This window comes from Medicago sativa, chromosome 4 (genome assembly GCF_051527215.1).
Source record: "Medicago sativa cultivar Bolivia chromosome 4, Bolivia_mono, whole genome shotgun sequence".
In the NCBI taxonomy this organism is placed as follows: Eukaryota; Viridiplantae; Streptophyta; class Magnoliopsida; order Fabales; family Fabaceae; genus Medicago; species Medicago sativa.
The window spans coordinates 20,160,144-20,232,232 of NC_140752.1; the positions used below are offsets into that span (position 1 = coordinate 20,160,144).

At 34.4% G+C, this 72,089-nt stretch overlaps 3 protein-coding genes, 1 long non-coding RNA gene and 1 pseudogene across 7 annotated transcripts; 4 read left to right on the forward strand and 1 right to left on the reverse strand.

Moving 5' to 3' along the window:
* The first annotated feature begins 8,668 nt into the window (after window positions 1-8,668).
* Window positions 8,669-12,139, forward strand: LOC146927083 (uncharacterized; annotated as a pseudogene).
* Window positions 12,140-14,469: 2,330 nt separating this feature from the next.
* LOC146927084 (uncharacterized) lies at window positions 14,470-18,249 on the forward strand. The gene is made up of 5 exons (XM_085700470.1): window positions 14,470-15,485; window positions 15,577-15,703; window positions 15,825-16,118; window positions 16,213-16,317; window positions 17,249-18,249. The coding sequence occupies exons 1-5, from the start codon at window positions 14,932-14,934 to the stop codon at window positions 17,720-17,722; spliced, it is 1,554 nt and encodes a 517-aa protein (XP_085556596.1). The 5' UTR covers window positions 14,470-14,931; the 3' UTR covers window positions 17,723-18,249.
* A 6,160-nt stretch (window positions 18,250-24,409) lies between these two features.
* Window positions 24,410-25,750, forward strand: LOC146927085 (F-box/LRR-repeat protein 14-like). Its single transcript, XM_085708123.1, has one exon. The coding sequence runs from the start codon at window positions 24,410-24,412 to the stop codon at window positions 25,748-25,750; it is 1,341 nt and encodes a 446-aa protein (XP_085564249.1).
* Window positions 25,751-48,280: 22,530 nt separating this feature from the next.
* Window positions 48,281-51,279, forward strand: LOC146927086 (uncharacterized). Its single transcript, XR_015005589.1, has 3 exons — window positions 48,281-48,524; window positions 48,705-48,902; window positions 50,825-51,279. It is a non-coding gene; the product is annotated as an uncharacterized LOC146927086 (long non-coding RNA).
* A 6,964-nt stretch (window positions 51,280-58,243) lies between these two features.
* Window positions 58,244-66,126, reverse strand: LOC146927087 (glutamine-dependent NAD(+) synthetase-like). Of its 4 annotated transcripts, none has more exons than XM_085700474.1 (14): window positions 65,983-66,126; window positions 65,416-65,634; window positions 65,021-65,326; window positions 63,903-64,126; window positions 63,601-63,704; window positions 63,369-63,503; window positions 62,816-62,984; window positions 62,154-62,289; window positions 61,634-61,772; window positions 60,951-61,127; window positions 60,486-60,653; window positions 59,937-60,032; window positions 58,814-58,942; window positions 58,244-58,677 (listed from the first exon to the last, which is right to left on the reverse strand). In XM_085700474.1, exons 2-14 carry the CDS (start codon window positions 65,607-65,609, stop codon window positions 58,459-58,461), a joined length of 2,196 nt encoding a protein of 731 aa, XP_085556600.1. In that variant the 5' UTR covers window positions 65,610-65,634; window positions 65,983-66,126; the 3' UTR covers window positions 58,244-58,458. The 4 variants fall into 4 exon arrangements, with proteins under 4 accessions (XP_085556600.1, XP_085556599.1, XP_085556601.1 ...); XM_085700473.1 differs by having other exon boundaries at window positions 65,756-66,126; XM_085700475.1 differs by lacking the exon at window positions 65,416-65,634.
* Between the last annotated feature and the right edge of the window lie 5,963 nt (window positions 66,127-72,089).

The window sequence follows — 72,089 nt, forward strand, 5'->3', positions numbered from 1 at the left end:
AAATACACAATTCTAATATCAATTTATCGTCTATCCTCATATATCAATACATCCTTTTCTTATAATATTGAAGTTTAAATCATAAATTGATCGATGATGCTTATACCATACTCTATCATATTTTAATCAGCCAAATATATTATAACACTTGAACTAGTGTGTAGAAACTCAGGAAGATATGATAAATACTTGTATATTCAATGTGTGTCTCAAGTACAAGTAGGTGGTCCTATTTATATTATAGGATTTGGAGACAAAGAAACATAAAAAATAATTACACATAAATACTAATTACTCCTAGTATAATGACAATATAATTACAATAAATGGATAATCATAATATATCTTAACATAGTGCACAAAACCCACTATAGTCTAAAACCCCAAAAAGTGTGCATCTAAACCATAGTCACAGAATTCGTCCATCAACAGGGGAACCGCGAACCAATTCGCGCGTACCAATTCGCGGTACTTTTGCGAATTGGTTCGTCCAAATTCTTCTGGAATTCGCAGAAAACAAAGAACCAACTAGTTGAAAGAGGGAACCCGTAAAAAAACCTCATAGTTTTTCACTTTCCAGTCTTGAATCTCAATTTAGGGTAAAGAAAAGACGGGAATTTATTCTCAGATTCCACCATTCTTTGATTAATTGCAATAATGTCAAGGGAGAAACAAGATCTGCAAAATATAAGCAAAAATGGTGAAAGGGTAAAGAAGATGAAGGGATAAGAAAGAGTATGAGTAGGGACTTGTTTATTCTTTTTTCTAAGAGATTAGGTATAATTCAATTAAGAAATCCGTAAATTATTTACTATTCCCCTGAAAAAGAGAACACGTGCAAACCTCTTTTCCACCGATGAGCTGTCTCTTGCTATTTCACGATAATTTACAACGCTCCTTATTTTTATTTTTATTTTTTATGTAAATTTTTATTTATTTATTTATGTGTTCTCTAATTTTTAATAATGTTATCAATATTTTCTTTTATCATATTCTTTTATTTTTTAAACTAAATAATTTTTTAACTCATAAATATGATTATTATATTTGAACGTACCGAACAACGTACCGTCTCTGTATACCCCTTACGTACCGAATTCTTTAAAAGTTGCGTACCGCGTACCCGAATTCGTACTGCGTACCGAACGAACCACGAATTATGTGACTATGATCTAAACCCCCTAGTACTAATCGCACCAGAAACTGAATCTAAAGGACTAAAGCAGGTCTATCATATCCCAAAACAAAAATAACACACAAAATCACAACCATGAATAAACAAACTTTCGCGCAGCCACCAGACCAACAGATACAAAACCTGTAGCACCTTTAAAACACTTCAGTTAATATGAGTTTTCTTTAAATTAAAATTGTTGAGTAACTGAATCTTCATGAAGAAGAAAGAAGAAAAATGAGAGAAACTGAAAAATGAAGTGTATTATTATTGTTACTTCATCATGAAGGTATTACATCTATATATAGAGTTACAAATGATAGTGTATGTTAACCTATTGTAAACCCTATCTTATAGAATCATAACCTCTATTGTAACAAACTTTAGAGTTAGTTACAACTCATTTTAACACTAGGGTTTCTAATAACTTGTGGACCAAGCAACTGTGCCCTAGTGTGTTCTGCTTCCTTATTGGCTAGCAAACTTGACTCTATCTCTTTAGTATTCTGCTTCAATAGCCTCCCACAAGCTGGAGCATGATAGATGTTGATCATCCCAAGCTTGGAAATGAAAGTGGAGAACTTAGGAGGTGGCAAAGGCTTTGTCAAGAAATCTGCAAGTTGTTCATTAGTGGAAATAGGAAGCAGTTTTAGGATACCCTTCTGCACCTTTTCTCTAACCAGGTGACAGTCTATTTCAAGGTGTTTTGTTCGTTCATGGAACACTGGATTGGATGCTATGTGAATAGCACTTTGACTGTCACAATATAGGACTGGTTGTTTGCTGCAGAAGATGTTGAGATCTTTCAGAAGGTATAGAAGCCACTGGAGTTCACATGTTGCAGTGGATAGAGCTCTGTATTCAGCTTCTGATGAAGATCTGGATACAGTGGCTTGTTTCTTGGCACGCCATGAAACAAGAGAAGAGCCTAAAAAGAAACAAAAACATGTTGTGGATCTTCTGGAATCAAGACATCCTGCCCAGTCAGCATCTACATAGCCCAAAATCTGTATCTCTGAATTTCTAGGGAAGAACAAGCCTTGGCCAGGGTTTTGTTTGAGATATCTGATAACCCTGCAAGCAGCTTTGTAATGTGTAATAGTTGGTGCATTTAAGAACTGGCTTAATTGTTGAGTGGCTAAGGTTATGTCTGGTCTTGTAGTGTTTAGATAGAGCAATCTACCAATAAGCCTCCTGTAGTAAGACACATCAGCAAAAGGTTTGCTATTGTCTTGATGCAATTTTGTTGAAGTATCTAAGGGTGTGCTAGCAGGTTTGGATCCTAGTAAACCAGAAGAGTCTAACAGGTCCAGACAATACTTCCTCTGGGAGACACTGATTCCTGCTTTTGAATGAGCAATTTCCAACCCCAAGAAATATTTGAGAACCCCTAAATCCTTGATCTTGAACTTAGAATCCAGAATGGATTTGATTCTATCAAATTCATGGAGAGAGGAGCCTGCCAGGATGATGTCATCAACATACACCAACAAAGCTGTAAAATCAGAACCATGTGCATTGATGAAGAGAGAGTGATCAGAATTTGACTGTATGTATCCTTCACTAAGCAATAATGAAGTCAATTTCTCATACCACTTCCTACTAGCTTGCTTCAAACCATAGAGGCTTTTTTGTAATTTGCAGACAGTATTTGGTGCACTATCAACACCATCAGGGATACTCATGTAAACATTTTCTTGCAAATCTCCATGGAGGAAAGAATTGTTTACATCTAATTGATGTAGATGCCAGTGTTGAATAGATGCAAGTGCCAATAAGATTCTGACTGTGGTTAATTTTGCAACAGGAGAAAATGTATCAAAGAAATCAAGGCCTTCAACTTGATTGTAACCCTTTGCCACTAACCTGGCTTTGTATCTCTCAATGCTACCATCAGCCTTATACTTGATCTTGTAAACCCATTTACTCCCTATAGGCTTCACATTGGGAGGAGTTTGCACAATGGTCCATGTACCATTCTTAGCTAAAGCATCTAATTCAGAATCCATAGCCTTAACCCAAAATTCAGACTGACATGCTTCTTTATAGGTTTTGGGCTCAGTACTTTGTGTGATTGAAAGAGAAAATGCTTTGTGTGAATGTGATAAGTGTGCAAGTGAATGAAAAGATGCAATAGGGTAAGGAGTACCTTGAGTGATTGCTGCTGATGAAGGAGCAGGAGAAGTGTCACATACATAGTCTGCCAGGTATGATGGTGGATGTTTTGTTCTAATAGGTTTGGAAAGTTGAGGTGATGGTGTGGGAGAAGTAGTTGAAGTGGAAGGAGTATTAGGTGTGAAGGTTTGTGGTTGAGGAGGAAGAACAGGAGTAGAGATATCTGGATGATGATTGTCAGTTGCAGAAGGTGATGAATTAGGATAATATTTCCAGGTAGAAGGGGATTTGATAGGTTGATAAGGAAAAATATTCTCATGATGTGTGACATTTCTAGAAACAAAGATTTCCTTAGTATTAATGTCTAATAAAACAATCCCTTTCATGCCAGCCTTATATCCTAAAAAAACAGACTTTCTTGCTCTAGAAGCAAGTTTGCTTCTATGAGCTTGTAAAGTAGAGGCATAAACAAGAGAACCAAAGACTTTGAGTTGAGTTAAATCAGGTGTTTCTTTATGAATAAGAAAATATGGAGTATGGTTATCAATTATGGGACTGGTCACTCTATTCATGATATAGACAGCATGAATAGCAGCATAAGACCAAAATTGTTTAGGAAGATTTGATTGAAAAAGTAAAGCTCTAACAATGTTCAAAATGTGTTGATGTTTCCTTTCAACTCTAGCATTCTGCTGAGGAGTCTCAACATAACTAGTTTGATGAAGAATACCTTTCAAAGCATAAAACTGAGGCATCATAAACTCAGGGCCATTATCACTTCTTAAGGTTTTGACTTTACCAGAAAATTGGTTTTCAATGAAAGTAATAAAATCAGTGACATGTTTTCTAGTTTCATATTTTGATTTCATAAGAGTTAACCAAGTGAACCTACTATAATCATCAACAGCAGTTAAAAAATATGAATGACCATGAATAGAAGGAACAGCAATAGGGCCCCAAATATCAAAATGTATTAGCTCAAATGGCTTATTTGCTCTTTTACAACTAGAATCAAAAGGTAACTTTCTGTGTTTAGCATAATGGCATACATCACAGATTGCTTTATTGTCAACATTAACAAAAGGAAACTGGGAATGGAGAGAATTCATTCTAGAAAAAGATAAATGTCCTAATCTAAAGTGTCAAAGGGCACTGTCTGGAAGAGAAGGGGCTTGATTTGTATCTGGTAAAAGACAAGTGGAAGGAACTTGAGTTGTGTTGCAAGCAACTCTATCTGGCAAGACTAAGTAATACAAATCTCCTTTTCTTTCACCAGAACCAATCATCCTCAAGCTGCTCATTTCCTGAATAAAACATTTGGAACCATTAAAATTGACAAAACAATGCAAAGCATCACACATTTTTGACACAGATATGAGATTGAATTGAAATTCAGGCACATAAAGCACATTAAAAATGACTAGGGTTTCAGAAAATTTAACAGTTCCAGCATGTTTGGCTATTGCATTGTGGCCATTAGGCAATTTTATATGCATGGGGGTGATTTCATTGTAAGAATGAAACCACTGAATATTTCCACAAATATGATGACTAGCTCCTGAATCAAGGATCCAGGAGTTGAGAGACAAACTATGACAAGATAAAGAATAAACAAAACAAGTACCTTTCTGTCCAACTGATGTATGATCAGTGGAATAGAAGGAAGAAACCTGATTAGAAGAAGCATGTGCAGATTTTGAATCCTGAGTAAGGGATGAATTCTGAAGTAAAAGCATTAACTTTTCATACTGCTCAGTAGTGATAGTAGGAGAAGCTGGCACTACTTCAGGGTGATCACTAGAATCCATATTTTCACCAACATTGTCTGTGGATGCAGCATGATTTGCAGAGGGACCAGCTCTTGAATTCCTCTGAAAGTGTGGAGGAAAACCATATTTATGATAACAAGTTTCAACTGTGTGACCACTTCTACCACAAAAAGTACAGATTCTTGGTTTGCTAAAATTAGGATTTGGGTTCTTGGATGAATTTCCTGGATAGTTCCCTTTGTGCTTACCAGAATTTACAGCATTGACAACAGGGACACTGTCATCAACAGGAGCAAGATTACCCTGTCTTTCATGTTGTAAAACCATAGAAAAAATTTTGTTTATAGAAGGAAGAGGATCCATTAACAGAATATGAGACTTGACCATGGAAAAATTCTCATTTAAACCAGTAAGAAACCTCATAGCATACAACATAAGATGGTTCTTGCGATCATTTCTCATAGCATCACATACACATTGATGCCTGCAACTGCAACTAGGTATGGGAATGTAGATCTCCAACTCTTCCCATAAAATCTTCAATTCTGAATAAAAGGTAGTAACTGACTTGGAATCTTGCTGTAATGCATAGATCTCTTGCATTAACTCAGAAACACGAACCAAATCACCTTGAGAAAAGCGTTCTTTAAGATCATTCCATACATCTATAGCATTATCCATGAAAATTATGGATTGAGAAATAGAGGGAGAAACGGAATTCAAGATCCAAGAAAGCACTAACATGTTGCAACGATTGAAAGAACGATAAGTTGGATCAAACTCATCCAACACTGGTGGAATAGTTCCATCCACGAACTCAAGCTTCATCTTCGCGCCAAGAGCGCGTCGCATAGCGCGTGCCCAGGAATGGTAGTTGGAACCATTTAAAACCGGTGTAACTGTAACAGAAGATGGACCATCACCAGGATGAACGAAAAACGGACTAGACTGATCAAGAACAAGCTCTGAAGTTCCAACGCCATTGTTGCGTGGAGCCATGGGAGCAACAACCAAAAGAAAACAGAGAAAAACGAAGAAAAATTTGCGGAAGGAGCGCTTCAGGCTCTGATACCATGTTGAGTAACTGAATCTTCATGAAGAAGAAAGAAGAAAAATGAGAGAAACTGAAAAATGAAGTGTATTATTATTGTTACTTCATCATGAAGGTATTACATCTATATATAGAGTTACAAATGATAGTGTATGTTAACCTATTGTAAACCCTATCTTATAGAATCATAACCTCTATTGTAACAAACTTTAGAGTTAGTTACAACTCATTTTAACACTAGGGTTTCTAATAACTTGTGGACCAAGCAACTGTGCCCTAGTGTGTTCTGCTTCCTTATTGGCTAGCAAACTTGACTCTATCTCTTTAGTATTCTGCTTCAATAAAAATCAAATCATAAACGATTTTGAAATTTTAATTGGAACCGGAAATGTAAAATTTTCTAGCATTGGATATATACACTCTTCGCTTTATGAACAAGCCCTAGTTTCTCCGGCACCGTCGTGCTCATCACTTTGCGTTGTTTTGCATTGCAGGAGTTCTTTTAAACTACACCTTTTCTTCACTTTCATTTGAATCAGGTTTTTATTTGTTATTCTTCCGTATATATACTCTTTTATCAAGTCTACTATATTTTATTAGTAAACGCTAAGATAAATATTTTTGAATTAGGTGTTGATACAAGAGATTAGATGATTATGCTTACTTTTAAACTATCAAATAAAGGAGTTAAGGGATATAGAAGATAACACAAGGAAGTTTCCTTCAAAAAAACACAAACAAGTTATACAAGTTCACCCTAATTGGGCTAGTCCAGTCTCCTTCAATATATGGTACCTGTGATGCCTTCTTAGATTCTGTACTATTTTCTCTTCTTTTATGGTCTTCCTAACCTTACAAGTTTTGGACAGCCTCTTCAAACTTTAGCTACCACAAAATCCACCTTTATACCATAAAGTGGATTAGTGAAGCTTTACATCCAATTACACAATTGTTTTTTTTATTTTCATCTTTAAAATTGATCAATTTGATCTGACAATGATTTTCTCTCTTTCTCTCTAAGTTTAACTAGATCACCCAAGGTAAATCTGAACTTTAAGTACAACCTGATCACATAAAGATGAATTTGTACTTTTCTGCTTCTGCTTCTGATCTTTGTCAAATCTAGTGATTCACTAGAAGAAATCATCAATTTAGCTAGGAATTATACCTAGGAATCCAGCTTCCTCGCTACAGACAATGCATACCGAGGAAAGTTTCCTAGGTAAGCATATTTGACCGTTTCACCATGCTTAGCGAGGAAATGGAGGTGGTTACCGAGGAAATATTTCCTAGGTAGGCATATTTGACCGTTTGACCACTTAGGATGATGCTTAGCGAGGAATTTTAGGTGGTTACCGAGGAAATAATTCCTAGGTAAACACATGGTACAGAATGCAACAGGCTTTGCAGGAAAAGGTAACGTGAACAACTCTATGATAACGTTGAGCACAGTGAAAAAAGGCCTGGCATATTCAATTGGTAGCAGGTGAACGTTGAGCAACCCATATTGGGTTATTTAATTGGGTTTTTGTGTATGTCTTTCAACACTTCTCTATTATAGTTTTCATTCCAAATTTTTAACACTTCTCACTTCAGTTTTATTTTCCATCTATACCATTCAACAATTGCTCTTGCATATTTTTTTTTCATATAAGGTAACTATTTTTTTAAATGATTTCAATTTTTATATTTATAAATAAAATGTTAATGTAATATATGTTGCATTATTTTTTGCAGTTAATATTTGGTTTCATTTCCTATTACAAGTTCTTGTTCTTGCTGTTGGCTGCTACTTTTCCGATCTGCATTGTAATCAAATTATATTATTTGAGGTTAGTTTTTCTTATTTATTTAAAATTATTAGTATTAGTAAAAAATGTTGTGATTGACATTAAAACTGTTTGTTAATAACTATTAAAAGATGTTAGTAAAATTGTTTTTTTTTTAAGGAAGTAAAATTGTTGTCTTAGTTATTGATAAAAATATTAGTTTTTTTTAGCAAAGATAAAAATATTAGTTAGTAAAAATAATGTTAGGTTAGTAATTATTTTAGTTATTTTTCCTGGTGCTTTTTTTTCTTCTAGTATTTTTTATTTATTGTTAGAACAGTTAGTCCCTATAAAAATAATTAATATTTTAAGTTTAGTCCCTGTAAAATTTTAATGATAATTTTAGTGCTCCAAAAATTTATAATTTCTAAGAATAATCCTTATTTTAAAAACTTTTTACAAAAATAGGGTCTATTCATGAAAACTACAATATTTTGGAGGACTAAAATTATCATTAAAATTTTATATGGACTAAACTTGAAAACTCATTTATAACCTTATTATTATTATTATTATTATTATTATTATTATTATTATTATTATTATTATTATTATTATTATTATTATTATTATTAAAAAAGGTAGGTTAGTAACAATGTTAATTAGAAAGAAAAAAAAAAGAGATATGTTCATTAGATTGTGACAACGATAAAAATAGAATAGTATAAAAATTAATAGTTTAAATATGTTATTGTAACGATATTGTTTTTAGAATAGAAATAATAGTCTAAGGAATTAGGTTGTTAATTAAAAAGAAATATGTTTTTATAGAAAATATAAATTAATTTGAATTAATGTCAATGATGCAGAAGATGGATCAATATATTCTTCATCGAAGTTGGATGTACGATAGAAAAAGACCGGGGAAAAGGACACTTAAAGCTCAATTTAAGGAAGGAATTCGTGAATTTGTTGCTTTCGCCATGTCACAAGGTATTTTTAGAAGTGAGGGAGGGATTAGATGTCTGTGTCTTAAATGTACATGTGGGTTTATTCAGAGCCCAAAAGATGTCATAAAACATTTAGAGGATGTTGGTTTTATGGAGGATTATTATGTGTGGAGACATCATGGTGAACAAGAGCCGGATGAGTTTGATGTTAATATGCAGGCTTCAAGCAGTGGAGCGCATACAGGGTGTGAAGCTCTCGGGGTAAATCTGTCTTACAATGAGGGCATTGAAGAGGAAATAATCCCGAACGAGAAGACATTGAAGTTTTACTCAATGATGAAAAAAGTAAACGAACCGTTGTTTGAAGGGTCGTCTGAGTCGAAGTTATCCATGTGTGTGAGGCTATTAGCTGGGAAGTCAAATTGGAATGTACCCGAAGATTGTGCAGAGTACTTCACGAAAATGATGAGGGATTCGACTCCTCTACCAGAAAATTTACCATTAAGTTATTATGAGGCAAAGAGATTAGTGATGAAGTTGGGATTGGAAGAAAAAAAGATTGATTGTTGTGTTAATAGGTGCATGTTGTTTTATGACAATGAATTTGGTAAGAATGATGGCGCGTTGGAGGAGTGTAAATTTTGCAATGCACCAAGGTATGAAGTGAGCGGCGATGATGTTGATCGTAAGAAGAAACGAGTCGTAGTCAAGTCAATGTTTTACCTGCCAATAATACCAAGACTGAAGAGATTGTTTGCATCAATGCACACGGCTGGTCATATGACATGGCATTATTACAATAAAACTAATTCAGAGGTGATGCGGCATCCTTGTGATGGAGTGGCATGGCAGCACTTTGATGCGGTACATCCCGATTTTGCAAAAGATCCACGTAATGTGAGACTTGGATTATGTTCTGATGGATTTACTGCGTATAACACAGCGTGGGCTAAGCCTTATTCTTGCTGGCCAATAATTGTTACCCCATACAATCTTCCTCCTGAGATGTGCATGACAAAACCTTACATGTTCTTGAGTTGTATTGTACCAGGACCGTCGAACCCAACTGACGGTATTGATGTGTTTTTACAACCCTTAGTTGATGATCTGAGAAGGTTGTGGGTTGGTGAATTGACGTACGATATTGCAAAGAAGGAGAATTTCACATTGAGGGCAGCTTTAATGTGGACTATTAACGACTTTCCTGCATATGGCATGTTGTCTGGATGGTCGACTCATGGTAGATTGGCTTGTCCTCATTGTATGAAAGATACAGAGGAATTTTACTTGAAAAATGGAGGAAAGAATTCGTGGTTTGACTGTCATCGTTGCTTCACACCAGAGGATCATGAATTCCGGAGGAAGAAGAATCAGTTCAGGAAAGACACAGTAGAAAAAGATGGTCCACCTCCTAAGCTAACATCAAATGAAATATTCCGTAGAGTCAGCACTCTATGGAGATTTCCAGATGTTGGCCAAAGAGTCAGATACGAAAGATATGGTGAAGACCACAATTGGATCAAAAGAAGTATTTTTTGGGATCTCCCTTACTGGAAAGACAATTTACTAAGACATAATCTTGATGTTATGCACATTGAAAAGAATTTTTGTGACAATATAGTTCACACAGTGATGAATGTCTCTGGTAAAACAAAAGATAATGAGAAGGCTAGAATGGATTTGCCAGAGTATTGTAAGAGACCAGATATGGAGTTAAAACTTCTTCCAAATGGAAAATATCTGAAACCCAAGGCTGTTTATAGTTTAACCAGTGCTGAAGCAAAATCTGTTTGTCAGTGGTTAAAATAATTGAGGATGCCAGATGGATATTCTTCTAACTTGTCAAGGTGTGCCGACGTAAACACTGGAAGATTGCGTAGGATGAAAAGTCATGATTCCCATGTTCTCATGGAACGCTTACTTCCAATTGCGTTTTCTTCATTGCCTAACCATGTTATAAATCCGTTGACTGAAATTAGTCAGTTTTTCAGAGACTTGTGTGCTTCAACATTGAGGAAGGATGAACTTATTAAAATGGATCGTAATATTCCTATCATTCTCTGTAAATTGGAGCAAGTTTTTCCCCCAGGTTTCTTTGATTCTATGGAACATCTTGTGGTACATCTCGCGTACGAAGCTTAGCTCGGTGGACCTGTTCAATACAGGTGGATGTATCCATTTGAAAGGTTTATGGGTGATTCGAAGCGAACGGTGAACAACAAAACAAGGGTTGAAGGATCAATAATTGCAGCTTACTGTGCTCGGGAAGCCTTGAATTTTTGTTCTCATTACTTCAATCACTTGATGTTGAGACCAATAAGTGTTAGAAATGAAGCTATTGCCGAAACTGAATGGAGTCCGTCAACCTTATCAGTCTTTCGTCTTCTCGGTCGTCCTTCTGGGTCAGGGAAAGAGTACTGGATGAACGATGCAGAGTTGCGGTCGGCCGAAGTTCATGTATTGATTAATTGTCATGAGGTTGGACCATACCTTCACATCTTTCAAGTATTAAATGTTGGGGAGATATACACTAGTTTTCCAAGATGGTTTAAAGATCAAGTGTTAAATGTTGAGCCCAATATACATATATTACATTTGAGAGGATTAGCTGATGGTCCGCATAGACGTGTAAAAAAATGGCACACTTACTTTGTCAATGGATTTAAATTTCATACCGAATCATGGACGGTAGGAAAAAAACAATTAATAGTGGTGTTTACGTTAAAGGAGTCAGTGAGGGAGGTGAAGATGACTTCTATGGTGTGATTAAACACATTTTTGAATTGACTTACGCATATGTTGAACAAGACAACAAAGTTGTGTTATTTTATTGTGAGTGGTTTGACCCGAGGAATGGGACAAAAATTGATCCAAAGTACAAAACTGTTGACATAAGAATGGATAGAAGATATAACGCATTTGACCCGTTCATCTTAGCAAGCAAAGTTACTCAAGTGTATTATGTACCATATCCTTCTCATCACCGGCGTAAACAGGGATGGTGTGCTGCTATCAAGACAAAACCAAGGGGTCAAATTGAAACAGATGACATAATTCCAAATATTGAAGTAGCTTACCAAGACAATGGAATGTCACATGTTCCAGAGGTGATTGAAGTCGACCCGGTTACAAATTTGGTCGACATAGAAGTTAATGGTCAGGAAATTGACTCTGACATGTTGTTTAATGACACTGAAGAGTCAAGCAACTCTGAAGACAATTTGGAAGAAGCAAACAATCCTGAAGACTATTTAATGTAATGTCTATTTTATCATTTTAAGTGTTTAATGTTTAATGAAACTATTTTATCATTTTAAGTGTTTTAATGATACATATTATAACTATTTTATCATTTAATGAAACTATTTATAATTAGTAATAAAAAACAAAAAAGAAAATAAGAAAACTATTTGTAATTTTTTTCTTGGTCTAGTAGCCTGCCTAGTGGCTAGAACTCACACACTATTTTATCATTTTAAGTGTTTTAATGATACATATTATAACTATTTTATCATTTAATGAAACTATTTATAATTAGTAATAAAAAACAAAAATGAAAATAAGAAAACTATTTGTAAGTGTTTTAATGATACATATTATAACTATTTTATCATTTAATGAAACTATTTATAATTAGTAATAAAAAACAAAAAAGAAAATAAGAAAACTATTTGTAATTTTTTATTATAATAAAAAAGAAAAATAGAAAAAGAGTTTTAGCCGGGAACACTCTTATGTCCAAAATTTCATTTAAGCTTCACCAAAATTTCATTTAGCCGGGAACACTATTATAGAAAATTTCATTCCCCCCTTTCTCATTTTCCCCCAAAACCCCCAAATCATAAACTTCACCAACTCACTCACCACCAACCCTAATCCGTTCCTCACTCTCTTCTCTTCCTCGTTATGGTTTCACACAGTACAATCGCTCTCACACTCCCAACCTAGCCTACACACTCTCGATTCTTCTCACTCCCAATCGGAGCTCAATCTCAGTCGGTGCTACAATCGTTCACACACTGCCAATCGGTGCTACAATCGGTCACGGAACTACAATCGGAGCTCAATCTCAGAATCTTCTCACTCACTCACACAATCGGAAATCAAACGGTGCTCAAAAGGTGGTCACCCAATCTTCTCACTCAATCTGCTAATTTGTGATTTAAAATTTTAGGGTTTCTGGTTTGGGTTTTTTGATTAATGTAATCCTTCACTTTTGCTTTAAATTTGATTTATGCCATGTTTTTTATTCAGAAATTTGATTTGGGTTCTTTTGGTACGGTTTGGTACGGTGCTCAAAATGTTTCTGGTTTAAGTTAACATGTTTTGGTACAGTGAATTGGGTTCTTTTGGTATAGTGAAAAATGGGTTCTTTTGGTTTGGATACACATAAAATTTGATTTGAGTTCTTTTGGTTCAGTGAAAAATTTGATTTGGGCTCTTTTAGTAGTGTAGTATTGACCTGTTTTGGTTTCCTGATGTAGTTTTCTGTTAGATGGCTACTGGTTTTTCTTAGTGTTGTCTTGTCTTGGCTTTATTTTTTTATGAAAATGCAGAAATATGATTTATTTTTTTATGAAAATGCAGAAATATGATGATTAGTTAATAGTTAAGGTTTGTTATAGGTTTCCCCTGGTTAAGCTTTGATATGGTTTAATACTAGAGATTTTATATAGGTCCACATTGTAAGTCTTCAAAAATGTTTAAACATTGTAAAGGAATTAGTAAATTTATCTGCAACATCAGAAGCATTAGCTTCCTAATTTAACTTTTTCTCTGCAACATCACAAATGACTGCGCTTTGAGTCCTAAAACTGTGTGATTTATGGTTGATTTGGTTGTGATATGCCTGAAATTGTGGATTATTCTTGAAAGCAATGTACTTTTTTGTGTAATAAAAAAACAATGTCATATTCCTGTTTGTTTTTTCATGGAGGTGTACAACTTCGGCTAACAAGTGAAGTGTGCCACTTATGTCTGTAATCAACTTCTGCTAACAACTTCTGCTAATAAAATGTTTATTCCTGGTTATGAATCAATGTATTGGAAAATGTTTATTCCTGATACTCATAATTATTTGTCTGTGCTTCTTTTTGGTTAGTGTAATAGGCTAGTGTAGTAGTGACCCCATCATGACTTTTGGTTTTCCTGATGGGGTTTTGATTTGAGTTCTTGCATTTCCTTGGTAAGTTCATTGCTAAATGAGATTAATAGTTGATTTGCTAAATGAGTTTTATGCTATGTCCACTCTTTTTTTGAGATTAATAGTCCATTGTTGACATCCTACTATGTTGGTAAACTTATTCTGGTCCAACGATGTAGTGCTAAGTCTATAAACTTGGCCTTTTTCAGTTTTAATTGAATAAGAGAAACGCTCATTTTTCCCTTCCAAAACAGTTTCTGTGTTAACACAAATTGGTGTTGGAAGGATGAAACTGGCAGCGTTATTAATAATACTAATCATTGAAGGACTATTTTGATATCACTGTTAAGTGTAAAAGCAATTTGATGCATGTATATTTTTGGAGAACCAAATTAAGTGTCTTGTTTCTTTAATGTAGGAATTTATATAGATTATAGCCAGCATCTGTTTTTCCTTTCTTTTGGCAGGGGAGGTAGTTGTTGATTGAATAGATATTTTACCTATTGGATGAGTGATTAATGTTAAAATCATGTTTGTTGAAATGTGTTGGAATTCTTAAATTAGAGTAATGATGCTTTTGAATTCATGAGAAAGTGATTGATGACTTGAAAATATTATAGTCCATAATTGATACTGTAAACTCCTTCATTGTATTATGACAGCTATGTCTAGGCAAGAAGATAAGGGCAAGAAGGTTGCAGAGCCTAGTAAAAAAAAATCAAAGTATACAATTACGGAGGAAGTGGAGCCAATTTGGGCAAGAAGGTCACAAAGCCTTGTTATTCGTGAGCCTAGTAGTGATGGTCGACCTCCACACAGATCTCCTTCACCGACATATCCACCTCCACACACACGGCTCATTCCACGGCATGTCCACCTGCCCATCGTGATACTACTCCATCTCCTACTATACCTGGAGTTTCTCCTAGTATACCTGGAGTTTCTTTCACTCGAGTTACTATGTCTGGTGTTAATCCTCCACTCTATACACACTCACCAAGACATGCTACCACTCCAATCTCTGCAAGGTCTCCTGCTCCATCTCCTAGTATACATGGAGTTACCATGTCAGGTGTTAATCCTCCACTATACACACACTCACTAAGACATACTACCAACCCCATCTCTGCAAGGCCTCCTACTCCATCTCCTAGTATAAATGGAGTTTCATTCCCTGGAGGCACTATGTCTAGTGTTACTCCTCCACTACATACACACTCACCAGGATATAGTAACACTCATTTCTCTGCAAGACCTCCTACATTATCATTAGAAGATATACCAGATGTCCGTTTTTTAGAGTTGCTTGGTATTAATGGAGGATTTATGCCAGTACCCGAGGTGCAGCAACAACAACAAGAACAAGAACAAGAGCAACAACAACAATGTGAACAAGAACATCAAAGCCAACAACAAGAAAGGGAAGCAGCACGACAAAGCCGAGTGAGACGTCGCTATTATGAAGTGGTACCAATGTACAAAAAAATATATTTACTCAAAATTGAGGGTGACTCGTAAGTATTAACAAATTAATCTTCTACTTACTTTCATTTCATACTTATTTTTTTTTAAAGTAATATATTAATTATCCATTTAAATGTTCAGGTTGGAGCCATCGAAAATCTCTGCAAAATACATAAGGGAGGCAATCCAAGCAGTGTATAAAAAGCCGTGGCCCGTGTATAAGGATCTTAAGAAAGAAATTGGGGATAAAGTTTTTAAAGAGTTTAAGGTAAAAAGAAATTATTAAATCTTTTATTTTCTATGGGGTTGATTTAAAAAAAGTAATTTTTAATAAATAAATCTTTAATCATTATATTTATTTTATATATGGTTCATTTATTTTTTTGCAGAGACACTGTGTGTGGGATCCTCAATACGAATTTGATATCGAGCGCCTTTTTCATCGTTTAGCAAGTACGCGTCTGTCAGATATGCTATATGATGAACAAAAGAATCTTGCTGAAGACCGTTCTTATCGCCCTCATTGGATGGGCGAAGAAGATTGGTGTGCCTTGTTGTCCTATTGGGCTACAAATGAGAGATATAAAAAGTGCTCCACGGCTAATAAAAGGAATAGAGCAAGTTCTAGACAAGCTCGCCACACACAAGGGTCTGTTACTGGTGCAACCCACGCGAGACATATGGTAAAAGTATATGAACTTTGTACATGTTTTTATATATACGTATATATTTAATTAGTCAGGTTATGTAATTAATTAACTTTTTGTGATAAATTAGGCAAAAGATCTTGGAAGAGATCCCTATGTAGACGAGCTTCATCGAGAAAACCATATTATACATGGTACGGATGTCTACGTTGATGATCGCTCCTATAATACACAGGTGAATTTCTACTCTGACAGTATGATGGGTGTTGTGTGATGTTTCTGAACTTTCATTACATTCTGCCTGGAATATTCATGTTACTATTTTTAGTTTTCTGTTTTATTTTATTTTGCATCCGAAACCATAGTAATAACCTGGCCCTGATCAAGCTCGGTGGCTTAGTTCAAATCAATTATTCTTCTTCATGTCTGTTATTTTATTAAGAATCTTATCAGTTTCAGTAAATTAGCCAAAGACGAATAGGTTATTTTGTGGGGATAGGATTATCATGGTTTCTTTACTGAGTTGCTTGATTCATAAACTAAATTTTTATTTGTCCTTCATCTTGCAGCATTTTGTGCATGTGATGTTGATGACACTGTTCCTGGTTGATATTTTGGCATTTCTTATTATGTTTTTAATGTTATTTTTAACTTGTTTTGGAATTGATAGGTAGCTTTTAAGTGTCTCTTTGAGCATTGATAACTGTGTAGGGTGGATATTTAATACAGTAATCCAAAATCTTATGACATTGTGAAGTTTGTGGAATGTAATTTGCAACCAAGACTTTGGTTCCTTAATTTGCCCATCTTTCATTTTTGTTTGGTCCGACTCCTCTAACGCAAGGTGCTAGACTTCCACAATGTGGTGAACCAAGATTTGAATCCCGGTTGGGAGAGCTACCCACATTTATTACGCCGACACGCCTCAAATGAATTAGTAACTTTAAATTTAAATGTTATCTTTGCAGGGTGTTTGGTCATTTACAAATGAAGTTATAAAACCATAGAGAAATATGGCTAGTGAATATTCAAAATAGTTTTCACCTCTTTAAGAAATGTGCATATACTGTTGTGTAGTGTGGCTGTTCTGGTTTGGACTGTTTGTGCTGTTTGGTTTTGCAATTAAGAGTTATTAAGCAATTTCCATTTATTATTTATGTATACAGGTAGCTTTTCGGGAGGAGGTACGACTATTCTTGGAAGAGTCACGAGAATATTCGACCTATGAAGAATTGCCTGATGCGATCAAGCTAGAACTTTGGAGGAAGGTATCAGGACCCGGGACAACGCATAAGTGGTATGGTCTTGGTCGGTACGCTCCCCTCATGGAGCATGGATCTGTAATCAATGAGCCTTCATTTGGAGAAGGTTCTTCAAGTAACCAAGAAACGTTGCCTCATTTGATTTCCCGGATAGAACAATTGACACAGGAGTTACAGGCTCGTAAGCTAATGGAGCAAGAGTTGCGGGACAAGATGGAACGGGACGCTGAGCAATATAGAGCATTTCAAGAAAGCGTTGATCGACGGTTTGAGGAATTCATTGCAAGCACATCAAGGAGACCGGGTGTTGAAGAAGATGATTCAGATGAGTCGGACAATCCCAACATTGAGGAGGATGAAAGTGATGACACCAATTAAATATGATGCTTCAGATGAGAAGAATATTTTGACTTCTTTATTTAAATATGATGCTTTAGATAGTTTTAGCCTAGTTTTGTGGACAATGTGAATGCTGCAGTTTGATATTGCAGCATTTATGCTCTTCTGTTTTGGCAAATATGATGCTTTAGATAGTTTTAGGCTAGTTTTGTGGACTATGTGAATGCTGCAGTTTGATATTGCAGCATTTATGCTCTTCTGTTTTGGCTGTTGTTGATGCTGCAGTGGCAGTTTTTAGGTTCTATTTTGGCTGGTGGCCCTTTATGTTCGATTTTGATGCAGGGATATGCTATTGTCGGCATCGTTTTTGCTGGTTGTGCCATGTTGTATATTCCTTGCATCATGATTGGGTCTTGTTTTTGGGTTTTAGGTGTGCCGCATATATACGGTCCCTTTTGTACTTTAAAACTCTCTCGTTGATGAATATATTTTCCGTTTATTTGGATATTGGAAATGTAAAATAATATTTAAAATTATTATTTAATTAACATAATTTTAGGGGAAAATTTGTATTTTTCGATTTTTTTTTATTTTTTTTTGTAGTTTTCCGAGGAATATTTCCTAGGAAACAAATAATTAAATATCCAAAAATTTTCAAATTTCTTTGGTTCAAAAAAATTTTTGGCGCAATTTTAAAAATTTTAAATTTTTGGCGCAATAATATTTTAAATTGAATTTCAAAATTTATTTTTAAATTGAATTTTAAATTTTGGTTTTTATTTTTAATTGTCACATCGACTGAACTGTGACAGTGGTGGCAGGATTTGGCAGTTTTTGCAGGAACGTTTCCTAGGAAATTTTCCTAGGTGTGTCCTCGCTAACAACTTCCTCGGTGGTTCCTCGGCAACTTCCTAGGGACAACTATAAATATACCTAGGAAGTATTTCCTCGGAAACTTCCTAGGAAAGCCTCCATACCTAGGAATTTTGCTTCTATTCCTAGGAAATGTTTCCTAGCTAACTTGAATGTTTCTTGTAGTGATTCTTATGAAGAAAAAAAAAGATTTTAATGACAGATTATGTTGTTGAGAGGTGTGTTCGCATTTGAATGATTCTACCTTTTATAGAGCTTAAATCTTTGTGAGCAAACAAGGAACTACCATTAGAAACTAGTCGTTATTTTATCTTTTTGTGGTTTGCTTTGTTGACCAAGAAAATCTTGAAACTAGTTGTTGTGCATTGTTTCTCTGTTTCAGATCTTCTTGTGCATTTTTTGTTATCTTTCTGTCATCATTAATCCTTTTCGTGTCTTTTGAATTTCCCATTTTGAAGTCCATTATGATTTGCTTCTGATATTTGGAGTTACAATCTCTTTTATCCCTTAACTTCTAAGACCAAGTAAGAGAACGTCTAGTAAATATTTGGAGTCCATTACAAAGCCGGCCCTAGTTTTCTAGTGAGAGAAACTCCAACTTCTCTCTAAACTTTCTTTCTCCTTTGTTCATCGAGGAAGGGTGGTTTTAGGTCATTTTTTGACCTAGAATCACCCCTCGACATCTTTTTTCCATTTTCTTTCAATCTAAATAAGTGGTTTTCACATATATAAGTTTTTTCTTTTGTGTTTTTTTTTTGGGATTTCGTCGTCTAAGTGCGGCGTGGTGTTGTTCGTCGTCTTGTGCGACGTTTGATTTCGCGTCTTGTCGCGGTGTTCGTTTATTTCCTATTGAAAGATCGACATCAGTCAATTACAAATTCAACCAATGATTTGGGCGTCAACGTTGAAGATCCGGAAGCATGTGAATTTCGGTGACTTAGGTTTTATCATATTATTTGTAGGCATTTTGCCGTTTTATGCTATTAACTTGGGTGTTGTAAGTTTGTTCGCAGATTCACCCTTTACGTTTTTAGCGATGTTTGTATCTGATGTAATCTATCGATTTGAATGAATGAATATCGTTTTATTTTTGTCAAAAAAAAAAAGATGAGAATCAATGATAAGAACCAATTATGAACTTTTTTAATTAGTCGTTTTGAAGTACTTATGATATGCTCTTTTGATCTCCTGATCAGGAATTTGAAGTACTTCTGATGTCTATCCGGAACTTCTTCTGATCTCATATTTTCTTGGTTAATACTATTGTTCTTCAACTCTGCAGTGCCTATGAGATGCTTTGATCTCATCTGAAGTGCTTCTGATATTTCCGAAGTCCTTCTTAGCACTTGGTGTTGTTAATATTTATGTTTCTTGGATATATGAGTATTTGTAATATTTTGTTGTAAAGAATGCTAAAAGAAACTTGTTAGATCACAACACATATCATAATCAGATTTGATCTCTCTACTTCAATGGTTGAAATTGACAGTGAACCTCCTCCCGTATAAAACTCACGGGAGAGTTTCCCAATCCACCGCTTAAGGGGACAAATATACTAGGTATTGTATTTGAAATTGTATAGTCAATTCTTCAAAGTCAAAATATTATCATTTTTTATTTAAAACTTTCTTTTTCTATTTTCTTAATTAACTCTACGAAGACACCGATTAGTATGGCAAATAATGACCCGAAAAAAGTAATATTTGCATTAAATAATGACCCGAAAAAGGTAATATTTCCATTTAATGAAGTCAAATATGGTATCCTTTTTTATTTAAAATTTCCTCTTTTAGTTTTCTTACCCAAGAAGGATTAATCTCTTAAATAATCTTGGGATGTTACATAAAATATGGTGGGAGGTAAAAGTCAACGAAAAAAACATAATGCATTTATGTTTATTTATGAAAAAGTCAACAAAAAAGTTTATTGCTAGTTTATTTATGAAAAAACATAATTTTAGTCAAACTAGATATACTACATCTGTCTTTAAATATTAGAAGTTTTAATAAGACTCCTTTTACATTTTCAACTATAAATATATTAGAAGTTTTGACTAATCATTCATGTTTAATCAACCATAGAAATATTACACTTCCCTCAAAAAAAAAACCATAGAAATATTACACAATAAATCCTCAAAAATGTTAGCCAAATGTTATGTCGTCCTTTTCTTTTTCCTTGCACTAATATCTTCTCTAGGTGATTCTTCAAATGATACCAAGCTTCAACAAATCCAATACACAAATGCTAAAATCTTTATTGCGCTGCCTCTAGGTTCATTACCAGTATACTTTGATTGTGATGAGGTATGGGGACAATTTGAAATGCATGCAGGAGAAACTGTCGAAAGGAGTACTCCTAGTGATGTATCGTGTTTTGGGTTCGTTTATATACAAATATTGTTGCAAGAATTAATGAATTCTGGATAATAAAAACCGATGGTATGTTCCGTACTACTGACCATATCCACTGGACAAAAGTTACTATTTGGCACAATAATACTAGAAATTATACTAGAAATTGATTTGTAATATTTATTATACCCATAAATAATTGGATTCATGTGTCCTAATTTTTTCTTTGTTCCCTGTTTCATTTCATCTTCATGTTCTTTTTATTTTTTTTATTTTTATAAGTTCTCCATTTCATCTTTTATAATGATGTATGCTCGAATAAAGTAGATAGAGGATTCATCACACAAGATTTGATTCCATAATTTTTTTTTTCCTTCTTATTTTCCATTGTTTTTTTTTTTGGAAATCAAGCGTGAGTAATTATGTCTCACATGAGGTAGAAATAGAGGAAACAGATATATAAGATAGGAAACTCATATATGTCATGCCTTAAGGTATCAGGTAGAGATGTGGTGTTTAAGTATCTTAGTGGTCCTAGACGTTTACTACATCCGTTCCTTTTTAATTGTCACATTTTGACATTTTACACAAACCAAGACAATCAATAGATGTTGCTACTTTTGATACAATAATTTCAATTTTTACTATAATAACCTTATTTATTTAATATCTCATTACATATATTTCTCTCTCCACAATAATAAATAAGGGTAATATTAGTAAAATAACATTTAATGTTGCATTGAACTATGTAAAGTGACACTTAAATAGGAACAAAAAAATTCTTCAAAAGTGACACTTAAAAAGGAACGGAGGGAGTAACTCATTACCACTTTTTGGGTTTCAGCGCTCCTCAAACTTCTCAACAACTGGTATAAAAGCCCGATGAGGGAGAAGGAATGGAATCCTAATGTGGATCATGCTAGTGATGTTGGTGAGGGTGACTCTCACTAAACTGAAAAATTGTGGTTAAAAATATGGTGTGTCAGTCTCTCAGTGGTCCTAGACGTTTAGAACTGATATCAGAGCCCTGGTTAGGCTCGATGAGGGAGCAGGAGTAGAATATGGTGAGTTAGCCTCTTAGTGGTTCTAGACATTTAGTCAAGAGCCCTGATTGAGCTCGGTGAGAGAGCAGAAGTAGAATATGATGAGTTAACCTCTTAGAGCATCTACAATGGTGAGGTCTTCACCATTTAAGACCTGATACCTAATAGGTACTCCCATTGTGAAAAAAAAATTGGAGATCTTAAAAGATCCAAGGTCTAACTTAAGACCCCATTCTTAAATGGGCCCACATTACTTTTTATTAAAATAATAATTTTCATGGCTATTAAATAATATTTATGGGACTCTATTAGACCCTTTGTTAGAGGATCTCCATTGGAGTGGTTGAATACCTATTAAGTACTATTATTAAAAAATTATTAAAAAGTGATGTGTCCATTTAAGACCTTAAAATTGAGAGTCTCCATTGTGGATGCTCTTAGTAGTCCTAGACATTTAGTCAATCGCAGTTCTGAGCGCTCCCGAAACTCCCAACACTTTCCATTTACATAGTTATATGTAATCTCTTTCTTTTTCTTTTTTGTTGAGGGGAGGACGGGAGGTATATTCAGAATCATTAAACGGAATGAATTACGCTAAATGGGTTCACAAAAAAAGATTCTATCAACCATGATGAGTAAAGATTGCTTGATTAATTTAATTGATATGCACTAATGATTATTGTGGGACCAATTTCAATCGATTTTTTCTCACCACCTTTCTTCCTTATACTTATTCAATAAACATGAAAACTGACGATTTATGAACACGTTATATAACTTGTCTCATAAATAGGGCATGGCAACAAAACTCATACTCGCGGGTATCCGCTCAAACCAAACCTATTTTGACGGGTATTCCCCGCTTTGACTGGGTTTGGGTATGAGTATGGGTTTTCCCCGATTTCAAAACTAGGGTACGGGATGGGTAACGGGGATATAAGTATCCACCCCGAACTCATAACCAAACCCGTCCCGAATGTTGAAAATCAAATTATTACCCCTTTTATATAAATAGAAATTGAAACCCTAAGTTATTTCACTCACACAGTCAGAGTCTAAGTCTTTCAGATGACACTCAGTTATCATAGTTTTCCATATCTCACACTCTCGGTATCTTTCTTCTCCATCACTATAGTCATCGATCGTCATCATCTCTATCTTGAATAATGCATTACAACATTGCGATCGGGACTGAAAAATACTTTTATTTTTATTAAAACAGTATCCACTGCAGGGATGGGGATGAGGCGGGTATACCCGAACCCGTCGGGGACGGGGATGAGATTTAATTTTTCATCCCCGCTGGGTATGGGTAGGGTATCGGATAAGTATATGGAAGTAGAGCACTATGGGGATGCGGAAGGTAAAACCCGTCCCCACTCCGCCCCATTGCCATGCCTACTCATAAACTTTCATACCAATAACCGAAGACAAAGTATATGAATCCTTTATTAAGTAAATATGGAAACTAACGATGTACACGCACCTTATTTAACTTGTTTTATAAACCTTCAGTTCCATAACGGTATCATAAGCCCATAACATTTGAACAATTAGTCAAGTTGATAAAAAGTTGACTCTGCTCTTACCTCCATGAGCTCCAAAAACACAGTTGACATGACTTTATCTAGAGAATAAAAAGGTGAATTCAAATTATGAGTCGTTTAATATGGAACGAGCCCAAAATTTAAGTAAATAAAAATTATGAGTAATATCGAACGAGCCCAAAATTTAATTAAATAAACTTTAATGCTTGAGTTAACACTCCGATCTTAGAGAAGATCCTATTAATACGAAGTTTGCATATGTGAAGCTCGGAAAAATTCAGCCTTCTTTTTTTGAGTTAAATATATTTTTGGTCTTTATAAATATTTTAACTTTATGTTTTAGTCTCTATGAAAATTTTCTTCAACTTTTATTTGTCCCAAAGTTTTTCCACCACACGTTTGATTCTTGCTTTTAACATATTTTAAATTTTTGAATTAATTTTTGCTTGAATGTTTAGAATATTGTAGAAATATCTCCTAAAAAGATTAGAGTTTTTTACCAAACATAAATTAGATATGAATTTTTAAGTGCTAAAAATATAAAAATTCATATTTGTTAAAAAAAAATTGTAAGATTCATATAGTCTTATAAGCATTTATGCAAAAACTCATTCACAATTTTGATTTATACATATTTATTGAAAACCAACGACTAAAAATGGTAATTGAGATTTCTTGATGACTAAAAGTGAAGAAAATTTTAAGGTCATCAAAATGATGGTGAATGAAAAGTTAAAATTATTTATATCGACAAAAAAAACACATTTAAATTTTTTTTAATAGATCCAACCTTCTTTTATCACTTGCAGTTAACCTAACCCTAAAATCTCCAACTTTCAGAAAACACAACGCTTTCTCTCAATTCTTCAAACCAATTGGTTTTGTTTCTCCCAACTCTCTGCTTCAATGGCTTCGACATCACCTTTGTTATATTTACCGGATGGTTGCTGGGAATGTATCTTCAAACTCCTCATCGACACCAACGACAACGACTTCAAAGACTACAACCATGTCTTGAAATCTCTCTCGGTCATCTCAAAAAAGTTTCTTTCCATCACCAGTGGTCTCCGGTTCTCTCTCACTATCTCGAAAAACGCCTCACTCTCATTCTTTTGTCGCGATTTTCAAAGGTTTACCAATCTCACATCCCTTGACTTCACTTTGTTCAACGGTTGCCTCAACACGGTTCTCCGCCAACTCTCCCGTTTTCCGTTGAAACTCACATCACTCACATGTTCCAACATTGAATCTATCAATAGCACTGACATCTTCCTCATAGCCGATTGTTTTCCTTTGCTTGAAGAACTCGACCTTAGTAACCCTAAAAATTTCAACGATTTTAGCAACTTCCTTGATGGAGTAAAGGCTCTTTCATTGGCACTTTTCAAACTCCGTAAGGTTAACCTCTCTGCTCATAACTATATCAGCGACAAATTGATTTTCCACCTGTTTAAGAATTGTAAGTTTCTGGAAGAGGTTATCATGTTTAAATGTTGTCAATTAACCAACGCGGGAATTGTTTCCGCTCTACGTGAGAGACCAACGCTGAGGTCTTTATCCTTTACCAATTATTTCGATCAAGACTGCGCAATGTTGTTTTCTTTCATTAGGAATTGCCCTTCACTTAGTGAGATCAAAGTGGAATTCAAATGTATGAGCGTAGAGAGTTTAGAAAATTCTAGCTCTTTGGTGGATTTTGTTGTAAGTCCTCAACTGAAGTCTCTCAGTTTGATTCACAATTGTTGGTTAAGTAATGAAAACCTAGAAATGTTATCTTCCTTATTCCCCAATTTGCAGTTGCTTGATTTGAGCCATTGCTATGACATATCTGAAGAAGGTATTTGTCAAGTTTTAAGGAGATGTAGTGAGATTAGGTATTTGAACTTAGCCTACTGTTCGAGAATTGGGCTAGGCGGAATGAACTTTGAAGTTCCCAAACTGGAGGTGTTGAACTTGTCACATACAAGAGTTGATGATGAAACACTATATGCAATTTCAAAGTGTTGTTGTGGACTTTTAAAGTTGTTACTGGAAAATTGTCGTAGCATCACAGGGAAGGGAATGATGCATGTGGCAAAAAACTGCATGCAACTAACAGAAGTCAATCTGAGGCACTGCTATAATGTGCACGCTGATGTTGTTGACTCGATGATATTTTCAAGGCCATCTCTGAGAAAGATAATTGTCCCACCTTGGTATAACAAAAATAGGGACCTCGTCTTGCCATCTACTCTGGAACTGCTATGAAGTATGAAATGTAAGATTTTTTTTTTTGTTTTCAGATTTATATATCTGCGAAATTACTTCAAAAAATGTGCATATGCTCATCAGTCTACGTGACAATTGCTTAAGTTGTTGTGTAATGCAAGTCATTGGGTATTTCTTTCCTATGCTTTACCAAAGTTATATTGCATATATAGATAAGATTCTTGTGTCGTGCTCTTTGAAGTCCACATTCGCAGCAGGGATTTTGCATACTTCATAGCACACTTTGTGTCCTACTATCTTTCGAGAACCAATTTTATGTTATTTATTTTCTGGACCAAGCTTACAAACATTTATACCACTTTGTGTCCTACTTGATAGCACACTTTCTGTTCCTTTCTATTCCACTTTAGACCAGCAACCAGTGGTTTATTTGCCTAATTTCTGATATGCTGAGTTTTATGTGTCCTACTAACTTTAGTGTGGATATGCATGTGATTTGAAATCCCAAACATCATTAGCCGGAATGAACTAATTAATTGACCACTAGAATTTTTAAGAGAATAAGAGGTAGTGTTTTTGATTACTATTTGTTGTTGCTTGTGGATTCCGCTTTTGGTGACTGGATTCTTGATTATTAGAGTCTCTCATTTATGCTACTCATTTTGGAGGTTTCCATAATATGTCCCATTAACTTGATTATTGAAATTTATGACTTCTTTGACACGAGAGCAGCACAAATTCCATCACTGGTCTTTCGAATGCTATCAGTTATTCTTTTTGTACCGATAACCGTGCACTGATAGTATCTCAGCCTGTTCCCAAACCATAAGCTCAAGAAATTTCTAATATTTAATACACGTATTAATTACATTAATATTGTATATCATTTAATTCTTGGGGAGTTCTCTGATGCAAAAATGTTTTGTAACTAAAAGTATAGTTCCTTTACTCTAAAATCTCTATACAGTAAAGTCAGTTGGTTAGCAGTTATTCAAGTTCTTGCATGTGGTAATGCTAATTATTTCCCTTTTTAGCCTTCACTTTGGGTATTTGACGATTTCTTATTATTTTCTATATAACTTATATCAAGTAAAGGAAGTGATTATTTATTTTGATTTGTAGACACTGAAGCCAAAGTACTAAAAATTGTGTATTGATATTTATACAAGTTCACTTCATTTTCTGCTATCTTCTTTGACAGGGTTTACAGAGAGGGAGACTTCAGTTGGGATACATCTGATTTGATAATTTCGTTATATATTTCCAATGAAGGTTTTCAAACTCGAGAGTCTAAATAAACTCGTGGAGCTTACGAGGTTACTCAAAAGCTCAAAGTATTAGAACAAATTACATTCTATCCATATATGGTTTAGGGGAAACATATACTAATTCACATGCATGTGAATCTATTGAAAACGTGTCTTTGGATGCTGCTAGCATATTTTCTGTTTGTTTTAAGTTTGAATAAGTCAAAGCAAAATATCTATTATTTTGTTTTAGTGGACAAGTTAGTTTCACTTAGTAAGTAGCGGTGCTATAATTAAGGAGCATTTTATTCATTCAGTTATTTTCTTTTCTTAATCTGTAATATAACATCAGTTTCTCATTTAATAAAAATAGTTTTGCAGCCATATTCTCTCTATTATGTTCTATTCTTTCATATTCCTTCTGTTATTCAAAACTACAAAACTACAATTAGTATCCAGAGCTCTCTTCTTGAGGGACTTGTGAAATGGATGATGAGTCAAATTTTTCAAAAGTTGCCCCTCCTCTCTGTGATGGGAACAACTATGAACTTTGGGCAGTAAAAATGGAGGCCTACCTAGAAGATTTGGATGTTTGGGAAGCCATAGAAGTGGATTATGAAGTTCCTCCACTGCCAGATAATCCAACTATGGCTCAGTTGAAATATCACAAGGAGAAAAAAACTAAGAAGGCGAAAGCAAAATCTTGTCTATTTGCTCGTGTTTCAGAAACAATTTTCACTAGAATCATGACCCTCAAAACACCAAAAGCAATATGGGACTATTTGAAGGAAGAATATGCAGTGAGAGAATTCGAAGCATGCAAGTGTTGAATATGATGAAAGAGTCTGAGACAATCAAAGAATACTCAGACAAATTGTTGTCTATTGCAAACAAGGTTAGATTACTTGGCACCGGATTTGCTGATTCCAGAATTGTAGAAAAAAATTTGGTTACAGTGCCAGAAAGATATGAGGCATCTCTAGCCTGTTTAGAGAACACAAAGGATCTTAGTAAGATCACTTTGGCAGAAGTCATACATGCCTTGCAAGCCCAAGAACAACGAAGGCTTATGAGGCAAAATCGTATGGTTGAAGGTGCTTTAGCAGCCAAGAGCTAACAATCAAACTCTTTGAAGAATCATCCAGCAAGTACTGAAAATGCTGCAAATAATTACAGCAAAGGAAAGGGTAAGAAGAAAAGTTACCCACCTTGTGAACACTGCGGAAAAATGGGTCACCCACCATTTAAATGTTGAGAAGGCCAGATGCAAAGTGCAGCAAGTGCAATGAAATGGGTCATGAAGATGTGATTTGTAAAGCAAAAATCCAACAAGTTGCAGTTGAAGCAGAAAATGTCCAGCAAGAGGAGGAAGACTATCTCTTTGTGTTCATGTGAATCTTGGCTGATTGATAGTGGATGCACTAATCATATGACCTATGATAAAGCTTTGTTCAAGAAACTGGAGGACACCGAAATCAAATGGGTCAGAATTGGAAATGGTGAACATATTCCAGTTAAAGGCAAGGGAACAGTAGCTATAACAAGCTACTCAAGTACGAAAAATCTCACTGATGTTCTATATGTGCCTGAAATTAATCAGAACTTGCTTAATGTTGGGCAACTACTTGAAAAAGGGTTCAAAGTCATTTTTGAAGATAAGAATTGTATAATTAAGGATCCAACAGGCCAAGAAATGTTCAAAGTCAAAATGAAGAGCAAGAGTTTTTCATTTGATCCAATGAAGAAGGAGCAATCTGCTTTTCCAGTCACAATTAGCACAACTGATCTTTGGCACAAACGGCTAGGACATTTCCATCAATTGGGAATGGAATACATGCTAAAAAATCAATCAGTTCGTGGAGTTCCATCTTTAACAGAAAAGCTAGCTGAATGTGAAGCTTGTTAATTCGGGAAGCAAACAAGGAAGCCATTTCCTATAAGTACCTGGAAGGCGAGCCAGAAGCTCCAACTTATTCACACTGATCTTTGTGGACCACAAAGAACTCCATCACTAAATGGAAGTCTTTATTATATTGCTTTTATTGACGACTTAACCAGAATGTGCTGGATTTATTTTCTTAGATACAAATCAGAAGTAGCTGCAGCGTTTTGGAAATTCAAAGCTCGTGTTGAAAATCAAAGCAATTGTCGTATTCAAATTCTGAGGTCAGATAATGGAAAAGAGTATGTATCAAATCAATTTCAACAATTTTGTGATGAAGCAGGGATCGAACATCAATTGACTGCTCCTTACACTCCTCAACAAAATGGAGTGAGTGAAAGGAAAAATAGATCAATCATGGAGATGGCTAGGTGTATGCTTCATCAAAAGGAATTACCAAAGACATTATGGGCTGAATCTACAAGCACCGCTGTTTTCATACAAAATAGACTCCCTACACGAGCTTTGCAAAATCAAACTCCATTTGAGGCCTGGTTTGGTTTTAAACCTTCTCTAGATTTTTTTTTTAGATTATTTGGTTGCTTATGCTACTCACATGTACCTCAGGTTAAGCGTGACAAGCTTGACAAAAGGGCTGAACCTAGAATATTTATTGGCTACAGCACAATCTCTAAAGCTTATAAAAATTTTCAACCTCAAAGTGGAAAACTTTTGGTAAGTAGAGATTAGCACTTCATGGAAGATGAAAAGTGGTGTTGGAGTGGTCCAAATAAGAATCATAATGTTGTATTGGACCTTGAAGGAACAGTAAATGATCCACCAATTCGAGGCACAAGACTAGTCTCTGTCATCTATCAAAGAAACAGTGTTGTATTTGAACCGGCTAGTTTTGAAGAAGCTGTTATGGAGGCAAAATGGTTAGTTGCGATGGAAGAGGAGCTCTCCATGATCGAGAAAAACCAAACATGGGAGTTGGTTCCAAGACCTCATGATAGAAAGGTCATTGGAGTGAAATGGGTTTTTAGAACAAAATTCAACCCCGATGGCTCTATAAACAAGCACAAAGCAAGGCTTGTTGTGAAGGGTTATTCTCAAATATTTGGAATTGATTATTCTGATGCTTTTGCTCCGACAGCAAGACATGACACAATTAGGCTACTACTTGTCGTTGTTGCACAAAAAGGGTGGCAAGTGTTTCATATGGACGTTAAGTCGGCTTTCCTTAACGGTTTTCTGCAAGAGGAGATATATGTTGAGCAACCACATGGTTTTGTGATCAAAGGTCAAGAAGAAAAAGTCTACTTGCTAAAAAAGTATCTCTATGGCTTAAAGCAAGCACGGAGAATGTGGTACAATAGAATTAATGATCATTTGCTGCATTTGGACTTCAAAAAGAGCCTCTCTGAAGCTACACTTTATGTCAAGCATGTTGGTGCTGATATTTTAATCATTTCTTTGTATGTTGATGATCTTTTAGTGACAGGAAGCAACCTAGCACAAATTGAAGAATTCAAGCAAGAAATGAAAGATGTCTTTGAGATGACTGATCTTGGCCTTATGACTTATTTTTTGGGCATGGAAATCACTCAAAAGAAGAATGAGATTTTTATTTGTCAGAAAAAATATGCAAAGGAGATTTTAAAAAAAAAAAAAAATCAGCTTGATGAATGCAAAACAATGAATACTCCTATGAATCAAAAGGAGAAGTTCATCAATGAACACTCCTATGATAATCAAGCAGCTATTTCCATATCATATAATCCAGTATTTCATGGGAAGACCAAACACTTTAATGTCAAGCTATTTTACTTAAGAGAAGTGCAAGAAAATAGTGATGTGAATTTGGTTTATTGTAAAACAGAAGATCAAGCTGCTGATATGTTTACCAAGTCTTTTCCACTCAGCAAGTTTGAATTTTTAAAGAAGAAGCTAGGAGTTTGCAGCCTCCACGGCAAGGAGGAGTATTGAAAACGTGACTTTGGATGCTGCTAGCATATTTTCTGTTTGTTTTAAGTTTGAATAAGTCAAAGCAAAATATCTATTATTTTGTTTTAGTGGACAAGTTAGTTTCACTTAGTAAGTAATGGTGCTATAATTAAGGAGCATTTTATTCATTCAGTTATTTTCTTTTCTTGATATGTAATATAACATCAGTTTCTCATTTAATAAAAAAAGTTTTGCAGCCATATTCTCTCTATTACGTTCTATTCTTTCATATTCCTTCTGTTATTCAAAACTACAAAACTACGTAATCAATACTTTTTTAGACCAAATTAACCTTGGATTACCATTTCCTTACTTATCAAATTATGTATTTGATTATCCTTTCAAAAAAAAATTATGTATTTGATTGTCTAAGATACATGATTATTCCTAATTCCTTACATTTTCAATGTTCTGCTGCAATTCTTTTACAAATTAATTTATGTCCAGTGCAATGTATACTCATTATATTTATCTTAAGGGTATATCCTATCATAAGCTTTCTCTTATTGTGCTTATGTTAACTTTCACCATTCATTAGGAATTGTCCTTCACTTAGTGATGTCAGAGTGGAATACAAATGTTTTATCGTAAACAGTGTTGACAATTCTAATTCTTTGATGGATTTTGTTGTAATTAAGCCCTCAAATACAGTCACTCAGTTTGCAAACCAATCATTGCGCAAACTATTTTTAAAATTCATCTCCCTTCCTTGTGAATCAAACATTTTTAATTAAAATATGGGAAATGTTAACAAGTGCCCTAAGGGCACTTGATAAGAGGTTTAAAATGGAAATTGTGTCTTGAAATTTGTGTATTCAACACATTAAAACATCAAAAAGTAACTTTTTCTACTTTCTACATAAAAGTTATCAATTGTGTTGAGTATTTGGGTATTGGCTTCATTGTTGCTAAAACAAATACTCCTGTCTGTTGGATACGATGTTCCAACATCTTGGCACGGTTCAGTGTGCCCTGTTCATATGGCTTGGTTTACGCAATCTTTATCTCAGTAAGGAAACCACGCCCTATTACTTGTTCACCAAGTAACGCGCATATCTTATTAGAATCAGCTGTGGAATATTACTAAAATAGATAATTTATTTTAGGAAAATATTTGTTACGATTTGGAATGTTTCCTAATAGGTTCCGACATATTAGGACTTTCCAGAATTGTTTCTGATTCTGTTTTGCAGGTTTGCTGAACCGATCTGCAAGTTTACTGAAGTCCAATGATTATTTAGCCCAAGCTGCTTCAGTATAAAAGGAAGATTTGAAGACCTAATTGCTCATTCAAGCCGTCACGCTAAAAAGTTTAGATTTTTAGGGTTTGAGTCCTCATGTATTCTACTCTTGTATCGACTGTGATGCAGGTTTAGGATCTTTACTGTGTTCTTGCTAGTGTCGTGTTTAGATACTTGTTTAGGACTAGTTTTGTGAGTATTGATACTCTTGTGCATCAGACCGAAGTTGTGAAACAAGGTTTGGTTGTGTGTGTTGGAAGATAACTTCTATCTTTTTGTGTTTGAGGTCTGATAGGTCACTAGGGCAGTGACTGACCATTAGGATAGTGAGATGGGATCTCAGATCTAGGAGTTCCTAGGTTGAAGTCTAGACGGGTAGGTCCTAGGTCATATAGTGTAAACGAGGAGTTTGCTGAGAGCTATTGAATAAGGACTACACTAGTGGATTTCCTTCCTGGCTTGGTAGCCCCCAGATGTAAGCGTGTTGTGCTGAACTGGGTCAACAAACTCACTGTGCCTTTTACTTCCCTGTCGTCTATTTTGCTGTTTGTTTATGCTTACTGCCAGAATGATGTTGGAACATTAAACGGAACATCTGCTTTCTGTGGATCTGGAACTGAAACATCACATAAAAACAGTTTATAACTAACGCGCTAAAATTCTATATCTGTTATATTTGCCTTGATCTGTCTGTTTTCTGCTAGCTCGATGTTAAAACATCTTACTCGACATTCTGATCATAACATCGTGTAAAACACATGAAAGCTAGTTTCCCAGAATTTCAATTGGTATCAGAGCAGGCACCCGACCTGCTACTGGGTGAGCTCCAGGGAAGATAAATTCTGGACTCGTGGACAGATTCAAGGAAGGAGGTAATTAAGTTGTTCTTTCATTCATCTATATTTGTGTGTTGTTAATCTGCTGTTGAAGGGGAGCATTACTTTTAACTGGCCTGATGATGTCGTGATACTGATTTATTAAAGTATGGTTGGATGTGGGTATGTGTATTCTGATGAACTGATGTCATACCATATGTTCAAACATCATATTGTGAGAATTTATTTTTCTCTGAAATAGGTTGCTGGTTGGAGATTATTTTTCCCTGGGTATCTCTGTGAGGCTGGGTTCTATCTCTATTCTGCTGTATATGCCTCTAATGTTCTTGGAAACGCTTCATCATGTCCAAACTATGCATTACTATTATTTTTTTTTTTAAGATGTTCTTTTGAAGTAATGCTGAAGTTTGTTACTTTCCTTTAAGATAAGTTCTTGTGCTTAAATGAAAGAAGGTATGATTGTATCCCACTAGTTTGTCTATATGATCTCATATTGTTCTATTCAAGAAATAATCAAATCTCTTTGTTTGTGAGAATCATTTTTGTGTCCCAATCTACTGATGGATTGGAGTACTCAACAGTTGGTGGCAGTTTATTTCAACCTTGTGTGGATGAAGAAAAATATAATGTTGAACAAGGTGTTCCAATATTACATTGGGTCAATTTGAGTACAATTGATATTCTCAGGAATATTATCCTGAATAGTGGGACCCTAGCCTTGGAAAGAAAGCTGATGAAGGAGTTTCTGGTGTACATATTTTTTTTTTTTGTTTCTGACTATCCTCTTAGCAAGAAGTTCCAAAAAGCCTATGTTAGAAGAGAATGTGTCAACTTCTTTCACAACACCATCAGCAAGTTTCTTGGGGTTGAAGAGATCAATATACATGAGCTAGAGGTGACTGATAATCAGGATTGCTGCAGCAAACTGGTTCCCTACCGCTCAGTCCACGGATATTGCCACAAGGTTGGGTAAGTTTGTTTATGTTTTAGTTTCTAAGGCTAAAATGGATTTTTGTGCTTATATCTTACAACAAACTGTTAAGAATGCCGAACCTGATGTTGTTAAGTCCCCCATAGCTTTTCTGCCTTGTTGAGTAATATCATTTTAGACCAGCACCCTAGTATTAAGTCTGCCAATGTTATTGTTGAGAAGAGGGAATCTCCTCTCATGTTGCACTCTAAGTTGTGTGGTGCGGATTATGTTCTAGACATTGTTGGAACATCTGGAAGTGCTCTTGTTGCAGGTCTGATATCTTCTGAAGGTAGATTGTTGAAAGTATTCTGTTCTGTCATTTCTGCATTTATGGTGCATGGTAGTATTCTATTTGTGTGCACTCTGAAACATTCATGTTTTTTCCTGATGCCATGCTGATGAGCCCAATGAAGTTGAAACACCTAGTCTGTCAAAATTTCGCTTCAGCTCATGAAGTTCTTCCTGTAGCACGTCCTTGTGGTATTATGTACTTTGATTGGCCTTCTGGTTCTATGCATTTTTTTTGGACGTTATGGTATTATTCTGATTTGTGAACTTCTGGTACCTCCTGAAGTATATATGCATGGAGAATTTCAGAAAGACTTATAGAATTCTTGATCAATCAAGGATACAGAATAGGAGGCACAGACAAGACTATGGTTATCAAAGAAGAAAAGGGGAGACTTATGATAACCCAGATATATGTAGATGATATTGTGTTTGGAGGAATGTCGAACTAGATGGTCCAACATTTTGTTCATCAAATGCAATTTGAATTTGGAATGAGTCTTGTGGGAGAGTTGACTTACTGTCTGGGTCTACAAGTCAAACAGATGAAAGACGCCATATTTATTTCCCAGAGTAAAGAAGGTTGGCATGGACAATACTAGTCACAAGAGAACACCAGCCGCCACTCATTTGAAATTGTCAAAATATGTAAAAGGGGTTGATGTTGATCAAATCATGTACTGAAGCATGATTGAAAGTCTGTTATATCTCACTTCAAGCATCAAATCATGTACTGAAGCATGATTGGAAGTCTGTTATATCTTACTGTAAGCAGACCTGAGATAACCTTTGTTGTAGGGGTTTGTGCCAGATAGCAAGATGACCTGAAAGACGAGTCATCTGACTCAAGTGAAAAGGATTCTGAAGCACATCAATGGGACTAGTGACTATGACATTCTATACTCTGACAGTGAAAATTCCAAAGTAATTGGATATTATGATGCTGACTAGGCAGGCAGTGCAGATGACAGAGAAAGTACTCCTGGGGGTTTATTCAAGACTTTATTTTCTTGTTGGCATATTTTGTGGCTAAAAAGGGGGAGAAAAATGGTATGGTTGTATGCCTGTAACTTGTATATATGCTATTCTGCATGTATGACATGTATCTATGTCTCTGATTGTTTGTCTGTTATGCCTGTATTCTCTGGTGTATTGTGCAACTATTTCAGGCAGATGGTAAGTAGATGTTGTCACTGAAGCTGAAACATCTTGAAGTTCTTCTATGAAAATTTGCTGTCTGTGAGAGTTTGTGAAGATGTTGTCACTGAAGCTGAAACATCTTGAAGTTCTGCTATGAGAATTTGCTTTTCTCAGAATTTCTGCTGTCTGTGAGAGTTTGTGAAGATGTTGTCACTGAAGCTGAAACATCTTGAAGTTCTGCTATGAGAATTTGCTTTTCTCAGACCTTCTGTTGTACATGTTCCTTGCTGACATTCTCTGATATGTTAGAACATGTCTATGAAGACTGATGTAGATGTTAGCATTTGTGCTAAAACATCTCTATGCTTCTGAGAACTCTGGTTTTCTCAGATGTTGTACATGTTCTCCGCAAATGCTCAATACAAGGTTGCAAAATGTCTGTAAGACTCTGTGCAGATGTTGGCACTTAAACTGCAACATCTTGATGTAATTCTAAGAATTTATCTTTCTTATAATTCTAATGTACAGGTTTCCTACCTCTGGCTTATATTATGGAACCTGTCTGGATGACTTCTTGAAGTCTCAGTCTGTGTGTGTGACCTTTGATAGGTCTGCTAGCATGTCTATGCATTAGGAGCTTTTAAACGTCCAGATTTTCTACATGCATGTATTCAGGGGGAGTATTGGAATATTCCTGTAAGTAGTCACTCATAAGATCACATGTTCAGAGGGAGTGCTACTTCTATGTGAGCTTGTGCTTTGACCAAGCTGGGTGAAGGATGTTGAGTCAGAAGTTTAAACATATTTATCTATCACTTGTAAGTTTGGGAACTTGTGTTTCCTGACTTCTATTTGCTGTTAGTGATAGTCCTCTGAAGGCATCCAAGTCTGTCACATGTAAGTGTAGGAATTTAGGTTTCTGTGCTTCTATGGTTGGTGAGTGACAGTACTCTGCAGGTTTGGGAAATTTATTTTTTCCCTTGCCTCTATGTGTGGCAGGTACTCCTGTCTGATGTGCTAAAGGATGTTGGAACATCCTATTTATGTAGCATTGGAACTTGTTTTTTTCCTTTGCTCTTGAGAGAGCTTGCATCTCTCCACTTCTGTGTTGAAAGTTATCTTCCTTAACTGTCGCAATGGAACTTAGTTTTCCACTGCTCTTGAGAGAATTTTGGTTCTCTCTTCATCTACTGTACAAGGACTTAGGTTCCCTAGTTGTAGCTTAGGAATTTATTTTTCCTTAGCTCTGGAGACTATGCTACTAATCTGGTCCGCTGCTGCATGTCTCTGATCCAGTGTAATACCTCTGCCAGCTTAAGCTGTGATTGAAGATCTGTGAGGTATTCTATGTATACACACTTTGTTTTTCTTCTAGAGTGATACTATCTGCTACTTCTTCTTCTTGAATATGTGTTCGTGATGACTTGAGGAAGTGTATCTATGGTGTCTCTTTGGATTATGTGTGCTAGTTGTTTCTTCATTGGTGTGTGTGCTCATGCTCTTGGAGGAATGGTGTTCATGTATCCCTCAGTTTCATAAGTATTGGCCTTAATTTGTTTTAGCCAAAAATTTGCCAAAGGGGGAGATTGTTGGGTATTTGTATTGGCTGCATTATTGCTAAAACAAATATCCATATTCTGTAAGTTAGAACCAATGTTCTAACATGTGGTTAGGCATCTCTGCAAGATGCTGGAAAAATGTGTTGGATGATGATTTAACATGTCCATTTTGCAGTTACTTTTCTTCATGGTTGCGGATGAAGAAATGTATGTGTGGTATCTCTCTACCTTGTTCTGAATGGCCTCAGGTTGTTTTAACAACAAATAAATCTAAAGGGGGAGATTGTTGAGTATTTGGGTATTGGCTTAATTGTTGCTAAAACAAATACTCCTGTATGTTGGATACGATGTTCCAACATCTTGGCACGGTTCAGTGTGCCCTGTTCATGTGGCTTGGTTTAAGCAATCTTTATCTCAGTAAGGAAACCACGCCCTATTACTTGTTCACCAATTAACGCGCATATCTTATTAGAATCAGTTGTGGAATATTACTAAAATAGATAATTTATTTTAGGAAAATATTTGTTACGATTTGGAATGTTTCCTAATAGGTTCCGACATATTAGGACTTTCCAGAATTGTTTCTGATTCTGTTTTGCAGGTTTGCTGAACCGATCTGCAAGTTTACTGAAGCCCAATGATTATTTAGCCCAAGCTGCTTCAGTATAAAAGGAAGACTTGAAGACCTAATTGCTCATTCAAGCCGTCATGCTAAAACGTTTAGATTTTTAGGGTTTGAGTCCTTATGTATTCTACTCTTGTATTGACTGTGATGCAGGTTTAGGATCTTTACTGTGTTCTTGCTAGTGTCGTGTTTAGATACTTGTTTAGGACTAGTTTTGTGAGTATTGATACTCTTGTGCATCAGACCGAAGTTGTGAAACAAGGTTTGGTTGTGTGTGTTGGAAGGTAACTTCTATCTTTTTGTGTTTGAGGTCTGATAGGTCACTAGGGCAGTGACTGACCATTAGGATAGTGAGATGGGATCTCAGATCTAGGAGTTCCTAGGTTGAAGTCTAGACGGGTAGGTCCTAGGTCATATAGTGTAAACGAGGAGTTTGCTGAGAGCTATTGAATAAGGATTACACTAGTGGATTTCCTTCCTGGCTTGGTAGGACACTTGTTAACAAGACCCTTAAAATATCTCTACTCTGCTTTCCTCTTTTGAACTAAACATATATTTAATTAAAATATTTCCTCTCTCCTCTCTTTCTCTCCCCTTCTCTCCTCTGTTGAACCAAACAGACCCGACAATGTCCAAGCTAATTGTGTGTGACTCTACAACTCACAAGAACTTATTGTACATACTCACAACACTATAATTTCATATGTAATACCATCATAAAATCCAGGAACTAAATAATTGAAAGTAGTTATAGTGCATCCCCTTGAAAGATCTCTTAAATTGTAATCAAATCCTATAATCAAATTAGAATTCCGTTAAAGATTCCTCTCTGGTAAACGTACAACTTTTTAATTGTCATCAATTTTCAATTATTGTTTATGTTTTTTGCTTTTTTTTTTTTTCGGGTTCGAACTCGGACCTTACACATGCATTATTCTTACCACTATCAATAAGACTCAAGTGTACTACCAAAAAATAAATAAAAAATAAGGCTCGATGTGGTGTTAGATGATGAAGACATAATAGTTTTCTACGATAGATAGAGAAATGATATTTGTACAACCATTTTGTGACAACTTTTTGGCAATTCTCTCTTTCATACTCACATTATGTTTTTATTCTCTCTCTTCCTTTTTCTCTTTCCATTGTTTTTGACCAATAGAAAGAGAGGAAAAATTGCCATGATAGTTGTCAAAAATTGTTGTTCAAATATCACTACTCCGATAGATAATGCCTAGGAACAAATATTGGGGTCACAAAAAACGGATGCATGAAAATTACGCAGATGCATGATTAACTCTTTTTTTTCTTTCCAGATTTCCTAGAGTTACTTATGAATCTAAAATTTTATCGAAAAAGCTAGGGTACATAAACATGACTAAAGAAATAAAATAAAAAAACAATAAAAAAATAATAAAAAGCTCGGAGTGTATAAGATCTATTTAATTACGAGTGTGCCTCTTGACTATCTTTTAGATTAAAGTGTGATAAATTTACCAAACATTAGATTTAAGTGTAGTTTTGGTCTTCTATTTTCGCAATTTTGTAAAATTTCTACCCCTATTTTCAAATTCTATAGTTTTGGTCATTCCATCAAATATTTTGTCTGAAATATAGTGATATCAACATATTTCAGACAAAATATAGGATGGAGGGACCAAATATGTTGAATTTGAAAATAGAATGACCAATTTGACAAAATGATAAAAATAGGATGACTAAAACTACAATTGCACCCAAACATTATGAAAGTATTCTTAAATAAACACATTTATTCACCGAGAATTTTCTTTCACACGTCCAAAAATATAGATACATATGTGATTTTTTACAAACACATGAGAATTAAAAAATCTCTCCAACTTGTTTTCGAGAATAATCTTTTATTAGACTAGCCATTTTCCAACCTTACATGTAACCTAACCAATACCCCACTAATCTCATGATAAGTGACTCATTTGTAAAATAAATATAACAAACGTGAGCAAAAAATAATGTTAAAGATTGGACTTTAAATCCTCTGAAAAAATTAGTAACAAACGTGAGCAAAAAATAATGTTAAAGATTGGACTTTAAATCCTCTAAAAAAATATTAGTAACAATCGTAAGCAAAAAATATCGTTAAAGATTGAACTTTAAATCCTCTAAAAGAAAAATTAGTAACAAACGTGAGCAAAAAATATTGTTAAAGATTTGACTTTAAATCCTCTAAAAAAATATTAGTAACAAACGTAAGCAAAAAATATTATTAAATATTTGACTTTAAATCCTCTAAAAAAAAGATTAGTAACAAACGTGAGCAAAAAATATTGTTAAAGATTGGATTTTAAATCCTCTAAAAAAAAGATTAGTAACAAACGTGAGTATAAAATATTGTTAAAGATTGGACTTTAAATCCTCTAAAAAAATATTAGTAACAAACGTGAGTAAAAAATAATGTTAAAGATTTGACTTTAAAATTTAAATCCTCTAACGTTATGAATGCCATTGATCGTAAACATAGTCAAGTATTTTTTGTTGATGGTCCAGGCGGAATAGGTAAAACATTCCTTTATCGAGCATTAATGGCAACTTTGAGAAATAGAGGAAAAATTGTCTTAGCAACCGTGTCATCTGGTATGGCTGCAACATTATTACTGGGTGGTAGAACTGCACACTCCCGATTTAATTTACCTTTTGATGTACAACCAAATTCCATCTGCAATATAAAAAAGCAAAAAGATCTTGCAAAGCTTATTAGAGGAGCAACTACCATAATTTGGGATGAAGCCCCTATGACAAACAGATACTGTTTAGAAGCATTAGATCGAACAATAAAAGATATTTTAGATTATTATGCTCCATTCGGTGGAAAAGTTATGATCATGGGTGGAGATTTTCGTCAAGTACTTTCAGTTATTCAAAAAGATATCTGCATGTATTATTAGGTCTTATTTGTGGGCTAATACCAAGGTCCTACATTTGGTACAATGAATGATCAATACAAACTCTTATTGATCATATTTTTCCACAATTAGATTTGCATGGATGGGATGCATCATATATGGTCAAAAGAGCCATAATTACACGTACAATTGATAATGTTCAAAAATTGAATGACATAATTATCAATCTTCCAGGAGACGAACATAATTTGTTGTCATTTGACAGGTTGAAGGGGATACTCATAACTTATATCAACATGAATTCTTAAAGTCAATTGCTCAAGGAAGTATCCCACCATATATTTTAAAGGTAAAAAAAGGTGAACCTTTGATGTTGTTGCGAAACATATACCTTAGATATGGCCTATGTAATGGGACACGATTGTTATGTCGTGGTTTATTTAAGAATATGTTGGAAGTGGAAATCCTAACAGGAAGCAACACTGGAAAAAGAGCATTCTTGCCTAGAATTAAATTAAAAACAAATGCGAGTCCAGGACTTCCCTTTGTGCTTAGTAGAAAACAGTTTCCCGTTAGACTAAGTTTTGCAATTACCAAAAATAAGTCACAAGGGCAGACCATTCCCAATGCCGGAATCTATCTTCTATGACATGTTATCAGCCATGGTCAATTATATGTAGCTTTATCAAGATGAGTTTATCAAAATTCAACAAAAGTTCTCATTAAAGAAGAGAAAATAGAAGGAGAAGATTGAGACTTAACGAAAAATAAAGGTTTTAAAGATATTCTTTTATCGCAATCATAGCAATGTTTCTTTTACATAACATGTCATTTATACATTTATGTTATGATGTACTAATTACTATTAGAATAAACAATAAATGATCATTATTTTATATGCAGGCAAACTTAAATATGTTGAGTTCATAGATAATTTTGTTATATGCCTTGACAATATTTTGTTTATAAATCAATATATCAATAATTTCCATTAATATTTTAAAATGTAAAATTTTTAATCAAAATTATACAAACAAACATAATAAAATAATCACTTGCGTTTCATGTCCGTCTTTCCGCTAGTTGTTATAATTAATACTATTTTAGAGACCCGACGTTGCCCGGGTTAGATATTAAATAAGTTTTATAAGTTTGTGTGCACGAATACACGTGTCAGTATATTAGATTAAATTTATTTAAATTTAAAATTATAATAATATCATAAAAATAAATATAAATGATGAGATGAATGTCCAATTCAAGAATAAAAAGTGTAACAAAATCATGGGTTTGTTTCATGGCTCATGCGTATGACAGAGAAAAATCGATTGAAAGGGAAGAAAGTGGTTGATATATATATATATATATATATATATATATATATATATATATATATATATATATATATATATATATATATATATATATATATATATGTCTCCCGAGAAGTCACTTGGTTGAGAGAAATTCTCTTCAACCTAGAGGAACTAGGTTCGAGACCCGACACTGAGAGAAGAGAAGAAGAGGGAAAGAAGATATATATATATATATATATATATATATATATATATATATATATATATATATATATATCAAAGTATATGTATGAGAAATGATAAAATTGGTGTTGGCAAACTTGAAGAAGGAAAAATGTTAGATGAAAAGAAGGTTTGAGGTTTCTGCTTGTGCTCAAAATATGTAAATATGTGATTAACGAAATTTTATTTATTTATAGTTAACATTTGCATTAGAAAATGCTGCTAAAAGATAATAACCAATCGAACCTTTTTTATATGAAAAAAAAAAACTAATCGAACCTTTTTTTTCCTCAAACATAAAAACTAATTGAATGATATAGTGCTAAAAGATTAGTAATAACTAATTGAAGCTTCTTTTGAAGGTGAGAAAAACATAAGAAGGGGGGTTGAATTGTGTTAGCTTTTTCTTCATTTTCTCATAAGCTGAAACACACTAGCCAGAATCAAATAGAGACTGCTTCTGAAGTGATATTCAGTACTAACTTGCAGCGGATAAAAACAGAGAGAGAGAGAGAAGAAAGACACAAAGCAATTATACAGGTTCCTTCCACAAACCGGAAGTAGTCTTGTACCCCTTGCACTTCTAAGGAGAGTTCACTATAATGTAATATCTGATTACAACTGCTCACTGCTACAACTAGCAAGAGACTTCAAATTGCTCAAGCACAACTGCAAGAGACCTCCTATGCTCCTGAACACAATCAAGAGACTTCTAATGCTCAAGCACAACTGCAAGAGACTTCTAATCAAACAGAATTACAAAGAAAAATGTTTGAGGTTGAACACTTGATATACAATCAGTGGTGTTCACAATACAAATCAGATACAGACTCTTAAGACTCTAGAATTTCTAGGATATGAACTTTGAAACAGAAATTCTAAGTGAACTTTGAATGCAGAACAATTTTAGCAGAGTTTTGGCACTTGTAAATTGTTGTTGAGTCTTATTCCAATCTCTAAGTCTTCACTCCTTTATATAGAGGTGTGAAAGAGACGTTGTGAAATTGCCAGCACATCAAAAAGAGTCGTTTGAAGCTTGATCAATCACCAATGGTAGTTGTCCTATGAAGGATCAATTTCAAATCCATTCCCATTGTGAAGGAACATCATTGCAAGCAGAGCTGTTTTTCTTGTCTTGTAGTAGAGACAAACACAGAGTAGTGGAGGTAGTGGTTGTACACTTCGTACAATTGTACTTTGTCAACGCTTTTTGAAGATAAGCATCCAATGCCTTCAAATCCATTCAAAATGACTGTTGCTTTACATTTTCAGTCTTCTGCAATGCTTAGACGAGTTTAAATCCATTGAACAGCCCTTGAAGCTTTAAGTTTTGCATCTCCTGATGAACTTCAGCTTCTGGTGATCTTCAGCTTCTGATGAGATGCTTCTGATAAACTTGATTCTGATGACGTCATCACTTCAGGAGCACTTTGTCTTCAGGAGCACTTCTCTTCAGACACTTTAAGCTTCCTTTTTGTTGATACTTTAGCTCTCTTTTGTCCATCCAGAACCTTTTTAAGATGTCAAATTTTGTCTATGGTCCTGTACACTTGAACAAACATTAGCTAGTCCAATTGACAATTTTTAATACCTTGTTATCATCAAAACTCTCAAAGGTTTACTGTTAAACACATTTTGTTCCAACATCTTTTCCTAAAAACAAATAAACAAAATGGAGTCTTTTAATCATAAAATAAGATCGTATATGTAAACTTTGTTGAAAGTATTATGTGTAGTTTGTTCAGATATTTCTGCTACATAAAATATTAGAAATTCAATAAAAATTTAAAGAAAATATTGACTGGATAAGATCAAAATGTTGTTGAGATATTTATGTTAAATAAAATAGGGTTAATTAAGTTTTTAGTCCCTATAAATATTCACAGTTTTGTTTTTAGTCCCTATAAAATAAAATCACACTTTTTAGTCCTTGTTACATTTTCCTTAAGCATTTTAGGGACCAAAAAAGTTGATGGAAATTTTTTATAAGGACTAAAAATGCTAATGGAAAATTTTTATAGGGACTAAAAATGATGATGGAAAATTTTATAAGGACTAAAAAGTGTGATTTTATTTTATAGGAACTAAAAACAAAATTCTGAATATTTACAGGGACCATTTACTTAATTAACCCAATAAAATATTAGTTTTTAAAAATAGAAAAATAATAAAAATATTGAGAATGAATGTGGAAGTGACACGTGGCATAAAAAACCTTACCTTATATATATACTATTGGTTGATTGATTGATTGAATGATTGATGTGTAGTTTGTTGAGATATTTCTGCTACATAAAATATTAGAAATTCAATAAAAATAAAATAAAAAATATTGAGTGCATAAGATCAAAAGTTTGTTAAGATATTTATGTTAAATAAAATATTTGTTTTTAAAAATAGAAAAAATAATAAAAATATTGAGAATGAATGTGGAAGTGACACGCGGCATAAAAAACCTTACTTTATATATATATATATATATATATATATATATATATATATATATATATATATATATATATATATATATATATACTAGTTTAGAGACCCGGCGTTGCTCGGTTTAGATATTAAATAAGTTTTATAAGTTTGTGTGCACGCATACACGTATCAGTATATTAGATTGAATTTATTTAAATTTATAATTATAATAATATCATAAAAATAAATATAAATGATGATATGAATGTCCAATGCAAGAAGAAAAAGTGTAACGAAATCAATAACGAATTAGTCCAAGTGGTAAGAGTTTTTGGTCCCTTTAAACATTTGGTCATGGGTTTGTTTCGTGCCCCATGCGTATGAGAGAGAAAAATCGATTGAAAGGGAAGAAAGTGGTTGAAATATATATATATATATATATATATATATATATATATATAAGTATATGTATGAGAAATAATAAAATTGGTGTTTAGCAAACCTGAAGAAGGAAAAATGTTAGATGAAAAGAAGGTTTGGGGATTCTGCTTGTGCTCAAAATATGTAAATATGTGATTAACGAAAATTTATTTATTTATAGTTAACATTTGCATTAGAATATGCTGCTAAAAGATAACATAATAACTAATCGAACCTTTTTTTTATAAAAAAAAAAGCTCAATAGCAGTTTTCTCCCCCTAACTTTCACGAAGTTGCGATTTTGGCCCCCTAAGAAAAAAAACTACAAAACTGCCCCCAAAGCTTTGCAACTTCGGCAGTTTTGGCTCCCAAAGGCAAAAAAATAAAAAATAAATAACACATGGCACCTCATTTATGGTTTCACGTTAGCGTAGACCGAGTCAAAATTGACTTTGGGGGCCAAAACTTCCACAAGTGCAAAACTTAGGGGGCGGTTTTGTAGTTTTTTTCTTAGGGGGCCAAAATCACAACTTTGAAAAAGTTAGGGGGCTAAAACTGTTATTAAGCCAAAAAAAACTAATCGAACCTTTTTTTTCCTCAAACATAAAAACTAATTGAATGATATAATGCTAAAAGATTAGTAATAACTAAGTGAAACTTCTTTTCTTAAAAACAAATAAACAAATTGGAGTCTTTTAATCATAAAATAAGATCGTATATGTAAACTTTGTTGAAAGTATTATGTATAGTTTGTTGAGATATTTCTGCTACATAAAATATTAGAAATTCAATAAAAATTTAAAGAAAATATTGAGTGGATAAAATCAAAATGTTGTTGAGATATTTATGTTAAATAAAAGATTGGTTTTTAAAAATAGAAAAAATAATAAAAATATTGAGAATGAATGTGGAAGCGACACGTGACATAAAAAACCTTACTTTATATATATAATATATATAGAGAAATTCTTACATGAACTCTTACCTAAGAAATCATTCTTACACCCAACCAATTAAAATCAAATATCTCATTAAAATAATAAAAATAATTAATATCATAATTTTTTCTCATTATTTTTAATATTTCTCTCTCCTTTTTCCACTTTCTTTAACCAACAAAACCACCCACCACCATTTATGTTTCCATTTTCTTAATTAAAATCACATTTTTTTAAAATTAATAACATGTGTCATATTTTTATTGATTGGGTGTAAGAATAATCTCTTAGATAAGAGTTCATGCAAGAATATCTCATATATATACTATTGATTGATTCATTCATTCATTATTATTTGTTTTTATTTATAATTAACAATTAAAAATTATTGTTTTTTCAAGCCAATTAAAAATTATTTTTGATAATTGAAAAAACAAAACAAAACACATTCATCATCGCCATCAGATCTAGATATGAACCCACCACCATCATCATCCAATGAAGGAAATCATAATCCAAAATCAATATGTTTTCGACTGCATAATAACTTCCAATTTTTCCAAACTCAGTAGGGGTGTTCATGGTTCTAAACTGCATTAGAACTGAACCACATTAATGGATACAATTCAGTTTTTAAAACCACTTTAAAAAAAACTGGTTAATTTTTCAAACCAGTTCCAGTTCGGTTTAGAACCGGTTCAGAACCGGTTTACAGTTTCGAACTGGTTTATTTATTTTGAACCGGTTTATAGTTTAAAACCAGTTTACTTATTTTTCATCCCATCCCCAGGCGGTTCATCAGTTCCAAACGCAACAAGCGCGTTCTTTCCATCCCATCCCCAAGTTCAGGAACAGAAGCTTACTTCTCATCCCAATCCAAGCAAGTTTTCTGCGAATTTTAACAAACCCTTTTTCAATCGCACAACACACAAATGGACCAGAAGCATATCCAAAACCAACGACAATCAAAACGCACAACACACATCAACGCATCACGAACCGAATCAAGGGAAACCACAAGGAATCAGATTCAGGTAAAAAGGTAGTAATTTTCGTTTTATAGATCTAGGACGTTGGCTTGTGTTTTTGGTGAGTTTGTTTTGAGAATTGAGTAGAGGAGAGAATAAGCAAAAAAAAGTAAAAAAATTAGAATTAGGGTTCCGGCGCTGTGGTGCCGCCGCACCGGCCGGCCAACTGCCGCCGGAACCATCCCTTACCGTCGCCGAAAAATTGTTGTGGGAGAAGAACACTTGAAGAGAGAGAAGAGAGGATTATTTGTTTCTTTGAGAGAAGAGAGAGAAAAGCAAGGTTAAAATGAATGAAAGGCAGTAACACAGTTCCATAAACTACTTAAAAAAATTCTTAAATTCAAACCGGTTCTGAACCGGATTTAAACTGCACTGGAACTGGTTTGAAAAAGTGGTTCAGTTCAAAACTGTTTGAAATGGTTCAGTCCAAAACAGGGTTGGATGCAGTTTGGTTCATAGTTTGGTGCAGTTAACTGAATTATTTGAACACCCCTAAAACTCAGCATCATCTTCCAATGACCGAAACAACAAGAACACCAATGGCAAAATCCATAATCCCTATTGGAACTTTCAAAAACCTAGGCTCCTTCACCAAAAGCTTAAACAAAATCTCCCCTTGTTTCGTTTGAATCAATGCATTCCCTGATCCTCCAATAGGTATAATCTTGTTAATTTTATTCTAACTCATCACATAGTTATCAATAAAAGAAGTCCAAGATGAAGGGGTATTTTGATTTGAAATACAAATTTTAGGGTTCATATATGATGATGAGGGAGAATTGAATCCATTTATTAATTCAAAAGGGTTTTGGTGAATTGAATTAAATGAGTATTGTTGTTGGGCTGAATCTCGTATTGATATTTAAGCAATTTTTTTATTTTTATTTTGTATTTTCTTAAAGTAGCAAGAATCATATTGTTGTTGTTGGAAACCATGGTGATAAATATGATATTTACGATGATAAGTGATGTTTTTTTAATTAATTTTTAAAATTTTGATTATAAATAAAATAAATAATAATATTAATTACAACAATAATGTGGAAATTATTTTTCCCAACTCACTAATGCCAAGTATGCAACATATGATTAATTATGAGTGTGCCGCATCACTAAAAGAGGAGGGGGGCCAAATATTTTTGTTGACTTTCTAAATGGAGGACCAAAAAAGTCGTTTTAAAAAATGGGGGATCAAAAGTTAAAAAAATATGAAAGTAGGGGACTAAAATTGCATTGGACGCCATGATCGGGGTTCGAAGCCCGGTACCTCCACTTTTGTGTGTGAGTTTATGATGGCTTTGTCATTTCGTCTATCTACCAAAAAAATTGCATTTAAGCCAATTAAATAAGAATACTAATATATTTTTTTGTCAAAAAAAATTAATATAAGAATACTATTCTTATTCTTTCTTTTTTCATTTACAAATTTTACATTTTTTTTTAAGAGCAAACCTTTGTTATTCACTCTCTCGGTCTAAATTTTTAACATACGTATCCAATGAAATTACGCCACATAAATATGGCGCAGGGAAACTAAGGTGACGAAATGTATTCAATGTTGCTTTACTCTCTTATCCAGTTATAGTTCTAAAGAAATGGCGCAGGGAAACGACGCCGTTTCTTCTCGGTCACTCACGGAGGAAACAACCAACACTAAGAGGCAGCGATTGGTCGCCGGAACCCTAATATACCCACCACCGGAGCTTCCAACTATACCTTTTGATATCCTTCCTGAGATTCTGTGCAGGCTTCCGGTCAAATTACTCATACAGCTTCGATGCCTTTGTAAGTTTTTCAATTCTCTTATTTCTGATCCCAATTTTGCAAAGAAGCATCTTCGTATGTCAACCAAGCGCCACCACCTGATGCTAAGAAATGATTATGATGAGTTTTGGACTAAATTCTACACTATTCCTAACCTGCAAGATCAGGAATTATTTGTTGATACTGCTTTATATATTTCAGAGGATGACCAACTGTTGCTACGATGTTATAAGATTACCGTTGAATGTAACGATCATATCAAGTTGGTTGTTTATGATTCCAAAACTGGCACTTTGAATATTCCTGAGTTTCCAAACAACTTTGTACTTACAGATGCAATAGTCTACATTGAGAGTCTCATATCACCTTAAGCATGGATTTATCTGCAACATATATACGGTTAGTTGATTGTTAATCATTGATAGCCCACTCTGCTTTTGTTAGATGATTGTTAATCAATGGTTGATGGAATCTATTGGTTGGTCATTGTTGATTCTCTCACATTTTGTACTATATTTTAAGTAGTTTACAATCATGAATGGCATTAAATGGTTTGTCATTGGATTTTCTAAGATTTGTGTTATGAGTTAGATGTAATAATGTCAGCTTAGTGTTGCACAAATATTTTAATGTTTGCTTCAAATCTTGTACAATGCTTTATGAACCAAATTGAATATGTTATATAACATTATTGTGATGTACTTTTTTATTGTAGAACTTATAAAAAAAAAAAAAAAAAAAAAAAAAAGACACACTATACTCAAAAAGAGACACAAAGTTGAATGATCTCATACCTCCGATGATTTTTTTCTTGCGTCTGCTGCTACACTAGACTCAACATAAGTTATATAGTACTAGATGTAGCCTTTTGACAACTTGGATCTTCACTTTCAACCTAGTTAATTTTCCCACTGATGGTGTGAACTGTTTTTTAGACTATAACATATGCAAATAACCAATGAATTATAGTAAACAATGTACCAAAGTGTTGAATTGTAAATGGATAGTTATCTTATAGTCATGTATTTCCCACATTTTCATTACTTGATCCTCCAGGTGGAAAAGGGGTATTTGATTTGTTTTCAGTTATTTTGTATCGTCAGCCACAAGTCATCCCATCTTATTCTGAATGACACCGACACTGATTTTATTTTATTTTTGAGATAGTACAAGAAGGCTTGATTTGGAGTGGTAGGATAAATTAGTTATGAAACACTCTAAAGGGTGGAATGTTGATTCATGAGACACAAATCTTTATATAGTTGCAGTTTAAAGTATTATATGCGTAGAAGAAATATGTAAAGGATTTAAATTGTTTATGTAAATATCTATAGTTAGCTAAGTTGTTATATTTTGTGTTAGAGTAGTTTGAACTAATGGGGCTGTGAATAGGAAAGAAATACATGGATGAGCATAGTAACTTATAGAATCAAAACATATTTGTATCGTTGTTATGATTTTGGACTGATTCGATTACACGTTATTAGGACTGATCAATTGAATGGTCAAATAAAGTGTGACAACTAGGAAATGTTGATGTTGATCAGATCGGAAACTCTATTCAAGGTAGCATGTATAGGTATGAGGTATCAAAAGCTAATAAAAGCTATTCGTAGGGAGAATTGGATAACCTCAACATCAAAACGAGGGTATAAAATGGAGACCTTTTACATACCTTTTGTGGTTGATTGTTTGGCTTGAGAGCTAAAATACCTTGGTGCTAAGGTCCCCATCTCAAGAAACATGGGGTTTTGTTGGTGATAGACAACAACGTTTGATTCTGTTTTAATTTTCTTACTGTTTTGGTTATCCTTAATGGAAGGGAAAACTTATGCTAAACCGTGCAGAACATAAGTCTCGGTCTACATCTTGTGCACTTGAGAATATGAATATAGAACTAAAGTGAAAGATAAAGTCGTGCACTTAGTTTATGAGTTTGACTTCAAAGCCATTTTTTGGATGTACATTATTTATATCCTATTAGCAGTGACTACTGGAATATGTATTGATAGAAGAATCTGATGTATTGACTGATTATATTCTGTAGTAATAATTAGAATAAGGTTGTGTTGGTCATTACTCGTTACACAGATAAAATTGTTAACTCTTCTGTTTTCGATATATTTTCATGTCTTACATGTGTGTTCTTAATACTAGACTAGACACAATAATGTTTTGATTCTAACTATTGTTTGCCTTGACTTTGTTAACATGTTCTGTTTGTTTACATTTTATTTTTCAAATTAGTTGAGCGTGTTAGTTTCAAGTTCTGGATTTTTTTTCTTCAATCAATGGGTTATTTTGGCTTGTTATTTCTGCAGGTCTTTTCGGATCAGATTCAACCTCAGTCGTCGGAGGAATACCTCGTTTTTTCAATGAATTCATGCTTGACTTGTCAATTTATTGCAGTCAGAGGAATCAACAAAGTTCAAAGTGCATTGTGTCAATCCTTGTAACAATTAGAATGTTTAATACTTTCTGTTTCTGAATTCGCGCCACAATGCACTTTGAACCAATCCTTGTCAATTTTATTGCGGTCAGAGGAATCAACAAACAAATATTTTGCAATCAATCGCTAGCCTACTTTTATTATTCGAATGTGTAATACTTTTAGAATTTAGGAAAAAACTTGTGTAGGAAATGTCTCTATTGGTTTTATTATTTAGTTGCACCTATCATCATTATTGTCTTTATCAGTTGTATAACAATACCTTGATTATACTTTGCTACTACTGCATTCTAGTGGTTTTGTAGTTCTATTTCTTCATGTTTTCAATTCTGAACCGGGTGAAATCACTTATCCAATATCTATATAAAAGCTTCTATGTTATTCCTTTGTGGATGGTTTTGTTTTATTTTAAGCGTTGCCTTGTTTGTGGGAATGGGGAAAGGAAATTTGTTGGTTTAGTTTGTGGATGTTTCCTGTGAAGTATTGTTCTTGGTTGGTTGGCCTCCTATGAAACATGAAACCATCATTATTTTAGTTGCTCCAAGTTTTTGGAATGGGTTTGTGTGCTCGAAGTGGCTATTCAGGGTGACCTACAAAATGATGCAGGTTGAGTGGGTTTGGATTAACATAAAAGTGACCTAGTAAAATTTGAAGGAATGTTTCCAACATGATCAAGACAATGCTTCAATATCAATGTTTATTGATGATGTAGCAAAATCATGTGTTTGATCAACATCAATGCTATCACTTTTGAGGCATGTACACACCTATACAATAATCTTCAAATACAGAAGGGAATAAAGCACCAAAAAGTGGTGCTGCAGAAACAGGATCAGTTGAACACTAAAATAGGCCTTTCAGAACTGAACATATTGATGGTTAAAGATTGGAAGAAGTCGTGGAACAAGAAAAGATGGTGATGATGTGAAGTATTCGGAGGCTGATACCATAGTTTTAAAAACAGGACCGGTCATCGACTCGGTAAGGGTAGTGGGTCACTGGATCATTGGTCGAACCATTAGGCTGGTCGAACTGTATGAAAGAATCGGATTGAGTTGGATGACTTGATCATATCACCCGGTTCCCACACCATAAGCTCAAGACATCTCTTATCTCTAATACACATTATATTACATTGATAGAGTTTCTAGAGCTTAGGCATATGCACTCCTATTCTAAAATAATTCAACCCCCATTTTCTAATATTGCTTGCATATGTGTAACAATAAAAAAAAAAGTAAAATAGTCACACTCACGGTGATAGGAAGAAATCAATACACATGGTTTGGCTATGAAAGAGACTTCCTTGACTTGACAAACAAGTTTTACCAGGCAAACTGGTCAACCACTGGTTTTGTCAAGTTTTACGTGGTTTTCTATCAGTTTACCGGATTTTAGGTTTGTTTTCTGCCAAGGCTATGTGGATCGGATGTAGTTGTTATTAAGAGGTTATTTCTCCATCATTCAGTTACAGATTGTATGTATTCTGTTATTCAATAATATCTTTCTCATGATTAATTCATATCAGAAACAGAATCTATCATCAGGTTCAGTTCCCAATTCAATTGGTTGAACACGCCGGTCTGGTCTAGTTTTGATTACAATGTGAAGTAATATATACTTTCAAAGTGAAAAATATTGCATGTCATTTCTTTCTTGGGGTGCAATAATGTTTTGTACTCAAAGTATTGTTCCTTTACTCTAAAATCTTTATACAATTAAGTGAGTGGTAATGCTAATTATTCCCCTTTTTAGCCTTGACTTTGAGTATTTGAAGTTTTTTCATTATTTTCTTCAAAATTGATATCAGACTAGAGTGAAGAAGTGATTATTTATTTGGATTTGTAGAGCCATTGGCCATTTCCCATTGAAGCCAAACATATGTAAAAATTGGTATTGATTTTGTTACAAGTTCACTTAATTTTCTCTTGTTGTCATCTTTAACAGGGTTTGCAGAGAGGCAGGCTGCAGTTGGAATACAAATGGTTTGTTAATTTCATCGTATATTCCCTATCAAGGTTGTCGTCACATTCATAAATCAACATCCCTCATGACCATCATCTTCGTCAACATCCTTCATCAACATCCTTCATGACCTTATTGGGGTTTATTGAGTTTTTTTAATTTTTCTGGGTTTGTTGATGAAGCTCATGAAGGATGTTGACGAAGATGATGGTTTTCTGGGTTTGATGATGAATGTGATGAATTTTTAAGTTTGATGATGGATTTTAATTTTTTTGACAAAAGTTAACGGAAAGGATTTATTTGGCTAACAGAGTATAAGTTAAGGGACCAAAACGTAACGTTAATAATTTATGGGACCAAAATGAAACCAATAAATAACTTAAGGGACCAAATCATTAATTAAGGCTTATTTCAACTATGCCTTCACTTATCGCTCACCATACATTTCTGTATGGACGATAACATGAGATCGATTGTATCTTTTAACTTTTGATGCCACGCTCAGTTAACTGATAAATACGTTTTAAGGCGCCGTTTAGGGTGGGAGACCTTCTTAGGTCTCCTACCGTAGGAGACCACTTTTTTTTTTTTATACAACTACTATGATTTTTTTTTATTTGAGAATAATAGGAATGCTTATTGACCCTTAGATCAGAATTAAATGATTGAGATTGAAAATCCACTTTTAAACAACTCATGTCCCTTACCACATGGTATCCTGTTTATATGGATTGTTCATCTTCTCCAATCCAAATAACACCCTCATATGAGCACTGGTTTCATCAATCCCACGTCGGTGACACTGTAGCTCTAAAAAAATTCCGTTTGATGGAGGAACAGTTTTAAAAGGGTTGTTGGAACTTTCAGATTCATTGTTCATCATAATTCATACTAAACAAAATATTAAAATATAAAATTCCACAACAACATACTTAAATCCAAAGCAGAAGTTCCTCATCATGTTAAATCCTTCATTAACATGATACAAAACCAGTTTAACATTACCCCTAAAACTATAAGGTCTAATAATGGACCAGAATTCATGCTCTCTGAATTTTATGCATCTCTTGGTATCATACATCAAAGATCCTGTGTTGAAACCCCTCAGCAAAATGCTAGGGTTGAAAGAAAACATCAACATATCCTTAATGTTGGTAGAGCCCTTTTATTTCAATCCAAACTTCCCTCTTCATATTGGTCATATGTTGTCCTTCATGCAGTGTTTCTTATCAATAGAATCACTACTCCTATTCTTCACCATCAATCCCCATTTCAAGTTTTGTATCAAAAACTACCTGATATTTCCTCTTTCAAAGTGTTTGGTTGCCTCTGTTATGCTTCTCATTTCAGATCCATAGAACAAAATTGCATCCCAGAGCTAGAAAGTCCATCTTTCTTGGTTATCAATCAGGTTACAAGGGTTTCATTCTCTTAGACCTACATTCTAGAGCCATTTTCATCTCTAGACAAGTTATTTTTCATGAACATATTCTTCCATACCCTAGAAATCCTGATTCCATCACTTCCCAATGGGAGTATTTTTCTTCCATTCCTCCATCCATCTCTCCAGAAATCATTCCTGCTCCTCCTGTCATCATTGATAACCCTCCTTTTGTCTCCTCTCCATCTACTCCCTCTCCTCCTCCCACTTTACTTGTCCCTACTAGACAGTCAACTAGAGTTTCCAATACTCCTGCTTATCTAAATGACTATGTTTGCAATAATTTTCATGCTTCTCTTTACCCCATTACACATTATGTCTCTCATCATAAACTGTCTAACCAGCATTCTTGTTTTGTTAACTCTTTACACTCCAACCCTGAACCAAAAACATTCACTGAGGCAAACAAATTTGATTACTGGAGGCAAGCAATGCAAGCTGAACTTTCTGCTCTTGAGTCCACTGGTACCTGGAAACTTGTTGATCTTCCAGATCATGTCAACTCTATTGGTTGTAAATGGATATATAGAGTCAAGTACCATGCAGATGGCTCTATTGAAAGATACAAAGCCAGGCTTGTGGCTAAAGGATACAACCAAATTGAAGGTCTTGATTTTTTTGACACATTTTCACCAGTAGCTAAAATGACAACAGTCAGGATGGTTCTTGCTTTGGCCTCTATTCACCATTGGCACTTACATCAACTTGATGTCAACAATGCCTTTCTCCATGGTGATTTACAAGAGGATGTATACATGACTCTTCCTCCAGGTGTTATATCACACAGGCCAAATCAAGTCTGCAAGTTAATGAAGTCTTTGTATGGTCTCAAACAAGCAAGCAGGAAATGGTTTGAGAAGCTCACTTATGTCTTACTGCAACATCACTACATACAAGCACCATCTGATCATTCCTTGTTTATCAAGAAAACTGTTTCCTCATTCACAGTCTTATTGGTGTATGTAGATGACATCATCCTTGCTGGAGACTCATTGACTGAGTTTGATCATATCAAATCCATATTACACAATTCTTTCAAAATCAAGAATCTTGGCCAGCTTAAATATTTTTTGGGTTTGGAGGTTGCTCATTCTAAACAAGGCATTTCTTTATGCCAAAGGAAATACTGTTTGGATTTATTGTCTGATTCAGGTTCCATTAACTCCAAGCCTGTCTCCACACCTTCTGATCCCTCTATTAAGCTCCATAATGATTCTTCTCTTCCTTATGATGATGTTCCCTCTTACAGGAGACTGGTAGGCAGGTTACTTTATCTCAACACTACCAGACTTGACATTACATTCATTACACAACAACTCAGTCAATTCCTCTCTAAGCCTACTCAAACTCATCATCATGCTGCTTTGAGAGTTCTCAGATACTTGAAAGGATGTCCTGGTAAAGGTCTTCTTTTCTCCAGAAGCTCCTCTTTACATTTACAAGGTTTTTCTGATGCTGATTAGGCAGGCTGTATTGACACCAGAAGATCTATTAATGGCCAGTGTTTCTTTCTTGGTAACTCTTTAACTTCTTAGAGAACCAAGAAACAAATGACTGTATTCAGATCCTCTTCAGAGGCAGAATACAGAGCCTTAGCATCTGCTGCTTGTGAACTGCAGTGGCTCCTCTACTTGCTCAGAGACTTACATGTTAACTGTATTAAACCTCCAGTCTTGTTTTGTGACAACCAAAGTGCTCTTCACATTGCTGCCAATCCTGTTTTTCATGAAAGGACGAAACATTTGGATATTGACTGTCATATTGTCAGAGAAAAGCTACAAACTGGTGTTTTGAAACTTCTGCCTGTCTCTTCTCAAGATCAATTGGCAGATTTTTTCACAAAACCATTGTTGCCTCAACCTTTTGGCATTCTGTTATCCAAGCTGGGTTTGATAGATCTCTATCAACCTCCACCTTGTGGGGGGCTATTACACAACAAGGATGAAGGAGATAACTTGGAGAGCAAGAAAGAACTGAAGCTTAGTCATTAGAGTTTATTAGATGTTGTTACCCTATGTTTACTATGGTGTACTCTAAGTTCATCTATAAATATCCTTCAAAAAAAAAAAAGTTCATCTATAAATAAGCTTGTAATCATTTACAAATCAATGAGAATCATCACTTTTATTCATTTGTTTCTATTTGATAATAATAGTAAATATGAAATAAAGAGAAACATAAATCGAATAACAAAAGAAGGGAAATTAATATAACAAAGGTCAAATCTCTAACAACAACATTTAAAACATGAGGTGTAAAAACCGGGGGATAAGAAATTTTAAGAAATATGCAAAATTTAAAAATAGAAACATATTTCTTAGGTGTAAGCAACAGAGGGAAAATGTCTAACAACAAGATTCAAATCATAAACTGTAAAAACAAAGGCAAGATAATTTTAACAAACATGCAAACTTAAAAGTATAAAAACATGATTCTTCTGAAATAGTCGGTCCCCTTGCCTTGTCATCATAAGTTTCATTTTTAATTTCATTAAATTTCTTGAGTAGAGCATGGTGGCTTACAAAGGATTGGACATGAAGTAGCACCAAGATGAAAATAATCTGAATCAAGTTTTGAAGGACGAAGCTGAAACAATGTTCAAGCAGATTGCATAGGCTTACGATGTTCTTAGTGATCCAAGGAAATGTAAGATAATATGGTTATAACCACATGAAGGACATAAGTGATGTAGATAAGTTAGGGATTTATGAAGACGAGACTACAATGATGGTTGAGACTATGAGAACAAAATTAATGTGTAGGTTGAATGTATTGATCAAAAGATTATTGCAAATCGAATAATCGATTTAGGGTTATCACTAATGTTAAAATTAAGATAGCAATAAGTGATAATCCAAATTGATTAGCAAGTCTTTTGATCAATATCTATTTTTAAGCAACCTTTTTAAAGTTATGCAACGGTACAAACCAAATTGTTCACAGCCTCGACAATCTTTAACCTCAAAAATCCTAGCTTGCCTATGCAATAGCAATCTGCTTGAACATTGGTCAATTTTGCGTGCTCAATGCTTTGTGCAAGAAATTAAAAATGAAATTGCTATTGGATAATTCAAAGAAGGGTCACAAACTTGATGATTTGAACCTCTTCTTCATGTTGTTTTGAAATTCATAAACGATGTCCCATATTTGTTGACGAGTTTCCATTTGATTCTCCTATGCTAATCAATTTGGGTCATGTTAAATTGTTAGTGTTCAGGGTTCACGTCATTTTTTTTTTTTTGGTAATAAATGATCAAATATTTGCATGTTTTGATTGTAAATGTTGTTTAGACTAAGTTTAAGTTGAATGTGGTTGTTTAAAAGGTGAAATAACATAATGAATCAATGTTGTATATTTTACACTCGAGAGAAATAGAACAATGAGTAGGATAAATAGTGATACACATGTTTGAGCTCATATCAAAAAGCACAGTTCAACTTCAGAAATCTGAACACAAGTGAGAGAAACAATCCCCTAAACTAAATGAGTCGGTGGTTTTTCTCAATCACAAAACTACAAGATATATTGTGATAATCTTGTAGTAATCATACACAACGTCTGGTGCTGCAATATCATCAAATTAATTTCATACATTTACGATATAATCAACTCAGTTGAGAATCCTTAACCATAAATTTTTTAGCATAAGACTAAAGAATCACAACCAATAAGTTCAGTTTCTCCAGCAATAATTAGATTGATCCGTGTTGATTTTTTTTTTTTTTTTGCAAAGCATAACCTAAAAGGCTTATTATTTGCAATGGATCCAATGTTTTCAAATGGATAAGACATGTATTTATATGTCTTGAACATGAGAACCTTCCCCTAAAGTTTTGTTGTTATAGTTGTTGTCAATTCTGAACTTTTCCTTTCATATTGCATCGTCATCTAAATCTTTCTCTTTGTAATAAATCAAAACACTCAATGATAATTTAAAAATGTTTTTACACTACACATGGGATGAAAGGGAGTTTCATTATTCACACAGTGTGCTATAAAAATATGGAATCTATATATTTGTCTGGACCAGATTTGCAGTCTTGCACATGCAAATCTATAATTTACTTTATTTTGTTTTATTAGGGGAGATTAATTTCAATTAGATTCCGACATTTGGATTGCCTGAACCTGCGGCAGCAACTCCCATCCCACCAACACCATCTAATGAAGCTGCCACTGACTCATGGTTTGCTGATTCTTGAACATCTTTGACATCCAGCTCATGTACGAGTTCATCGATTTTCCGAAATTGATACGGCCATCTTGCATTATAAAGAAATTGGCGAAGATCAAACCTATTATCCTCTGGTGAATAACTCTGCAAGTTGAGTGAAAGATTGTGCATTTTCATCAGTAAAAAAAAAAAAACACAGAGAACCGGCCAAAATCTTTAGGAGTGTGAATAGCTACCTAGCAAAATTCAACCCTGACTTTAAATCATAATAACTACATACCTCGGCATGATAGGAAGGTGTCAAGGTGGTCATTTTGTGCCGATTTATCGAATAATACTTGAAGAAGTGTTTTACTTTTTCAGCCACTTGTGATGGAGTCAATTTTGCACCCCATCTGTAACATAGATTCTGAGATGGCAAATTAAAAAAAAAAAAAAAAAAAAAGTTAGGACTGAACTTAAAGATGGACAGCCTTAAATTACAAGCTTCTACCGAGATTGCTAACTAGTAGATGCAAAAATCTTCTACCAAGTACAGCTCTCCGTATCGATTGAAAACATGGCAGTTCTAAAATCAATCTAATGTGACTTAGGATAGATGGTAAGGAGTTTCTTCTAGTGATACTTAGCTTAAAAAATGTGAATTCTTTTGTTATTTCATTAGCTCTCGTCCTAAAGGAAAAAAATGCTAACTTTTAACCATTTTTTAGATAAATAGCCTTTTGCAATAAAAGCTCACACAAGGAACTCCTTTTTTATTTTCAAAAAATGAGGTAAAGTTTTGTAACTGGGCGTTTGATATGTCCGTCTGTTCAATATATAGACAAGATCTGGTATTGTGTTTTTACAGACAGTAGCAGGTGCGAAATTACAAACACATCCCTAAGTGTCTCTTTTGCTAGTAATATTATGGACCAAATTGATTAACGTAAGACATATTCGAGGACCAAAATGATTGACAAAAGACACATTTAGGTATGCCTTTGTAATGTTGATACGTCCAAAGACTACTGTGACAGTGACTAACAAATTTAAAGAGCAAAATGACAGTTTACTCTAGTTTCTTGCCAACAGAAAAAATGAGTCAATAAGTTACTGATATTGAACTTATTTTGGCCTTGCAGGACCAGCGAACAATAAAACCAATTTCATCGACCTGTCAAATGACATGCAGGTAAGTTAGTTATAGGCTTATAGGCTATGGGGTTTATCTTTCTCGGCTTTGCATCATTCTTCATTGTATCTGGCCTAACAAAGATTGATATTATGAGATGGTCATGCATAAGATTACCACATGTTTTCACTGTTCCTTCAACCATTTTAATATGAAAAATACAAAAACGAAAAAAACAAGGAAAAAATTAAAGAAGTCAATAGATAGGATGGAGAAACATGAGATATACCTGGAACATGGAAACTGGACCACAACGGAAAATTTTGCGTAGTCTTCCATAAACAGATAGTTCCTCGTAAGTCATTCCCATATCAACTTCATCAAGCTGCTCAATTAAGAACGGGTGAGGTATTCGATTATAATTTTAAAAATTGATCAAAAATATATTATTAATGGATACAAAAAAAAAAAAAAAATATACCCAGGAGAAAAAGGCCACTGAAAAGTCAAATACACAATAACCAAAAACTAATAGATACTAAAGGGAGAAAAAAAGAGTAAACTATTTCCAAGACTTCACCCAAAACCATCACCCTTATAACAGATTGCCAGAAAATGTCTGGATTGATAGAAGTCAAGACATTTTTAAAAGGTTACTGTGAGCTGATAATTAAGCTCTTGCTTCTGTTGAATTGTCTCTTGTCTTCCATCTAACATTGTAGCATAGACAAAAATAATGTCCCAAATACAGTAGGCCAACACATATGCAAATGAAAGGATTCATTGAGATGTTTCAAGACCGGTGAGTACTGAAAAGTGTAACAGAACATCACACTACCTGACTGTAGTTAGAACGTATAGGCTCCAGTTCAGCTGTGGGTGGAGCTGCTTCAATATCTGCCAAAGATGAGTAACCAAGATGGATGGCTGCCCATCGCAGGAATGACCGAAGATCCTGCTTACTTATACTGCCAATGGGATTTATATCCGCTGAGCTGCAATCATACTGTAAGAAGATGAACTTAGATAACTAGAGTGTAACAGACCACGATGATGAGAAACTAAAGAAAATGAATGAGAAACTAAGTGGCCATTTGAAGACAGAAAATTTATGTTACTATTTTATGTTTGACTAATAATTACAAAAATGTCATCTTATTTTTTGTTTGTTTCTTGTTTCCATAGATTCAGCCAAAAAACAAAGTGAAAATAAAGAGACATGTTTTGAACTTATAGGTACCCTATAAGTTCAACTATATAGGTCCCCTATAAAAATGTGTAATCTAACGATGTATTGAGATACCTTCGTCAAGTAGCCACGCAACCCTTCATCCACGTTGGAGCTCCCCAAGACAAGATAAAACCCAGGTTTGTTGTGAACCCAAGGCAAGAGTGATGCTAACATGAAAGCTAGCACCATTCTGATTCGTGCTTGAATGTTTTGCAAGCTTAAATTCTCAACATTAGATCCACCATCTACCTGTATAAACAAAATCATACAAAAAATATCATTTGAGGCTACAAGATGACAAAAAATATCATTAGAAATATAACATGCACTTAATCTTAGTCCGGCATTGATACGAATCTGGATTACAGAAACAGTTTATAGAAGAAAACAGAGCAATAATGGAAAATAAAGAGTATTATTTCATAAACACAAGGAAAAATACAATAGGATAAGTCATGTGATATTCCCATCATGCCCTTCAGTATTTCTTTTAACATCAAATATCCACAGACTTTTGGTTTGGGCAACTGATGTGCTAACTGTCCCGCTGAGCCCACTTTCTCATTCGGTGTCCTATCAGAGGTCCTGAGGTGGAGTTCTACGTTGACTTGTTTTAAAATCAAAATACCATTTTTCATTAATATCAACATACTCCGGTGGAAAAATCAAGTGTCACAAGCAACCACATCATAGACTACACAGTTCTGGAATTGTATTTATGATTGAAATAATGCACTAGTCCATAATTCAGTCACCTTGTAGCGTGGTCGCTTTCCCGTAAGTGTTTGGAACAAAGACAAAAGAGCTGATATGACTCCATCAATGCTAACATCAAGGTGCCATGAACCAATTTCCTCTGCCAGTACCTTGGCCCGCGACCTTGTCATTTCCGAACTGCAACGTGAATACTGTTAGTGCACCATAACATCTAAAGAGGGTTTTTTTTCCAGTTGATTTCAAATAACATCAGTTGATTTCAAATAACATATTGGAATGTGTTATTCAGTTTGAACTTAAACTGATTGACAAAATAAAAGGATTTCTTCAGGTATTACACAGTACAGTAGAATAGAATTACTATTCTAATTGTTTAAAGTTATGAAAAGCACCTTATCAAGTCTCAACCCCATTAAAACACATTGGATTGAAAAAATATTAACGGTCATATATCTGCAATATCATTGATAACGTATTGAAGGAATATAGCCGATATAGAAACTTAGATAGACACAGCCAATGATTGTAAAACACTAGAACATGAAAATTATCACTTACCTGTTTTCAGATCCCATAAACACAGTATAAAATATTCTTTTGGCAAATTCTGTGCTGTCTGTAGGATACTGTCCATCTTTATAGTTTCCGATCCGTATTGCATCAGCTTTAACTTGTTCATCCCCATTTGCAATTTCTGAAGGAAAATATGAATCACTAGTTTATGATATCCAAACTACAAGGTTCGGATTTGTAAGGTCAAATAACGTTGTTTATTTCACCTTTGCCACGTCCAAAAATTGTAAATGAAAGAGAAAAGGAGAGGTAAATAGTCTGTATCATTTTAACTATAGACCATGATTACACAACTTAGTTTTTCTGTAAGAAGTAAAGCACGGTGAACTACTAAAAGGACACTATACTCTATATTCAAGAAATTTTGCAAGACTTTTGAGAAAGGAAATATAAACATTCAGGTCTGCTTCTCCAATTAATTCAGTTGTCGGTCAATTATATGTGTGACCTCTTAACTAATCTTCTTTGAGATCTTTTTAGAGGTCACGTGAATCATTTGTTTATTACTAAATCAGCAGTCCTATAATAGTATACACAATAATGTAGCTTTAAAATACTGTCGCAAGTTGATAAGAAATAGAAACTTTGAAGGTAATTCACATTCCACAATCTAATCTAACTGCAGTTGCCATTGCATCTGAACTTACCTTTCACAACCATCTGGCACATGCATCCAACAATCGCAGCAACAGAGGAACTGTCTGCTCCACCAGAAAGAGGGAGCAGAAAACCAGATGCTCCACTTCTTCGTAAATAGTCCCATAACCAGCAACCAGGTCCAAATGCTATTTCCTCCTCGGGAGAGTGATATTTTATCTATAAATATATAATCATGTTTCAACTTAGCAACTTGGAGGCCTGATTAATTTCAGCAGTAACATTATCAAATCAATAAAGTGCGTGTGTGGATTTGATCAAACGTGCGACAAGAAGTCACGGCAACGTGAAAGCTCCAAATAGCAACTCCTTAATTTTCACAATTTCACTGCTTTGGATGCGGTCTTTCAACGTGATGTGATTTTTAACTCAAATCCAAACAAGCACATATAAAGATTAAAAATTTAGCGTGAAAAATAAAACCTTGGAGCCAAATACTCTTTTAAGGAAAAACGGTATTCATGGCGACGTCATAGGTGCACCTTTAAAGCTCATAGTGTTTAGATAACTGAAAATTGCAACTCAAAATGACAATAAACTAACCTTAAGAGGAACAGAAAGGCGTATTTTAAGGTCAAAAGGAAGACAAAGACTATATGGTACATCTACTGAGGGAACCTTGACTTTACAACTTGCTTGCTCTTGGAAGCTACTTAAAGATCCTCTAAGGCTTGCAACCTACCAATAAAGGAACCAATCTGATGTAAATGCTTTAATGTTTATGGTCAAAATGACTTTGCATTGCAAGCATTTAAATATGGAAACTAATGCATACCACGTCAAGATCTATCAGAGCAATCACAACCTCAACATCATTTAAAGAAAATTGGGAACCCTGGGCAACAACATCACCATTAACCACAACACTGGAACATCCATCTGTTACAAATGAGATGAAAAACAAGATAAATTTTAGACAAATCCCACATAATTGACATTTAAACAATCTAAATGGAAAATAAATATCCTTATACGGATTTCCTGAAAGATGAATTTACGTCGCCCTCCCAAACACACAATGGATATTAAATGTGAAAAAAGACGAACGGAATTCTGTTAAGCGAAATATTTTCCTACCATAGTAAAGGCGACCACCATCACAGCCTTGGTGATTACTGTACATATAGACACCTCCACGAGTATGAGTAGCACCTATAAAAGCACGAAGACGGACATCGAGCTTTCTAAGTTGATGGTGACTTCCGCTTGCATTCATAAACACTTCAACCCCATTTAATGCAAGCTCAGCATGAGGGGGAGATGGAGTAAAAAGCTCTTCACAAACTTCCACTGCAATAGCTCTAAGAATGGGAAAAAGCTTTATGTTAAGCACATAATTATAAACATCTGAGTATAAGTTGGAAAGCCCCAAAAACATAAATGAAACACATACACACACAATAGTTTGAACACACTACTTAGGTGTATGAAAGAATATGTAGATATGTCAATCACAAGATTGCTGCATGGATGCGATGCTGATGCATATAACTTTAGAATGCATGAGCGTAGAAGGTATCAGTGACAAACAAAATAATTCAACTTAGCCGAGTAAACACAACGCCGACACCGCCAAACAATAATAATAGAAAAAGAGAGCCAGGGAAAGTAAGGACGTAACATTAACATTTGACGGAGAACAGAAAGGTACAACAGGATAGTGTATTTTGTTTTGCTATCTCTGGTTTCACCTACAACCAGTGTACCATTTCTTTTTACCTTATGTCACGGCATGTTCTACTTTCAACATGCACAAAACATATAACTATTGTGTCATATTTTAACCTAGGGAAATGCTAACATGTACCCATATGACACTTGTTAGTGCACTAAAGATAGAAATTTTGTATTGGAAAATGTGCATTCTATTTATCAAAAAGTTAAAAAAAAATGTTTTTTTTTCCAAGACATAATTATTGTTTGTAGATTCATTAACATATGTTCTTGAAAAAGTTAGTGCGACCCTTTAACCTATGCATCAAACCAAATACTACATAGCACCAACATTTCCGTTGAAGGTAAGGTAAGTGTCGGACACCAAATGACATTGACAGGTGATTACATACAATTGTTATTAATTTCTCAAATCATTATTGGTGTCTACACGTCGGTGTCGTGACCCGTGTTCGTGTCAGTGCATCATAGCAAACACTGTGTTAAGTGAAACAAAAATAAAGTGTGAATTTGGCACTTACGTGTCTTGAAACTTAACAAAACCATAACCAAAAGGAACTGATTTTTGTCCCAATGCCTCGGAAACATTAGGAGGAAGTTGAAAATCATAAAGTTGGTCCCTTTGTTTCCAAGCAGTAAACCATCGAAGTTCTCTATAATTACCATCATTTGCAAGCCACATCTTGGGTCGTATCATAATAATCTTTCGGTTGAAACACAAAACCTGACAATTGTATCTCTCAGAACCTTTGATAATAGGCATTCCAATACTGCACACTATGTTATCAGTCCAATCACCAACCAATATATCTTTCAAACATTCCCATCTGTAGCAACAAAACCAATTTCGGTGACAAAAACAAAATAGAAAAACACTCTTTGACATGTGAAAAGAAGAAAAAGAAAGAGTTATTACGAATGGTTAATGGTGTCGAGTTCTAAGAAGTGGTCTTCACAGCCATAACCGGGGATTTCGAGTTCGGGTCCAAGACGGATGACGGCGCCGGCTTGTTTGGATTTGGAGATGGAGTCTTTGATTTGTAGAAGATTGGAATCGAATTCCATAGCCCATTGGTTAAGATTGCAGGTAGCTACCTTCAAGAGCCTCATCGTGATTATGAATGTGAATTTGTCTCTGTTGTTCGTTGAAGTGAAAATTGCAAGAGGGTCGTTTATATATTATTCAACGGTAAGGTATGGTATATGCTATGCTTTGATTCTACGAAATTACTCAAATTAGGTCCCGAAAAACGGACCTGTACCGGGATTGCGGCCGTTACAAATCGGTATCGGCAGCCACAGTGACCGTTTTTGGTCCTTTTCACGTTGAGAACAAAAATCGCAGGAAAATCACGCGAAACTCCGTTACAGACTTGAAAAATTCAGAAATTTGAACAGAGAAAAGGAATCGAATCTCATATCTTTTGTACAGAAAAGTCAGGCATCTCAAATCTTATCTTTTTTATACAAATCAATTACTTACTTCTCTGGTGGTGGTAACTAACAGACAAACAAACATGCTTCTCTTATGTTGTTACTCTCCTGGTGTTGTGTGATTCTTTCTTCCTTCCTGCTTGCGATTTGCGATTCTGGACCTGGTGTTGCTGTTTCTTGCTTCATTCTCTTTGTTCCGGCTTGCCGTATGCGATTGCGATTTTGTTGTGTTTTTTTTTTTTTTTTTTTTTTTTTTGAGTGAATAAGGTTTGTTATAACTTGGTTACCAATACACACGTAAGCACAGCTTCACTCTTCATTCAATAATAATAAATTAATAAAGAGCTAGGATCCGTTGACACCAGGTGTCAACGAATTCGTTGACACCAAATCTTAACCCTCCATCTATTTTTAATCAAAGGCTCATAATTACACCTCATGGAATATTTAATTTTTGTTGTACATGTGAATCTCGCTCTTTATTTCTTTTATGGTAAGTAAATCAAGCTCTTTAATTATAATATTCTGTGCTGAACAAGATTGATTTCAAACACAAACAAATCATCAAAATTGAGCTTTCTTTCTCGATTTCTAAATGGATGCTAAGAACTAATGTTTGTAAAATTAATATTCATGGCAGTTATTTTGTTGAAAAACTGATGTTCTCTTCAACCCCCATCAAAGTTTTCACTACCTTCGTGTAATTGCAATCAAAAGGTGGAATTAACAAAACTATTAATTTTAAATTTTAAGTTGCAATCAAATCGTCTGTAATTATATATTGTCTCCTTAAGAAAAGAAAAAACTATTACAATATTTCCTTCGTTTAATTTGCCATTTTAAATTGATCAACTATTACAGTAATGTACGGCACTACGTCTAAGCTCACACCTAGAAAAATCAATTAATTTTCAGGTCATTTTCCACTTTGACTTAAAATTTGAAACCCATATTTTTTTCTTCATTATTGAGGTTAATGTAAATTGAAACTCATTATTATATTGATGACAAATTGCTAAAAATGGTGGCATCATGGCAACATTGTTAATTCCACGTTTTGAAGATGACAAATTGATTGTGTTTGAAAATATGATAATTATAGAGCTTGATTGACTTACCATAAAAGAAATAAAGAGCGAGATTCACATGTACAGTAAGAATTAGATATTCCATTAGGTCTTAAATGAGTAATTATGAGCCTTTGATTAAAAATAGATGAATGATTAAGATTTGGTGTCAACGAATCCGTTGACACCTGGTGTCAACGGATCCTAACTCATTAATAAATTAATAATAATAATAATAATTAATAATTACATTTAGATGGTTTATTTGTTTATTCATATATTTTTTTTTTTTGGGCAGTTATTCATAGATCCTTATTTATTAATTTTGTTACGTCTGCAACAACTTAACATAATTTTTTCCCGCTCATTTGCTTTATTAGGTTTGCAATTATTTAACCTAACAAATTTCATCTAAAAAATGCATTGCACACCAATTTCATTCATATCTGCTTGCCTTTTTTTGAAGAAAATATTTTCTATCATATCAATGATCACGTATGATCCTTCTATTTTATACTTTTTTTGTCAAGAATTTTACACTTTTTTTTTGGATTTTTTTTTAATTTCATGCCTTTTTTTTGACATCCTTATTTATTAATTGTGTTACGTCTGCAGCAACTTAACCTAATTTTTTCCCGCTCATTTGCTTTATTAGGTTTGCAATTATTTAACCTAACAAATTCCATCTAAAAAAATGCATTGCACATCAATTTCATTCCTATCCGCTTGCCTTTTCTTTTTGAAGAAAATATTTTCTACCATATCAATGTTCTTACGGGTTAAAGATTATTAGTTGGTCTCTATTATAATCGAGAAAACCCGTGCAACGCACGGGTCAAAAGTCTAGTTTATTTATTAAACTCAAACAAAAAAAAGTGTGCATTCATCTCTTATTTATTAAGTTCAAGGTAATTTTAAATTGACACTCTTAATTCACCACTTAATTTGAGTATTTAGATCAATTTTAGAGAAAAAATTGGGACTTTGATGCTAGAACTTTGAACTTTGATTGTATATGTTGTTGGTGATTAAAAGAAAAATAACAATGATGAAGGTGACAGTCTAAGTTATTATACATTATATGATAATATAAATAGTTTTAATAAGTTTTGTGAAACGTTTTGATTAATTCACACCGCGAAGACCGTTATTTATATCGCAGCGTCTGTTACAGCCGAAATCGCGACAACCTTAACGCGACCGCGACCGTTATTTAGAACCTTGGCTTGTTCGGTATTGGACTTTAGGGCTGGACATCGGTCGGTTTCAGTCGAAAATCGGGGTCGATACCTAAAACCGCACAAGCCCACGGCTGTAAACCTGTGGCCCAATTCCGACTGTTGTAGTGGTCGGTTTGTTCATTTTTGGTTTTATCGGTTAAGACGGATTTTCGGGTGGTTTCATTCGGTTATATCTATAAATAGCCTTTTTTTTTAATAAAATTGATTCATTTATTTCTGTATCCATAATTTTCCAGTAATAAAGCATCTGCAATCATATTACATACTAGATTCAGAGTCATAATTTTACAGCACAACAAAAGCATAAAGTAACGAAATAGAAGAGAGAAACAACACCAAGCTTGTAGATAAACTCAAAAACATAGATTTGGGAGCTATTTTAGGTTTTAAGAATGAAAGAAAAGGCTGTTTATTATGAAAGAAAAGGGTTTCTGGTTGATGAAATGCGATGATTGAAGAAGAAAGATGATCAACGAAGAACAGAACAAGGGGAAGGAAGGATCGCGGTGGAGAGAGTGGAAGGTGCGAAGTTTGTGTTCAGCGCCGCTTGAGAGAGAACCAGAAGTTCAGCGCCGTTTGAGAGATTGAGAGTGAATTAGGGTTTCCTTCTCTTTAACTAAAGCTTATATATGTTGGACTTTATATAAAAATGGACTTCTTTTCATATTGGGCCATTGTACAAGATTAAGCTTGGCTTGCTAGCATTAGAATTCTGCTCTTCACCCTGCACATTTTGCTCGCGCCCTGCAAGCCTTCCAAATATGCCCTTGCGTTAGTTAAGTCACGCAGCGTGACTTAACTAACGCACGTTGCAAGCTATGCGTGACTTAAGTCACGCACCATTGGCCTATGCGCGAGTTAACTCGCGCAAATTGGGTAAAACTGATTTTATTCTATACTAATTCATTTTTATTCGAAATCATAAAATAAATCCGATTTTATACTAATTCAATTTTATTCGAAATTATATAATAAATGCAAAAATAAATTAATTCGAAATTATAGAATAAATGAAAAAATAAATTAATTCAAAATTATAAAATAAATGCAAAAATAAATTCAAAATTATAAAAATAAATACAAATAGTAAATAGAACTCTCATTGTATTAATATTATTCAAAGATTATAATAAGCAATACATATATTTTATTCCAATTAACTAATCTACTTAATATTTGTTTACCCTCTAGAGGGAAAAACTTATTTTTACCCTCTTCGGTATATGTCAATAGCTCTTAGGGAAAATAGTGATCCGTCTTGTTGGGGAAAACGACATCAAGACCCCTTGAGGTAAATTTAAATTTTGTTCCTTTTATACCCCCATGATGATTCTTTTTACCCACGGTAAAAAGATTTTGGGAGTAAAAGGAAGCAAATCGAAATTTACATCAAGGGATGATGCCCTTTTCCCCAACCTAACGGACCACCACCTCCCCCAAAAGCTACTGGTATATACCTAAAGCGGTATAAACACCCTAGAAACTAAAGAAGGGGAGAGAGTGGGAGGAGAAAATGTGAGGAAAAGAGGAAGTATGTGAGGGTTTTTATAGGTGGTATAAGGTATATAGCACTTAATGAGGTCCAAAAATGTGGTCAAATCTTAAGGAAAACATGTAAAAACCAGTCGAGACCATTGACTACCGTCCAAGAAACGTTTGTGCTTCAATTTTTACCACCGGCCAACTTGCACAAGTTAACTCGCGCATAGGCTTATAAGGTGCGTGACTTAAGTCACACATAGCTTATAAGGTGCGTTAGTTAAGTCACGCAGCGTGACTTAACTAACGCAAGGGTGTATTTGGAAGGCTTGCAGGATGCGATCAAAATGTGCAGGGTGAAGTGCAGAATTCTATCCCTCGGTTTGTTTCGGGTTTCGATGGTCTTGATCTGCCCACCCGAAACCGTCCAACACAAACCAGTCAAACCCATTTATTTGAAACCGCTCCACCCGGTTTAACCGTGTAACCCGACTGAAGCGGTTCAGGCCAAGCAGGTAGGGCAGTTTGGGCTGGTTTGACAGTTTTTTGTCCAGCCCTATTGGACTTCACTCCCAACCCGGTCGGATCAACGTTGACGTGAGGTGATGGTTATTACAAGACCTGAAAACCGCTTCATCACTGAACTGAAAAATAAACCGGAAAACCGATATAAAATTGGACAAAACCAGAAATACAACACAATCGTGTTTTTTTTTTTAATTGGAGTGTAACTTCTCATATATGTTGGATAGTCAACAATATTGTTCTCAACTTTAAAGTTGTTTTGATTAGGCAAAATGAAATTAGGCATCACTTCCCTCGGCGTATCCGAGGTTGTTTTGGTCATTATCTTATAAATCACATTTCAAAAGAGTTATTTGTCGAAAGTTTAAAAAATGTTTTTTTCCAAGACATAATTATTGTTTGTAGATTCCTTAACATATGTTCTTTAAAAAGTTAGTGCGACCCTTTAACCTATGCATCAAACCAAATACTACATAGCACCAACATTTCCGTTGAAGGTAAGGTAAGTGTCGGACCCCAAATGACAGTGACACGTGATTACATACAATTGTTATTAATTTCTCAAATCATTACTGGTGTCTACACGTCGGTGTCGTGACCCGTGTTCGTGTCAGTGTAAGTGCATCATAGCAAACACTGTGTTAAGTGAAACAAAAATAAAGTGTGAATTTGGCACTTACGTGTCTTGAAACTTAACAAAACCATAACCAAAAGGAACTGATTTTTGTCCCAATGCCTCGGAAACATTAGGAGGAAGTTGAAAATCATCAAGTTGGTCCCTTTGTTTCCAAGCAGTAAACCATCGAAGTTCTCTATAATTACCATCATTTGCAAGCCACATCTTGGGTCGTATCATAATAATCTTTCGGTTGAAACACAAACCTGACAATTGTATCTCTTAGAACCTTTGATAATAGGCATTCCAATACTGCACACTATGTTATCAGTCCAATCACCAACCAATATATCTTTCAAACATTCCCATCTGCAGCAACAAAACCAATTTCAGTGACAAAAACAAAATAGAAAAACACTCTTTGACATGTGAAAAGAAGAAAAAGAAAGAGTTATTACGAATGGTTAATGGTGTCGAGTTCTAGGAAGTGGTCTTCACAGCCATAACCGGGGATTTCGAGTTCGGGACCAAGACGGATGACGACGCCGGCTTGTTTAGATTTGGAGATGGAGTCTTTGATTTGTTGAAGATTGGAATCGAATTCCATAGCCCATTGGTTAAGATTGCAAGTAGCGACCTTCAAGAGCCTCATCGTGATTATGAATGTGAATTTGTCTCGTTGTTTGTTGAAGTGAAAATTGCGAGAGGATCGTTAATATACTATTCAACGGTATGGTATGGTATGGTATATGATATGCTTTGATTCAATGAAATTACTCAAATTAGGTCCCGAATCCATGGACGGGTGATGTTGTTATTAGTGAGTCGGTATTGGACTTCACTCCCAACACGGCCGGATCAGCGTTAACGTGAGGTGGTGGTTATTACAAGACCTGAAAACCGCTTCATCATTGAACCGAAAAATAAACCGAAAAACCGATATAAAGTTGGACAAAACCAGAAATACAACGCAGTCGTGTTTTTTTTTAATTGGAGTGTAACTTGTCATATATGTTGGATAGTCAACAATATTGTTCTCAACTTTAAAGTTGTTTTGATTAGGTAAAATGAAATTAGGCATCACTTCCCTCGGCGTATCTGAGGTTGTTTTGGTCATTGTCTTATAGATCACATTTCAAAAGAGTTATTTGTCGAAATTAGGTGGCCTTAGAAGGCTCGATACCTTTGAGAATGATAGTTTATTGGGTGTCATTGACGTATGTAATAG

What these genes read in the sequence shown, in the direction of transcription:
- LOC146927084 (XM_085700470.1), top strand. Translation starts at nt 14,932, where the DNA reads ATGTCTGGTGTTAATCCTCCACTCTATACACACTCACCAAGACATGCT. An exon ending in CTCAAAATTGAGGGTGACTC is followed by an intron (nt 15,486 to 15,576) that starts GTAAGTATTAAC and finishes TTAAATGTTCAG; the next exon opens with GTTGGAGCCATCGAAAATCT. An exon ending in AAGTTTTTAAAGAGTTTAAG is followed by an intron (nt 15,704 to 15,824) that starts GTAAAAAGAAAT and finishes ATTTTTTTGCAG; the next exon opens with AGACACTGTGTGTGGGATCC.
- LOC146927085 (XM_085708123.1), top strand. Translation starts at nt 24,410, where the DNA reads ATGGCTTCGACATCACCTTTGTTATATTTACCGGATGGTTGCTGGGAA.
- LOC146927087 (XM_085700474.1), bottom strand. Translation starts at nt 65,609, where the DNA reads ATGAGGCTCTTGAAGGTAGCTACCTGCAATCTTAACCAATGGGCTATG. An exon ending in TGGTGGTCGCCTTTACTATG is followed by an intron (nt 63,705 to 63,902) that starts GTAGGAAAATAT and finishes CATTTGTAACAG; the next exon opens with ATGGATGTTCCAGTGTTGTG. An exon ending in CACCTTCCTATCATGCCGAG is followed by an intron (nt 58,678 to 58,813) that starts GTATGTAGTTAT and finishes CTCAACTTGCAG; the next exon opens with AGTTATTCACCAGAGGATAA.